The 72,089-nt window shown below is 32.9% G+C and overlaps 1 pseudogene; it reads left to right on the top strand.

Moving 5' to 3' along the window:
* Positions 1-39,118: 39,118 nt before the first annotated feature.
* Positions 39,119-39,550, top strand: LOC149259637 (large ribosomal subunit protein uL4 pseudogene; annotated as a pseudogene).
* Positions 39,551-72,089: the final 32,539 nt, after the last annotated feature.

Genomic DNA, 72,089 nt, shown 5'->3' with positions numbered 1-72,089 from the left:
ATTATATATTACGGAGCAATGGAACACATAAAATATTGCAGAAATATAAACACAGAAAATGAACAAAACAAGAGAGACACAGATATACGTGGTTCACCCAGTTTGGGCTACGTCCACCCCGAATAGCCAGTCCTTCCTTTCTATTATCCAGAAAAATGAAGAGACACAACCTACAACAAATCCGTTGTAATATCCTCTGTTTTCTCTCACAGTCTCACCTCTCTGTTTCTCACTCACAGAATACACATCTATATCTCAGCCTCCAATACAATGCCCTCATACAAAGAGAGGGGTTGCCTTCTAGGGCAAAAAACCCTAAACTAAACATAAGTTCTACCGTCAGATCATCTGCCTAATGAACAACCTAGATTAACTAGAAATTACTATACTTTTACAAGGCAATTTTACATCTGTTTTTAGCTTTGGGGGTGCTGCCCCCGAGCCCCCGCTGGGGGACCGCTGGCCCCCGAACCCCCCAGCCGGGGGGATTGGCCCCCCCGGACCCCCGCGGGGGGGACAAGTCCCCCCCACACCCCCTCACGTGGAGGGGTGTACAAACTTCCTGGGGTATACATCTGGCTGAAACAAAGACCTCTGAACAATCATGCTCCACACACAACAATCTCCCACTTGGAGAATGATTGTAGAAACTCCACCACTGCTTCATTTGCTGGACAATGAATCCTCTTTGGACTTGGCTATTTTTCATCTTTATCATCATACTTGAAGACCAATTGAAACTGAGCATATTCTCAGTTTCTCCCTGGTTACAACTTTTGTTAGCATATATGCAGGATTCTGGCTAGTGTGTATCTTTTCCAGCTTCAACTCTCCATCTTCCAACACTGATCGTATGAAATGGTACTTGAGCTGTATGTGTTTAGTCCTAGAATGAAATGCTGAGTTCTTTGCAAGATGAATGGCACTTTGGCTATCACTATATAACGTGCCCATATCATGCTCCTTACCCAATTCACCCATAAACCTTTGTAACCAAATCATTTCTTTACTAGCCTCTGTAGTAGCAACATACTCTGCTTCTGTTGTTGAAAGTGCAACAACACTTTTGATTTTTGAAACCCAACTGACAGCTGTTCCTCCAACAGTAAATACATATCCTGTAGTGCTCCTCCTGTTATCTCTATCACCTACCATATCTGCATTAACGTATCCCTGTAGAGAAATGTTTGCACCACCAAAGCATAATGCTTGATTTGTGGTACCTTTCAAATATCTGAGAATCAATTTCACTGCCATCCAATGTTCCTTTCCTGGATTGTTCATGTACCTTCTTACAACTCCCACTGCATGTGCAATATCAGGCCTTTTGCAGACCATTGCATACATTAAGCTTCCAACTGCTGATGCATATGGAAATTTAGACATATAATCCATGTCTTCTTGGGTCTTTGGGCACATTTCCTTGCTAAGTTTGAAATGGCTAGCAAAAGGTGTACTAACTGGTTTTTCATTGTACATGTTAAATCTTTTCAACACCTTTTGTATGTACTCATTCTGAGACAATGTTAATTTACGATTTTTCCTGTCTCTAGTTATTCTCATACCAAGGATTTTTTTTGCAGCTCCCAAATACTTCATTGCAAATGAATTTGCCAATTTTATTTTGAGCACATTTATTTCCTGCATGTTAGATCCTGCAACAAGCATGTCATCTACATACAATAACAATATAATATAGCTGCCATCATTTTTCTTTTTCAAATAAAAACAATGATCAAAGTGACATCTAGTATAACCTTGTTCAGACATAAACTTGTCAAATTTTAGATACCACTGCCTTGGAGCTTGTTTTAAGCCATACAAGCTCTTCTTCAACCTACACACTAGTTTCTCCTTCCCTTTCACCTCATATCCTTGTGGCTGCTGCATATATATCTCTTCCTCCAAATCCCCATGGAGAAAGGCTGTCTTTACATCTAACTGCTCAAGATGCAAATCTTCAGCTGCTACAAGACTTAAAATGGTTCTGATTGAAGTCATTTTAACAACATGAGAAAATATTTCATCAAAGTCAATACCTTTCTTCTATGCAAACCCCTTCACCACAAGTCTAGCTTTATACCTCTATTTTCCTCCATCTTCTTCCTTCAGCCTGTAAACCCATTTATTCTTCAATGTAGTTTTTCCTACAGGAAACCTGACTAAATCCCAAGTCTGGTTATGCATTAAGGAGTCCATCTCTTCTTCCATGGCTACCTCCCGCTTCTTCTTGCTTTCAACCTGCATTGCTTCTTCATAACATTCGGGTTCACCGGAATCAGTCAACAATCAATAATATAATGAAGGAGAGTATCGTTCAGGGGGTCTACTTATCCTGGTAGATCTTGTAACACCACTTTTAGGTGTTTGGGGTGCCTGTTGTTGTTGTGGTGGTTGTTGTTGTTGTGGTTGTTGATTATTATTATTTTCAGGCACCCTTACCTTTTCACTGATTTCATCAAGAACTGCGTATTCCTTGTTTTCTTTTTCCTGTTTCTCTTCCTGCAACTGATTCTTATACAAGACCTTTTCATTGAATATTACATCTCTGCTCCTAATGATTTTGTGATTTTCGTAATCATATAAGCGATAACCAAAATCATTAACACCATATCCAATAAAGGTACATTTCTTTGACTTTGCCTCAAGCTTTGTTCTATTTTCTTTATCAATATGGACAAAGGCCTCACAACCAAAAGGCTTTAAAAAGGAGTAGTTTACCTTTTTACCTGTCCATGCTTCCTCTGGAACACCACCATCCAAGGAACTTGAAGGCCCTCTGTTTATTAGATAAACAACAGTATCTACAACATCTACCCAAAACTGTAAAGGCAATCCTGCATGCAATCTCATGCACCTTGCACGCTCCATGATTGTTCTGTTCATCCTTTCTGACACACTATTTTCTTGTGGTGTTCTTGGAATTGTCTCCTCTCTGCGAATTCCATGCTCTGAACAGTACCTATCAAACTCTTTGCTGCAATATTCACCTCCATTGTCTGATCTAAGACACTTCAATTTCTTTCTTGTCTCAATCTCAACCAAAGCTTTCCATTTCTTGAAAGTATCAAATACATCAGATTTATTCTTAATACAATAAATCCAAGTTTTTCTAGTTGCATCATCATTAAAAGTAACATAATAATGAGAGCCACCGAGAGATGATACCTGAGCAGGTCCCCATACATCTGTATGCACAAGCTCTAATTTTTCATTCTTCTTTTCTTTCCCAACTCTGAGAAATCTAACTCTCTTCTGTTTTCCATAAATGCAATTCTCACCGAAGTCCAAATCAACATTCTTCAAACCCGGCAACAAATTCCTTGAGTGAAGAATCTTCATCCCCTTTTCACTCATGTGTCCAAGCCTATGATGCCATAATGCTGCATTTGCTCCTTTGGAAGTTAAAGCATTAACAAAGTTAGAAATACCATTGCATAAATACAATGTACAAACCTTTTTGCCTTTTGCTATTACCAGGGCTCCTTTGGTGTCCTTCCAAGCTTTATCTGTGAAAGTTGTCACACAACCTTCACCGCCTAACTGCCATGTTGAAATCAAATTTTTCTTTAGATCTGGAACATGCCTTACCTCCTTTAATAGCCATTGGTTTCCATTCTGCTGTTTTACAAGAACCTTACCCATTCCAACGATTTTATAGGGTTTATCATCACCCAGATGAACTTGTCCAAAATCTCCTTGAACATAGTCATGAAAGTATTTCTTATCAGGTGTGGCATGGAATGAAGTCCCTGAATCTACCACCCAGGAATTAGTAATATTTTTGAAAGAAAGAATCAAAGCATCTTGTAACACCTCACCTGTCACATTTGCTTCATGATTGTTTTCTTGCTGTGCATCTCCTTCTTTTCCCTTCCGAGATCTACAGTCTTTCTTTAGGTGTCCTTTCTTTCCACATTTCCAGCACACTATCCCTGATCTGGACTTGGATCTACCTTTCCTTGATTTACTGTGATATCCTAAGCTCTTTCCTCTTTCCATTTTTCTTCCTCTAGACTCTGCACTCAAAGCATTTCCTGATGTCTCACCGGAGCTTTTCCGTCGCATTTCCTCGCTAAGGATAGCACCGACAACATCATCAAACTTTAAAGTACTAGATCCAGAAATGGAGTTACTAATGGCCATTACCAAACCATTCCAACTTTCTGGTAATGAGCACAAGAATAATAGAGCTCTAACTTCATCATCAAAGTTTACCCCTACAGAACTTAACTGACTTGTAACTGTATTAAAATCATTTAAATGGTTTGCAACAGATCCACCTTCTGACATATTCATATTAAATAACCGTTTGATAAGAAATACCTTGTTTGAGGCCGAGGGTTTTTCATATAGTTTCGACAATGTCTGCATCAAAACCTCTGTGGTGGTTTCCTTCGAAATGTTGAAGGCGACTGATGCAGCAAGGTACAACCGTATTGTTCCGAGTGCCTTTCTATTGAGAAGGTTCCATTCTTCATCTTTCATACCCATTGGCATCTTTGTTTTTCCGCCCAATGGTAGGTATAGATATTTCTGATACAGATAATCTTCCATCTACATATTCCACAGCGAGAAGTTTTGGCCGTTAAATTTCTCGACCCTAAACTTACCATCTTCCGCCATTGCTCCCACTCGAACCAGGAACCCTTCATTCCTGCGAGTTTATCAACCAAATAGACCTTCGGATCTGATACCAGTTGTTAGAAAATTATATATTACGGAGCAATGGAACACATAAAATAATGCAGAAATATAAACACAGAAAACGAACAAAACAAGAGAGACACAGATATACATGGTTCACCCAGTTTGGGCTACGTCCACCCTGAACATCCAGTCCTTCCTTTCTATTATCCAGAAAAATGAAGAGACACAACCTACAACAAATCCGCTGTAATATCCTCTGTTTTCTCTCACAGTCTCACCTCTATGTTTCTCGCTCACAGAATACACATCTATATCTCAGCCTCCAATACAATGCCCTCATACAAAGAGAGGGGTTACCTTCTAGGGCAAAAAACCCTAAACTAAACATAAGTTCTACCGTTAGATGATCTGCCTAATGAACGGCCTAGATTGACTAGAAATTACTATACTTTTACAAGGCAATTTTACATCTATTTTTAGCTTCGGGGGCGCTGCCCCCGAGCCCCCGCCGGGGGACCGCTGGCCCTCGAACCCCCCAGCTGGGGGGATCGACCCCCCCGGACCCTCGCGGGGGGGACAAGTCCCCCCCGCACCCCCTCGCGTGGAGGGGTGTACAAACTTCCTGGGGTATACATCTGACTGAAACAAAGACCTCTGAACAATCATGCTCCACACACAACAATGCTTTGGAGGTGTTTGAATACCCTAGGAAGATACACTTACGACTTCTAGCACCAAGTTTGTTTCTATGTACCTTTGGTATCAAGGCATAACAGGTGGAACCAAAGACCCTGAGATGCTTTACTGAAGGAACATTTCCATATCACATTTCATATGGAGTCTTGTTTCTAATAGCATTAGATGGACATCTATTCTTTATATATGCAGCACATAGAACAACATCAGCCCAAAACATTATCTTTACATTTTTGAAGAAGATCATGGATCGTACCATATTTAAGATTGTCCTATTCATTCTTTTAGCTACACCATTCTATTGGGGATTATAAGGCATAGTTGTTTGATGTTTGATCCCATGTTGGTGAAGATAGTTTTCAAATTCATTTGATGTGTATTATTTTCCATTATCAGTGCAAATAGACCCAATATGAGATTGTGCATCATTTTCAATCCGTTTATGAAAGTTCTTGAATGTTTGAAAAGCATTAGATTTGTTCTTCAATAAATAAACCCAACACATTCTGGTGTAGTCATCAATAAATGTCATCATATATTTATTTCCATTTGTAGAAGGAATAGGAATTGGACCACATAAATCTGAATGAATGAGTTCAATTTTTCTATGTGCTCTTGAATGTGAATCATGAAAAGACTATTTGTTATGCTTTCCTAGAATGCAAGCATCACATTGCTTAAATTTCCTAGGAATTGTAGGCAAACCAACAACACCATTTTTCTTCAGCAAGCAGAGACTGTCATAGTTCAAATGTCCAAATCTAACATGCCATAATAAACTTGATGGAAGTGTACCTTCTTCATAATGAGAATTGTATGAGAAATGTTGTGCACGAGCAGAGGTACCTTGCAGCTTGAGAAGCCTTTCTTCTTCTATTCCCCTCATGACAAGTGAGTGGTCAAATGCTTTTCTCACCTCAAGCTTGCCATCAAACATATGAATGGAGTGACCTTGATAGCAGATGTGGACCAAGGACAACAAGTTTCTCTTCAGTTGTGGGAGATAGAGAACATGATGCAGAAGAAAGTCTGGAAGACTAGGCAATTTAAGCCTGATTGTGCCAAGCCCTGATGGCTTGATTTTTGATTGGTTTACAAAGTATACTTCTCCATCAATATTGTCAGTAAATTATTCAAAAAATATTTTCTATGAGTCATGTGGCAAGTTGCTCCTGAATCAAGCAACCAATCATTTTTCCAAGAAGCAAGTGAAGCATTAAATAAATCTTCATTTACTCCAATATTACATTGTGCCACAACATAGTGAGCAGATTCAGGTGCTTTACCTTTGTCTGTATCATCAATTTTACCTTTTTGTTGATTTATTTGCTACTCAATTTTGTCCCATGGTAGCTTGCATGTAGAGGCATCATGTGATCCATTTCTTTTGCAGTGTATGCAGTGCGAATCTGCCTTTTCTCCTTGAGAGTATTTGCCCCCCTGCCTCTAAAATATCTTCCTCTTCCTCTTTGACCACCTCTTCCTCTTGAAGAATCTTGAGCAGGATGCTTTTCTTTATGAGCAAGGCACACAACCCCTTCAGAAGATTCAGGGGCTGTCTTCTTTCCAAAAGCTTTCTCTCTTTTAGCAAATTTTTTCACAAGAGAGTCAAAGGTAATGTCTTTAAGATTTCCATTTGCTTGCAATGACTCAAGATAATTGGAGTAAGTAGGATAAAGTGCCTTGAGAAAAGCAATAAGAGGAATATCCAAATCAATTTTAGTGGCTTGGATATCATGCATTATATACTTTACTTCGGATGCAAGAGCAAGAGGATCATTATTTTGCAATTCAAGAGTGAAGAGTTTAATCATGAGTTGAACAACTTCAAGTGCAAAATGTGAGTCATAAAGTTCTTTCAGCTTTTGTAAGGCTTCGAAAGAAGTTGAAAATGGCGAAATATGGCGACTCACCTCTTCACTTATAGATGCTACAATTAATGCATAGGCTTTGCTATTCTTATTTTCCCAAATGGTGAGCTCTTTGTCTGAGGTAGGTTGTTCTAGCTGTTTGTATCCGTCTCCAATGCACACTCCTTTCCACAACTCATTGAAAATGAGGGTGTGTTTTATCATCCGGGACCACTCAAGATAGTTCTCCTTGCCAGTGAGAACTATTCCCACAATGGATATGAATGAATGCATACTGTAAAAAAAACTTTTGCTGCAAAATTTTACTCTTAATGGGAAAAAAATATAATTCTGATATGACTGGATAGCAATTCAACTGGACAGCAAATGTTAATACCCACGACTGTAAATACACAAAACTGTACAACGCATTCAACACTTCACGCCACAGTGCTTTGACCCACGTCCTCATTTTAAAAAACTCTATTCAACACATGGCATTCAACGATTTTTATATGCCAAAAAAACTTCAATGCATACACAAGTGGGGCGGCATATGGTGATACTAGCATATGGTCGGACCAGAGATCAATGTAATACACCAAGACTGTGTATTAATGCAGCGTAAATACAACAAACTTCAATATATATGGGAAGTGTAAATACAACAGACTTCAATATATATGGGCAGCATTCAACGGACTTCAGACTTCGATAGCAGCGTTCAAGAAATCAGTCAGTGAGTCTCAAAATGCACATACAATTTTTTTTTAAATTCAACCATATCACACAGCCACCAGATAGTTCCTCATGGAGGCACTTCGATTCTGATTGTCAAGGTTCAGAGAAACTCTATCTCTCATTGCAAAATTAATATTGGAAGGAAAAAAAGGGGCCACCCATTAAACCTCAAAATGGCCGCTAAAACCATCGATGATAAAGCCCGTCGAGCATCTACTTTTTGTGTGACGGGAGGGACAAGTTTCGTGGCCTCCTGGCTTGTCAATTGGTTGCTCCACAAGGGTTACACTATCCATGCTACAACACACAACCCTGGTTCGCATCTCCATAATCGTTCCGCTGCTAGATTAAGCATTGGCTGTTCAAGCTGACGACTTCTTCTTCTTTTCGTGTCTGGTGCAACGATTAAAAATGTAAAAAAATTAGTGCCTTATGTTTTCTTCAATGACTAAGAGACCACACATAAGGTTTCAGAAACGCTCCTGCATAAGCTGCAATCCATCCGGAGATAATGTCAGAGATTTGCAGCAACGACTGTGGAGAGGGCAGTGGACTGACTCCTCAGGGGATAGTGGGAAGACTGCAAGAAATTGGCAGAAGGAAGAAAATGGCAGAAGGGAGTTATAAGACTGGAAGTAGATGCTAAAAATGGAGCTGGCTTTGATACCATGTCAGGCCAGGTAGTAACTCCACAAAATTCAATTCATTGATTTCATTTAGGTTGGTGTTTATTATTGTTGGAATCATGATTGTCGTTACACCAAAACCCAAAGGTGTTAGTAAATGGATGCATTTCCAGAGTTAACGGATCCTCAAGAAGCGGTTAAGCACATGTCACGAAACACACAGGGAGCGCTAGATTATCCAATGCCCAACAATCTCCCCCCTAGCATGAGCTAGGTGTGATTCGAACTTGAGACCTTTGGCTCTGATACCACTTGTTGGAATCACGATTGCTGTTACACCAAAACCCACAGGTGTTAGTAAACGGATGCATTGCCAGAGTTAATTGGTCCTTGAAAGGCGGTTAAGGACATGTCACAAAACACACAGGGAGTGCTAGATTATCCAATGCCCAACAATTATATACATGAGGGAGAGGCTGTTCATTTCATCTCCCGGTGACTATTCATATTCTCCATTATTTATTTACATCAATTTTAGTTATTCACCCAATCTTGATGATTAGTTGTCAACATAATTTGAAACAATGAAAGATGACAACATTTCTTGAAATTGTATTGATGGATTCTAATGAAAAAGCCAATACCTCTATAAGTAAGATTGTACCTTTTTTTTTTCAAATAATTTTTAAATAATATTTATTCTATTAGAAATAATATTAGTTATATTTAGTGTTTTATTTTTCATGATGGTCTCTCTGAAATATTCTACTCTGTCAATATTGCTTTCCATTGTGAAGGGTGATTCATAATACAATAGTATTAAATTATAAAATAGATTCGGCTAAATACAAAATGATATATTCTATATTTATATTAACTAATATAATTTATTGTTATAATCTTATTGATAATTAATAAAAACAAAAATGTTATTTATTTATTATTATCGTAAAATATTTTTAGTGTTGATGCAATGTCTTAATCCTAGTTGAAAACAACTCCCAATATATTTTTTTTGTATTATTATTAATTAACGTAGATAATCATTATAATATTTTAAGAATTAGTCTATATGTATATAGAACATCATGCATAAAAATATTATGCACACCATTTTATATTTTGTTAATAGACCATGTAATAATAGACTTTCTCTAATAATTTGAATTAGGATTTGAGTAAGGAAGATAATGATAATTGCAAGGATTGTTTCAATATGGACATGTCTAGGAATAAATTGAAGATATGTAATCATTTCTAGGTTAGACAAAAAAATAAGTGATTCACACCTCCATAGTAATGCTTGATAACAACAAATTTTGGAGATTAGTTGGTCCATCCTAAGCATTACAATTATTGAAACAAGAATATAATTTGAAGTGGAAAATTTATTTATGTTCCCTTTAATATTCTATCCAAAGTTTAACTATTGGTACCAACTAAACCCTTTTAATTGATAAATTTGGTTGTCATATTGAACTTAAAGATAGAGAAGGAGGTATCTACATTGACAAAATATACCAAAATATAAAGATGTCAAAAAGAAAAATTTAAATACTATGACTAAAGTCTATGCACAACAAGTTTATAGGGTTATATGTGAAATACATTTTATTAAATTTATTGTTCTTCCACATTTAAGTTATGTTATAAATTATTAATTATAAAAAAGTTACTATATGTGAATTTCAAGCTACAATTTATGTAGAAATGGGTTCTATATTTTATGTTTTACATTGAAACTCCCAAATTTTTTACTTTAAAAACAAATAAATGTTATTTTAAAATTTAATTTATTTATTTTTTTGTTTTTCCATCAACACTTTAGTCATTCTAACTTTGAAATTGCCAATCTTTTACCTAAAAAACAATTAAATGGTTTTTTTTTTTTTTTTTTTTTTTTTTTTTTTTCCATTTTTTAAAATTTAAAAGTTAATTATTTTGGTTTGTTATTTTTTTAATTTAACTTTTTTTTGTGGAGCTTTCAAAAATGTAATTAATATTCCCTTTTATAAATTTAGGTAACTTTTTGCTTTTTAATATTTATTGAATTCAACCCTAACATTTAGTTAACGATGTGTAGAGGAATTGCAGCCATTTCCTCATTGTTCAAGGTGGATTTCACAATGGGAATCTCTTCAACCTGAGCATTTAGTTAAGAGATAACAGAGGAATTCGATCCGCTTCCTTCATAGCCGTTTCCTCATTGTTCAAGGCGGATTTCAAAATAGCAATCTCTTCCAATTGTTTCATGATGTGCCCAAATCGATCCACAATGTTGTCGCCTATGTATTGTCAGATTGAATATATGAAGGTCATGTGTTCGATCCACGCTCCTCTGTATCTTTGGCGGGAGAGCATCAGACTGAATATATGAAGGTCGTGTGTTTGATACACAATGTTGTTGCTTTTGTATCTTGGGAGCCTGTTCACTTCAACACGTTCAATTTGTAGTTTCTGCAAAGGCGGCGAATGGTTATACTCACGCAATCCCATGTCCGACAGATGGTGATCCATGACAATTGCTGGAAAGAGGAATAAATATGCGAGAGACCACCTGTGTAACATATCTGCCAAGGACGTAATCATGCGGATCAATTTTCTAATAAAAAGATTGCACGGGCTTCTGCATTCTCAGAAGAAATTATTGAAGATTTGTATGAAGTTTGCGGGAGGAAGATCCCATGGAAGCTTGTAATTTCTTATTTCCAATCAATGGAGTGATTATCAAGAAACTAAATTATTATTTTCGACAATGCAAGGAAAATCAATTTATTCAGTATATAAATGCAATAGCATTAGTTCATGAAAAAATAAAAATTATATATTATATATATATTGTCCAGAAAAAAGCGCTCCATATGTTTCAAACATGTCACATGCCCCGGTAACCTCGCATGTAAAAGGTAGGGAGTTAGAATTTTTCACGCAAATTATCACAAGTAATTAACCAATTCACAACTCCACAATTCATCATTAACCATTAAAAATAATATTCTTTAGTGCATCAAGTAATTGCCATCAAGGACAGTAAGTTTCATAACCATTGCATAACCCTTAACCATCACTGTAATAACATAAAATGTCTCATGAATCCATGCATCCATTTTCTTGATATCCTTAACCATATTAGATATTCATGTACTAAGACATTATGCTTGTCACAACAAATAAAGAACCATCATCATCAAGGACCCATCATTATCAACGGACACATAAGGCAATCACATCAATCACACCATTGAACACAGATATACCCTAGAAACCCCGTAGGGTGAAAACCAGCAAACGTTTAATCTTATTATTAAACGCTCGTGAGGGTTTTCACACCTCACTCAATGGCTTATAAGGGATTCCATCCCTTAACCATTGTATTAAAATCTTTACAATGAATTATAATTAAGCTGTCACATAACTAGCTAAAAGCTAATACAATTTACATGTAATCTTTTATTTACATACTGCCACATGCAACATTCCTTGTGGCATAATTGTTCTAGAAATGGACAATACTGCAGCTTGAACTCATCTGCATGGACTAATAATCCTTTTCCTGCCAATATTAAACATTACTTTCCTTTGGCACCAACCACCATCTTTTCCTGTCAATGCTGTTGACAACAATCTTGGCAACAAGATTAGTTACAATAACAATAATCCATTAAACAACCTCTAAAGATGGTCTTTTATCATCTACTCATCTGCATGAGCAAGCATCACATACTACTAACTAGTACATCTATTCAAGTAAAATCTTATTCTACTTTTCACAATGCTTATTCACACTAGTGCATATCTCTCTCTAAGAGATCTAACCATTAGTTTACAAGTCCATGTTTCTTCCTAAAACATATAACACAATGGTCAAGATTTATCATGGTTTTGCTAACATACAAAGAACACATCTCCCTAACACGATGACTGTTCTTTGAGCCATTAGCTTATCCTAATATCCCTTCTTTAGTATATGCAGTGGACATAGTTTTTTTTTTTAATGATGCAAGCATGGACTCATTAAGTACTTCTTTAAGCAAGAAAAGAGATAAATTAATCAACCTTTTACCATATACATTACCACATGCATTAACCTATTCTCTTTACAAAGAGAACATATAAATTCAATCATTCTTCTAATGCATGCACTAAAATTCCCTCTATAAGAATGCAGTTACTGAAGATACACCAAAGTTCTCTCTATAAAGAGCGCAGTTACTTATCTTCAGATTTGGGCGTGAGTATTAAGAATTGTTGATCTCTTCATATTCACTGCTCCACTAGATACTGCGTTGCGAAGATCGGGATCTTCACAAAACTCTTTGACCACAGTTTCGAACAATTTTGCATCGCGACGCCGAATGACGCTCAGTAGCCAATGCAAGTCAGAACTTTCATCAGGTTTAGATTTAATGGCTTTAGCCTTTAACAGCTGCCTTAAACTACTCCAAAATGGCATGTCTGCACACATCTTTAATAGCTGGTGACGTATTTTAATGTACAGTAGTCAAATACCTGTTTCTGCACAGTGCTGCGAAGCTCTTTTTAATGGTAAGCCATATGCAGCAATTCTTGTAGAGACTCTGTCACCATATTTAAATGCTCGCAATCTGACTTGCCTTGGCTCATACCAAGTTTAGCAGCTAAATATCACATACATGACTCCATGCAATCACGAAAACATCACTTCAGAAGCAACTGGTAAAATAGCCAATACTTCATCTCCATTGGAGAAATTAAAGTGTTGCTCTGTACCAATAGACTCCAGCCTATTCCTATCAACCTTAATATTACCAAGGTTGCAAGACCCATTCATATAATGGGTAACCGAGAGGCCACGCAGACCACGATGCTCTGCCCAGCGGAGCGGGTTTCCATGGGGAAAATCTCCTTGCACACCAGCCATGAGAGTGGACCCCAGGACCACCCATAGGGAGCTGTAAAAATACAGATCAAGAGCACGATTCCAACGCCATAACCAGTCAGAATCTTCTCCCCTCGGGCCCCGAATAGCAGGAAAATCCCGTATTTCAAGTGACAAAGAAGTGCCAAGAACGACTGGGCGATTACAGTGGTGAAGAACAGGTTAACGCAGACCACCCAAGTACACACTTATCTTCCGTTTAAAAAGAAGGTGTAATTGTTATCCGTTATCATGGCTAGCAATCGTGACGTGACGAACCTGCCACCCTTCGATCTCATCCCGTTTCCCAATATCAAGAATCAATTATCACCGGTGTAGAGGGAGAATGGGTTCCATGCACAATTCGCCAACATGTTCCCCATAATTAGTTTTATGAATAACAAGAATTAGTTTTTAAACTAATTCGTAATCTTTTAAAAGAGTTACTACTTACTCAACAGCATAGTTTTCACTGAGTTATTTAGGGATATTACATACTCCCCCCCTTAACAGGAACACCGTCCTCGGTGTTCATCTTTCATTGAGAACTTGAGATTTTACTCATTGTATAATCATCTAAACCACACAAAATGTGATCCTTCCTCTTTAAAATCAAAGTTGTCATTCCAAGAAATGACAACAAACAAAATAGTAATGATATAGTCATAAGAAATATCATTAGTTATAAGCATCAATAGTCATAAGCATTCGTAATTGCAAAAATATGCAACTTCTAATCGCCACCACTTGGCCCCTTTTCATTCATAATAAACAATTCTCTATGTCAACTTACCATTACTTACCAGCTATTCTTGGAAATCATGAATACTTTCATGTAAGCCTTTTAATAGTGGTTGGACAATCCTTCAACCCTCCATGGTAAGTAATTCCTGTAATATATGACTAATAAATTCAATCACATTAGTCACTATATTTTGAGTCAAATGAAATACTTTTGACTATCAATCAATTGTGCAATGCTAGATGATTTCTAAATCACAGTACTTTTACAAGTACTTAAAGAGCACTAATACTAATCATCAAATGATAAATCACTGTTCCACGTGCATACTGAACGAATTCTCATTAAAGACATCCGCAAAGTACTTCAAGAAGTACCAAAAGATCACCTAGCTCTCTAATCATCAAAACGGTCAATCACTGCATCAAGCAAGAACTGTCTTAGCTCCCACTAAGATGTTCACAACATTAATAATACAATAAAGGAATTAAAATTTTCCAATTACTCCTTATTGAGAACTAAGCTCATTTCTTGTTAAATGTGCATAACATATTTTACACAACTATATGTAAAATTCATTTTTAACATAACATATAGCTGCTTAGTTAATTCCTTTAGCCATGAGATCACAATAGACTAAAGAATTCCCAACCCATGGGAACTGGTTTCCACAACCAAATCGAGTCATTTTCACATCCAGACAGTTTCTTTGATAGAGACCTTACCAGGTGTAACATAGAATTCCACTGGCCAACCAGCTCAAGAATTCTAGGGAGAGGAAATCTGGGCAGACAAGTACCATCAACCCCTCCGGGCAGGTAACTGCCACCAACCCAAGGCATTCCAACCTTTCACAATCTGGGTAGACAAGTACCATCAACCCCTCCAGGCAGGTAGCTATCATCAACCCAAGGCATTCCAGCCTTTCACAATCCGGGCAGACAAGTACCATCAACCCCTCCGGGCAGGTAACTGTCATCAACCCAAGGCATTCAAGCCTTTCACAATCCGGGCAGACAAGTACCATCAACCCCTCCGGGCAGGTAACTGTCATCAACCCAAGGCATTCAAGACTTTCACAATCCGGGCAGACAAGTACCATCAACCCCTCCGGGCAGGTAACTGTCATCAACCCAACTATCCACAACTGTCTGGCATGTTAAATTTCTCTTTTATTACTCTTTCTCAAAGTAATTTACACAATGAACCATATGAACATTATCATTAGCATAACAAACATGCATGTATACCATGCATTTACACTTAACCCCCAACATGGGTCCACAACATCAAGTTTGATGGGAAACATATCCATCATACACGTTGTATGCATGCAAATTTTCCAAATAACATAATTCATGCAAAACATATAACATCATTCTTTCTCATTTATAATTGCATTTCACATTGCAGTAATTTATGTGATGAGTTTTCTTGTTGCCATTAAGCTACCACTACTTAATCCCATCAGCAACGTTAGTTATAAATATGCATCCGTTAACACGTATTCCATTTCCAAGAATGTTCATGCATACAATATTGTCATGTATAAAAGCATATGCAAATACTCATTAATGTATAAATGTCAACAACAGTTGAGTTAATACTCTCAGCATTCCCAATTTTGCCATAGTCTGTTGTTCCAATCCAAATCATCATTAATGGAGTATTATCTTACGTTTACTATGGCTAGCTTGGGTCATGCATTGTTAATGTAATTAAACATAATCTCTCTAACATACAAAGATCATAACTCTATATCTCATTGACTAATCTTTGTGCATACCATTGCTTATCATATAAGCCCTTCTTTAATGTATGCAACACTTATTCCCTTCACTAGAAGACCACCATCATTTCATACGACAAACCACATACCTCTTTCTTAAAGGAAGTCATTTTAATCCTCATTTCTCTATCTTCCGATGTGAGGATTTCTCAAGATTCCCTTTCAAGAAATTATTAAAGATATCTATCTTTAGGCATAAAAATCAAGATAAAAAAACAAGGTTTACTTATCCTTTATGCATCAAAATCAAGCAATCAACACGGCTCATCCAACAAGACAATCTCTCCAAGAGATTATTATTTTCAAGAAAGCTAACATGACCACTTTCTCTAAGTACACACAGACTCATACTACCCTTATGTGCATGCAACATGTGTTTTCTCCTACACAATTATTTTTACTTCAATGCACATAGTTCTTTTCATGAAACAAGTAAGGATTTTGGTTCTTGTATGAACACTATTCTAATGTGTCTTTAAAGGAAAGAACCTATGTTTCCATTTTCAAGAACTCTCATAAAATGCTTTATCTTCATACATGAAGTATGCACACTCTTTTAGAGTAAAACTAAATTTATGTATATATACAATATACTCTTTCTTCAAAAAAAGTTAGAAATGAATATCTATGTGCCTAGAAGCACATCTTTAGATATCTTTATTATGCATGTAATGCATAATCATTTCACTAGAGCTTAGAACTAACTAGAATCATAATGCAATTAGCATATATATATATATTTTCCAAGAAGCTTTTATCAAATAAAGATACATATTTTAATTCAAGAAAACTTGGCCACCTTCCATGCTATGTCCTCAGGATATTTATACACCTCATCCTCTTTTCTCAAGAAGATACTTTGGCTATATTTAGCAAGGATTTTATAGACAAGAGACAAGCATTTCACACACAAGACTCACGTGGAGTCTTTCTAATAGGAACTACCTATTTTCTTTACCAAGAAAACATACCAAATAATCAATCTTTAACTGCATGCCTTAACACATTTCCTTTACCAAGAAAATCTATAAAAGAACCATTCTTTTATTACATGCATTCAAATACTTTCTCTACTAAGAAATCATATAAAACATTCATACGTATTCCTCAAGAAAGTGAGCAAGATACTTATCTTATCCTTGGATCAACATGCATAATTAACAAATTAACCCACCCTTACCAGAAGCAATTACTCTACTTATGCATTTAGAAGCATAATCTCCTAAGTGTCACACATGCACCAAAGTTACTACTTGATGCTAGATGCAACAACTATCATAACTCTACTATGTGACCATTTCAGAATAATGAGTTCAAAGAGACATTACGAAAATCATTAACATCAACACACTATGGTTATCATTTTTCAACTTCTTAAGCATGGTCAAGGGAATACTCACATGCACATCGAGCGCTATCTAGTCATCCCAAGACTTAGAGTCTTCTGCAAGATTCTAACACTCGAAGCTTGCTTTATCTGGTCATCACCAGACTTAGCGATTTCTTTTTCCCATCTCCGTCTGTCCTTACAGCATGGTCTTCTTCCTTCTCCTTGCTTCCTTTTCCTTTGGAAGCATCTATGGTTGGGGAAGGTAATTAGAGTTTACTGACAACTGTATTAACACAGGTAGTCTATTTATGAATAATTATCACATGTAATTATACCATGAATGGGTCCTAGAAATGTTACCCACTGAACATGCCTCTACAATTAACTTCACACTGGAATGCAACATGCATAAGAAATCCATCATTTCCATAATAGAGATAAATTCAACCATGATTAAATCGAGGCTCCAATGGTTTTTATCTCCCAACAAGTAATGATTAACATAAGCACATACCATGCTAATGGATTTCAATTAATTAGAGGGTAATCATCATTAAATCTATTAAGACATAAGCATATACTATTCATCATGCAGTCTCATGGTGAATAAAATTAAGAACTCTTCTCATGAACAACTGGACTATAGCACAGAGAGAGTAAAAATCTTCATACACACATTCCATGCATGTGACATCAATCAACCTTCACTTTTTTACCACTATTGTAACAATCTTAGTCCAATTGAATTAATGCATATAAGTTCTATGGGTTAGTCATACAACACTAACCAATCTCAACTACCAATCGTCTTCATGCATCCATGACAAGACTGAATCAAAAGTTAGTTATGACAATCAAGTCTCGCTACTTGACTCATTGCATGATTTCAATATCTAAGGGTTCTTCTAATGTCCTTTTTAAACAATTTTTCATCCTATTCAAGGATGTTCCCCCTAATTTATATTCATGCATTGGCTCATTAAGTTTCGTTCATTGTAATTTCAATCTAGTTCAATGAATGCATTATTGTTATTGCCATATGTGCAAATCAAAAGTTGGTAGTTGGTTGTCACTTTCGTCAATGAGTGTTCAATATCGTTCTTAAGTGTAATGAGTGTTCAATTTTGTTCGTAAGTGCGACAAAAGTTTCATTGTCTTTTATCCTCATCAGGAATCCAATGTTATGAATGTAGTTATGTAACAACTTTATTACTTACTACTCAAAGAAGTTATAGATATGAATCACACATATCATGCCAAAAGTAGTGTACTATGTAAATCAATATGTGAATGATTAAACTCATACCTGAGTTAATGCTCGCTGGTGGCATACATCAATTTATTTTCCTCTTACCAAATCCCAAAGGCGCCAGTGCTGCAACCTTTTGCTCCGATACCACTTGTCACATGCCCCGGTAACCTCGCATGTAAAAGGTAGGGAGTTAGAATTTTTCACGCAAATTATCACAAGTAATTAACCAATTCAAAACTCCACAATTCATCATTAACCATTAAAAATAATATTCTTTAGTGCATCAAGTAATTGCCATCAAGGGCAGTAAGTTTCATAACCCTTAACCATCACTGTAATAACATAAATTGTCTCATGAATCCATGCATCCATTTTCTTGATATCCTTAACCATATTAGATATTCATGTACTAAGACATTATGCTTGTCACAACAAATAAAGAACCATCATCATCAAGGACCCATCATTATCAACGGACACATAAGGCAATCACATCAATCACACCATTGAACATGGATATACCCTGGAAACCCCGTAGGGTGAAAACCAGCAAACGTTTAATCTTATTATTAAACGCTCGTGAGGGTTTTCACCCCTCACTCAATGGCTTATAAGGGATTCCATCCCTTAACCATTGTATTAAAATCTTTACAATGAATTATCATTAAGCTGTCACATAACTAGCTAAAAGCTAATACAATTTACATGTAATCTTTTATTTACATACCGCCACATGCAACATTCCTTGTGGCATAATTGTTCTAGCAATGGACAATACTGCAGCTTGAACTCATCTGCATGGACGAATAATCCTTTTCCTACCAATATTAAACATTACTTTCCTTTGGCACCAACCGCCATCTTTTCCTGTCAATGCTGTTGACAACAATCTTGGCAACACGATTAGTTACAATAACAATAATCCATTAAACAACCTCTAAAGATGGTCTTTTATCATCTACTCATCTGCATGAGCAAGCATCACATACTGCTAACTAGTACATCTATTCAAGTAAAATCTTATTCTACTTTTCACAATGCTTATTCACACTGGTGCATATCTCTCTCTAAGAGATCTAACCATTAGTTTACAAGTCCATGTTTCTTCCTAAAACATATAACACAATGGTCAAGATTTATCATGGTTTTGCTAACATACAAAGAACACATCTCCCTAACACGATGACTGTTCTTTGAGCCATTAGCTTATCCTAATATCCCTTCTTTAGTATATGCAGTGGACATAGTTTTTTTTTTAATGATGCAAGCATGGACTCATTAAGTACTTCTTTAAGCAAGAAAAGAGATAAATTAATCAACCTTTTACCATATACATTACCACATGCATTAACCTATTCTCTTTACAAAGAGAACATATAAATTCAATCATTCTTCTAATGCATGCACTAAAATTCCCTCTATAAGAATGCAGTTACTGAAGATACACCAAAGTTCTCTCTATAAAGAGTGCAGTTACTTATCTTCAGATCTGGGCGTGAGTATTAAGAATTGTTGATCTCTTCATATTCGCCGCTCCACTAGATACTGCGTTGCGAAGATCGGGATCTTCACAAAACTCTTTGACCACAGTTTCGAACAATTTTGCATCGCGACGCCGAATGACGCTCAGTAGCCAATGCAAGTCAGAACTTTCATCAGGTTTAGATTTAATGGCTTTAGCCTTTAACAGCTACCTTAAACTGCTCCAAAATGGCATGTCTGCACACATCTTTAATAGCTGGTGACGTATTTTAACGTACAGTAGTCAAATACCTGTTTCTGCACAGTGCTGCGAAACTCTTTTTAATGGTAAGCCATCTGCAGCAATTCTTGTAGAGACTCTGTCACCATCTTTAAATGCTCGCAATCTGACTTGCCTTGGCTCATACCAAGTTTAGCAGCTAAATATCGCATACATGACTCCATGCAATCACGAAAACATCACTTCAGAAGCAACTGGTAAAATAGTCAATACTTCATCTCCATTGGAGAAATTAAAGTGTTGCTCTGTACCAATAGACTCCAGCCTAATCCTATCAACCTTAATATTACCAAGGTTGCAAGACCCATTCATATAATGGGTAACCGAGAGGCCACGCAGACCACGATGCTCTGCCCAGCGGAGCGGGTTTCCATGGGGAAAATCTCGCTGCACACCAGCCATGAGAGTGGACCCCAGGACCACCCATAGGGAGCTGTAAAAATACAGATCAAGAGCACGATTCCAACGCCATATCCAGTCGGAATCTTCTCCCCTCGGGCCCCGAATAGCAGGAAAATCCCGTATTTCAAGTGACAAAGAAGTGCCAAGAACGACTGGGCGATTACATCGGTGAAGAACAGGTTAACGCAGACCACCCAAGTACACACTTATCTTCCGTTTAAAAAGAAGGTGTAACTGTTATCCGTTATCATGGCTAGCAATCGTGACGTGACGAACCTGCCACCCTTCGATCTCATCCCGTTTCCCAATATCAAGAATCAGTTATCACCGGTGTAGAGGGAGAATGGGTTCCATGCACAATTCACCAACGTGTTCCCCATAATTAGTTTTATGAATAACAAGAATTAGTTTTTAAACCAATTCGTAATCTTTTAAAAGAGTTACTACTTACTCAATAGCATAGTTTTCACCGAGTTATTTAGGGATATTACAAAACAACTGTTAGGTCAAGCCGCAGGTGCATCCGGGAGGAAAATAGAACACATCACATAACAATAACCTCTGCTAAGTACGATTGAACACCACAATAACATAACAATAAAGCTAATGACCAGTGTAGGTTTTATGAAGATTCTTTGTGTTTTGCCTTTGTATGTTAGTTGGGGGGTTTCCATGATTTATGTCTACGATAATTGTGTGTTTTTGTTTTTTTGTTTTTTTTGGTTTTTGTTTTTTTAATTGTTTTAAAGATTTTATATAATTAATTTATGGTAATTATGTTTTTTTTGTGATTTTATATAATTAATTTATTGATTTTAAAAAGTTCTCGACATTAAGAATAAATATTGAGTTGGGTGTGATTTTTCTCAACAGCTTTTGATACTATTTATATAAATTTTACATTTTTAATTAAATTGTTGTTCTCATAATTACTTATCTATATTGCAATTTTTTATACATATTATTTGTTATATTATCATGTATATATTGATATATGAATTATCTTTGTAAAAAATGAATCAATAAGTATTATAAATAAAGAGAATGAAATGATATGTAATTTTGATTTTTTTTTTTTAGGTTTCTTGAGGAAGCCAGAGAGGTGGAGGTAGGTGGAGGTGGAGGAGGAGGAGGTGGAGGTGGTGGTGGAGGTGGAGTAGGAGGAGGAGGTGGCAGAGGTGGAGGGGGAGGTGGTGGTGTTCATGGAGGAGGTGGTGGAGGTTGAGGTGATGGAGGAGGAGGTCGAGGTGGAGGTGGTGGAGGAGGAGGTGGAGTTGGTGGTGGAGGTGTAGGTGGAGGAGGAGGAGGATGCGGATGTGGAGGTGGTGGAGGAGGAGGAGGCCAGCCTGGAGGTGGAGGAGGTGTTGGTGGAGGAGTGGGTGCAGGTGGAGGTGGAGGTGGTGGAGGAGGAGGTGGAGTTGGTGGTGGAGGTGGAGTTGGAGGAGGAGGAGGAGGATGCGGATGTGGAGGTGGTGGAGGAGGACGTGGAGGAGGTGTTGATGGAGTTGGTGGAGGAGTGGGTGCAGGTGGAGGTGGAGGAGGAGGGCTTAGTGGTGGTGGTGGAGGAGGATGAGGACGAGGCGTAGGTGGAGGTGGTAGTGAAGGAGGAGGAGGTGGAGGTGGTGGTGGCAGTGGAGGTGGAGTAGGAGGAGGAGGTGGCAGAGGTGGAGGGGGAGGTGGTGGTGTTCATGGAGGAGGTGGTGGAGGTTGAGGTGATGGAGGAGGAGGTGGAGGTGGAGGTGGTGGAGGAGGAGGTGGAGTTGGTGGTGGAGGTGTAGGTGGAGGAGGAGGAGGATGCGGATGTGGAGGTGGTGGAGGAGGAGGAGGCCAACCTGGAGGTGGAGGAGGTGTTGGTGGAGGAGTGGGTGCAGGTGGAGGTGGAGGTGGTGGAGGAGGAGGTGGAGTTGGTGGTGGAGGTGGAGGTGGAGGAGGAGGAGGAGGATGCGGATGTGGAGGTGGTGGAGGAGGACGTGGAGGAGGTGTTGATGGAGTTGGTGGAGGAGTGGGTGCAGGTGGAGGTGGAGGAGGAGGGCTTAGTGGTGGTGGTGGAGGAGGATGAGGACGAGGCGGAGGTGGAGGTGGTAGTGAAGGAGGAGGAGGTGGAGGTGGAGGTGGAGGTGAAGGCAGAGGTAGAGGTGGAGGTGGTGGAGGAGGTGGAGGTGGAGGTGGAGGAAGACGAGGTGGAGGAGGAGGATGTCATGGTGGAGGAGGTAGATGTGGTAGAGAAGGAGATGGAGGAGGAAGAGGAGGAGTTAGTGGATGTGGAGGTGGAGGAGGAGGTGGTGGTGGTGGTAGTGGTCGAGCAGGAGGTGGAGAAGGAGGAGGTGGACGTGGAGGATGATGAGGAGGTGTAGGTGGAGGAGGAGAATAGGGAGGATGAGGAGGAGGAAGAGGTGGTGGAGGAGGTGGTGAAGGAAGAGGTGTGGGTGGAGGTGGAGGAGGGGAAGGAGGAGGAGGTGTTGGTGGAGGAGGCGGTGAAGGAAGAGGTGTGGGTGGAGGTGGAGGAGGAGAAGGAGGTGGTGGTGGTGGTGGAGGAGGGGGTGGATGCTGTGGAGGTGGAGGTGGAGGTGGTGGAAAAGGAGGTGAAAGTGGAGGTCAATGTGGTGGTGGAGGAGAAGGTAGAGTGGGAGGGGGAGGTGGTGGAGGAGGAGGAGGTGGTGGAGGTGGAGGGAGAGCTGGAAGAGGACGCAGAGCGGGAGGTGGAGGTGGAGGTGTTAGAGTAGGAGGTGGTGTAGGTGGATATGATGGAGGAGGAGGTGGAGGTGGATTTGGTGGAGGTGAATGTGTAGCTGGAAGAAGAGGCGCAGGAGGTGAAAGTGGAGGTGGAGGTGGTGGTGGAGGAGGAGGAAGGAGAGGTGGAGGAGGAGGTGGATGAGGTTGAGGTGGAGGAGGAGGTGGATGAGAGAGTAGAGGTTGAGGTGGTGGAGGTGGAGGTAGAGGTAGAGGTGGTGGTGGAGTAGGAGGTGGTGGAGGAGGAGGAGAAGATGGAGGTGGAGTAGGAGGAGGAGGAGTAGGTGGATGTGGAGTTGGAGGTGGAGGAGGAGGTGAAGGTGGATGTGGAGGTTGAGGTGGATTAGGAGGAGGAGGAGGAGGAGGAGGTGGAGGTAGAGGAGGAGGAGGAGGTTGAGAGGGTGGAGGTTGAGGTGGTGGAGGTGGAGGTGGTGGTGGAGATATAGGTGGCAGTGGAGGTGGTAGAGGAGGAGGAGAAGATGGAGGTGGTGGAGAAGGAGGTGAAGGAGGAGGAGGAGGAAGAGTTGGATGTGGAGGAAGAAGTCAAGGTGGAGGTGGAGGTTGAGGTGGATTAGCAGGAGGAGGTGGAGGAGGAGGAGGGGGTTGAGAAGGAGGTAGTGGTGGATGCAGAGGTGGAGGATGAGGTGGAGGAGATGAAGGTGGTGTTGGAAGTAGATGTAGAGGAAGTGGTGGTGGAGGTGGACGAAGAGGATGAGGTAGTGGAGGTGGAGGCAGAGGGAGAGGTGTAGGTGCAGTTGGTGGAAAAGGTGGGGGTGGAGGTGGGGGAAGAAAAGGTGGAGGTGGAGGTGGGGGAAGAGGAGGAGGGGGAGGTGGAGGTGGTGGAGGAGGAGGAGGTGGAGGTGGTGGTGGATGTTGAGGTGGAGGAGGAGGAGGAGGAGGAGGAGATGGTGGTGGAGGTTGAGGTGGAGGAGAGGAGGAGGTAGATGTGGAGGTGGGGGAAGAGGAGGAGGGGGAGGTGGAGGAGGGGTCGAGGTTGAGGTGGTGGAGGAGGAGGAGGTGGAGGTGGTGGTGGATGTTGAGGTGGAGGAGGAGGAGGAGATGGTGGTGGAGGTTGAGGTGGAGGAGAGGAGGAGGTAGATGTGGAGGAGGAGGAGGTGGAGGTGGAGGTTGAGGTGGAGTAGGTGAAGGTGGAGGAGGAGGAGGAGTTGATGGAGTTGGAGGTGGAGATAAGCAATTTAATTTAAGATTCATGTCTTAAATTAAAATATTAAATTGTCACTCTCTTCTCCACTGTTGGAAATGAAAGCTACAGTCTCATGAATCAAGAACATATCTCTTCACATACATAATATCCTACTATTAAATGATAAGTAATACATTTAGGAAGATTTCCTCCATGCACAAATATAGTCATTCAAGTACATGAAAAGTCAGTAGATGTTGGGTCCCTGCTCTCTCTTCCTAGTTGGTTTCCGCCCTCTTCTTTAGGGTTTATTTCTTTTTATCTATTTACTTTTTATTATTATTTTTATTATTTATCTAGTATTAACCTTTTTATTTTAACTCATTTATGTTTTATGGATTTACTTTTATTGATTCATTCTATTATTACCTTTATTTTTTGAGTCCTTTTAACTAATTTTTATTATTTTTATTCTTATTTTATTTGTTCGGTTATTACTTTTTTAACTAACCTACCCTCTTATATTTTGTTTATTTGTTTTGTCTTTATTTTATTTATTTATTCCGACTTTTTTTTTTTCTAACTAACCTATTTATATTTTTCTTTTTATTTTCATTTATTCATTACATTGTTACCATTTTGGACTTATTTTTTCTAACCTCTGTGGTTTTCTTCCATTAATTTTTCGATAATTTTTAATAATATTTATAGGCTTTTAATTTTGATTTGATTATTTTATTTTTATTTTTATCTTTATTATTTTATTCACTATTATTATTATTATTATTATTATTATTATTTTAACTGATTTATGTTTTATGGATTTACTTTTATTAATTCATTCTATTTTTACCTTTATTTTTTGAGTCCTTTTAACTAATTTTATTATTTTTATTCTGAATTTATTTATTTATTTGTTCGGTTATTACTTTTTTAACTAACCTACCCTCTTATATTTTATTTGTTTTGTCTTTATTTTATTTATTTATTCAGACTTTTTAACTAATTTTTCTAACTAACCTATTTATTTTATTCTTATTATTTTCATTTATTCGTTACATTATTACCATTTTTGACTTATTTTTCTAACCTCTGTGGTTTTCTTCCATTAATTTTTCCATAATTTTTAATAATATTTATAGGCTTTTAATTTTGATTTGATTATTTTATTTTTATTTTATCTTTATTATTTTATTTACTATTATTATTATTATTATTTTTATGTTTTTTAACTAATTTATTTATTTATTTACTTTTTCATTTCTAATTTAATTTTCATTTATCCATTTATTTGTTTTATTTTATTATTTTTTTCCTAACTAACCTATCCTCGTTTTGACGTTTCTTAGTATTTTATAATTTATAATTTATAATTTATTTTTTATTTATCTATTTACTTGTTTATTTTGAATATTTTTAACTAACCTTCCCCTTTTGACATTTGTTAGATCTTTTATTATTTTATAATTTTAATATTTTAAATAATATTATTTTATATATATTGCTTTTAGAGTCCATTATTTAACTAATTTCTAATTTTTATTAAAATTTGTAAACTAAATACCCTTCAATTTATATTTTGGTCCTAATTCTTACTAACTAAGCTAATAAAATATTTTTGACCTCCGTCCTTGAGTCAAACTAGCCATTGGTCAGGAGACTCTGTTCTGCCTATTTAACTTGCTTCGCTGGATCTGTTTCTTCAACCTGTCCTGATGATGAACCACACTTGTTGGTTCAAAACGCGCCGACAAATGATTTTCCATGTGATTTTCGCCGAAAAATCTTTCTCTAAATACATGAAATTTCTTTAACATTTAAATTTGATACCTTGGCCAAGAATTTGAAGCATTTTTAAAGATTAAAATATTACTATGAATGTTCCAACATATTCCATCAAGTTGAAATATATTCCATCAACTTAATAATTAAATTATAACTATGGAATATCTATTCTTCCGATTAGCATAATTACAGGCATATCTATTTTGGAATTTGTTTTCAATTTAAGTTAAAAGAAAATATTAACATTAAATTAACAAAGTAGGGAAGCCATATAAATTAAAAATACAAAGAAATTAACTAAGGTATAACTTTATTACAAGTTATATTGTGATTATCTATAGTAATATTTTTTGGCATGCATATTTCAAAAAATATAGTCTTAGTGGAAAATTTTAGCGGTGAAATTTAGCCCTTGGACAAAAATTAAGGGTTCCAAATTTTGAATGGAATACTTTTTTTTATCATAGCGCATTATTAATGGTAGCCCCAAAATTATTTTATTATAAATTTTGGTATATAGGTTAGCATTGCCTTATTTCAAGGTAGATCTACAAAAAATAAAATAGCTTGAGCTACTAATTTCCATTTACCCCAATTTTCAAGGACAAGGATTTATGGTAGCCACTTCTCCCTTCTCATTTGGTTGAAAATGAGATCTTTATTTCACTAGCCCTTATATCATGGTATTGAGATTAATTTGCAAAGAACAACCCACATTTAAGTATTCAATAGTAGATCCTTTCCATTTCTAAGTTTTCATACGAATAATGATTGTCATATCTAATAGATGAGGCTTGTGTATTTGCTTTACATCCCAATATCTCGAGCATGCTCTCCCTTCCCTCTTGAATTTTTTTGCTTAGTTTTTGGGAACTGTAATAATTTTTTGTTTTGAAAATCACCAAAATTTGGTCTTATGATTTAAAAATTACACTTCCGTTATTACAATTTTTGTATCTAATGGTTGGAGAAAAATACACTTTAATTAAAAATACAGTTTAATTTTTAATTTGTGGCAGCCATGCCTTAAAGTCTACACTTTTCTACAAAACCTTTCTCTTGTAAATTACTATTTGGAATTCATTTATAGTCTTCATTAATGGAGATAAAATTTTAGGGGAGATTTTTTACGAGAGTTGAAATTCAAGGGTTCAAAATTTTGGGGGTTGATTTTTTATCGAAATAGTGATTAAGGATAATTATCCCAAATATTATTTAAAATTTTTATATGTTATACCATTATCTCCCCATAGAATAAAAAGAAAATTCATAGAAACAAGAGTTCCCATCCCTATACAATGACCAAACTCTCAATTAGCCTTTATGTTTAGAGTCCATAATTTTTGTAAGTGATTTGCCTTAATTTCTAAAAAAAGGTTGTTATTTAAACTAATTTCCTTGGACATCATCAAATTAGGGTTTTATGGAAATGGTTTCACACATGTGTTTTGATCATGGAACTTTTTTTCAATCTCCCATAGAATTTCAATTTCTCCAATGTATTTCCTTTGGTTTTGTATACATAGACATTCATGGTTTTATGGTTATTTATGTACAAAAGGTAATTTCAATAAACTTTATATCCATACCTCTTACATTAATTACATCATTTCTAAAGGACTATACCATTGATGAATCAATTCTCATTCTCGTGAACCCAATTTAAGAGGAGAAGAGGAGGACCAGATTGTGTTGATAATGGAGGAGAAGATTTCCTTGATATGAGAGAACTATGTTTTTCATATCAAAAAATTATTTGTTTATGAAAAAATATATATATTTTATTATTATTATTATTATTATTTTATGTTTACGAAGCAATATTTCGATTGGCTTTTGCGGACACATGTATTCCCACAAGTTTTTTTTCAACTATTACATGAACAGTAAACTAAGATAGTGGTAATTTTTGAATTTGGTTTATTTTTGAAATTTTTTGTTATTTCTTTTTCATCGAGCCTCTTTAAATTTGTCAAAATAAAATAAAATGAAGCATATGTTTAAGAGAAAATAAATGAAAAATGTCATATGAATTAGAAAATTTCAAATTCATATGCCATTGGATAGAATATTCCTTAGTCAATCAAACATGATCCAATCCACCACCTAAAGACAAATTTTTCCCTAATTTCACTAGGGTAAAGAAAGCCGGTGGAGAAAATTTTGGATAAGGGGTGCTGGAAATGTGTATTTTAAGACCTCGAAAGCCCAATCGAGCATCAAGCGTTGAGAGCTTAAATGCTAGGCATAAATTTTCAATCAAATGTATTAATAAATCTATTTTCTTAGTGATCTAGAAGCTTGATCAACCACTTACACGCCATTAAACTGCTTGATCGTGTGCTCTTTTTTTCACCTAAACACTCCCTCTTGCCAAAATGTGTAACCTAGATCCATGCTATATACACACACACACACACACACACACACATATATATATATATATATATATATATATATATATATATATATATATATATATATATATATATATATAATTTTTTATATTATTATTAAATAGCCTCAATAATTGTTATAATATTTTAAGAATTAGTCATGTACAGAGAATATCATGCATAAAAATATTATGCATACAATTTAATATTTTTTTAATAGACCATGTAATATAAACTTTATATAATAATTTGAATTAGGATTTGGTTATGCAAGATAATGATAATTGCAAGGATTGTTTCAATATGGACATGTCTAGGAATAAATTGAAGATAAGTAATCATTTTTAGGTTAGACAAAAAATAAATGATTCACATCTCCATAGTAATACTTGAGAACAACAAATTTTGGAGATTAGTTGGTCCATCTTAAGCATTACAATTATTGAAACAAGAATATAATTTGAAGTAGAAAATTTATTTATGTTCCCATCAATATTCTATTCAAAGTTTAACTAATTGGTACCAACTAAACCCTTTTACTTGATAAATTTCATTGTCATATTCAACTTAAAGATAGAGAACAAAGTATCTCCATTGACAACATACACCAAAATATAAAGATTTCAAAAAGAAAAATTCAAATACTCTTACTAAAGTCTATGATCCATATTGAAGAAATTCATAATTTTATTGAGAAGAAAGGTTGTATGCACAACTAGCTTATAGGAAATAAACTGTAAACCCTAAAACCTATAAACTAAACCATAAATCATAGGCATTTTATAACATTTTTAAATGCTTTTTGTAACTTTTATTTAAGTGTTTATTAAAAGAATTTACTAAATTTTTATAAACATTAAAACATACACCCTAAAACCTAAACCTAAAAACCTAAACCCTAAATCCTAAACCCCAAGCCCTAAACCCTAAACCATAAACCCTAAGAATTTTATAAGAGTTTAAGAAGAATTTTGTAACTTTTATTTAAGTGTTTATTAAAAGAATTTACCAAAGTGTTATAAACCCTAAACCATAAAGAAAAAACCCAAAACCCTAAACACAAAAACATAAACACTAAACCCCAAAACCCAAACCCTAAACCCTAAACCCCAAACCCCAAACCCAAATAGTAAACTGTAAACCGTAAACCCTAACCATTTTATAACATTTTAAAAATTGTTTTGTAACTTTTATTTAAGTGTTTATCCAAAGCATTTACCAAAATGTTGTATACCCTAAATAGTAAACCCTAAACCTAAACCCAAAACCCCAAACCTTAAACGCTAAACCCTAAACCCTAAACCCTAAACCTTAAACACTAAATCCCAAACCCTAAACCCTAAACCCTAACCTCTAAACTCCAAACCCAAAAACCTAAATCATAAACCCTAAACCTTAAACCCCAAACCGTCAACATTAAAACCTAAACCCTAATCATTTTATAACATTTTAAAAAGTGTTTTGTAATTTTTATTTAAGTGTTTATTAAGAGAATTTACTAAAGTGTTATAAATCTCACCCTAAACTGTCAACCCTAAACCCTAAACCCTAAACTCTAAACGTGAAACCCTAAACCCTAAACCCTAAACTCTAAATCCTAAACATTAAACCCTAAATTCTAAACCCTAATAATTTTATAACATTTTAAAAAACATATTGTAACTTCTATTTAAGTGTTTATTAAAATCATTTACTAAAGTGTTATAAACCATAAACTGTAAACTCTAAACTCTAAACACCAAACCCCATACCATAAACCCTAAACCCTAAGCATTTTATAACATCTTAAAAAACTTTCTAACTTTTATTTAAGTGTTTATTAAGAGGATTTACTAAAGTCTTATCAACCCTAAACTCTTAACCCTAAACCCTAAGCAATTTATAACATTTTAAAAAGTGTGTTTTAACTTTTATTTAAGTGTTTATTATAAGAATTTACTAAAGTCTTATAAACCCTAAACCCTAAGAATTTTATAGCATTCTAAAAAGAGTTTTGTAAATTTTACTTAAGCTTTTATCATAATAATTTACTAAGGTGTTATAAACCTTAAACCATAAAAACTAAACCCTAAACCGAAAAACCTAAACCCTAAATGCTAAACCCTAAGCCTTTTATAATATTTTCAAAAAGCATTTTGTAACTTTTATTTAAGTGTTTATTAAAACAATTTACTAAAGTGTTATAAACCCTAAACCCTAAACCCTAAACCCCAAACCCTAAACCCTATACCTTATAACCTAAAACCTAAACCTTAAGCATTTTGTAACATTTTAAAACGTTTTTTGTAACTTTTTTTACATGTTTATTAAAATAATTTACTAAAGTGTTATAAAATTTAAACCCTAATCCCTAAAACCTAAACCCTAATTAATTTATAGAATTTTAAAGAGTGTTTTGTAACTTTTATTTAAGTTTATCTTAAAAACATTTACTAAAGTGTTATAAACCCTAAAACCTAAATGCTAAAGCCTAAGAATTTTATAACATTTTAAAAACTATTTGTAACTTTTATTTAAGTGCTTATTAAAAGAATTTACTAAAATGTTATAAACCCTAAATCCTAAACCCTAAACCCCATATCCTAACCCCTAAACCATAAACAATAAGAATTTTAGGAGTATATATAATAAGGGAAGACCACACTTGGGTATGTGGGTGTAGGAGGGAGAAAATTGTGGTACCTGAGATACCCCAACCTTTGTTTGTCCACCCTTCTTCATAAACCTTTTTCCTTTTATTTATTTTTCTTCATAACTCCTCAAGGCTCCATGAGATGAATGCATTATGTGTAATATGTAGAAGCGGATACCCCCTTAAGGTGGGGTGGTTCATCCCTACACCCTAAACCCTAAACCCTAAACCCTAAACCCCAAACCCTAAACCATAAACCCTAAAACCCAAATCCTAAACACTAAACCCTAAGCATTTTATAACATTTTAAAAAGTGTTTTGTAACTTTTATTTAAGTGTTTATTAAAACAAATACTAAGGTTCTATAAACCCGAAACCATGAACCCTATACTCCAAACCATAAACCCTAAACCAAAAATCTTAAAACTTAAACCCTAAGCATTTTATAAAGTGTTATAAACCCTAATCCCTAAAGCCTAAACTGCAAACGCTTAACCCTAAACCCTAGACCTTAAACCCCAAACCCTAAATCCTAAACCCTAAATTCTAAACCCTAAACCATAAGCATTTTATAACAATTTTATAAACATTTTGTAACTTTTATTTAAGTGTTTACTAATTTTTTTTACTAAAGTGCTATAAACCCTAAACCCTAAACTCTAAACCATAAACCCCTAACCCTAAACTGTAAACCCTAAACCCTAAGTATTTTATAACATTTTAAAAAATGTTTTGTAACTTTTATTTAAATGTTTATTAAAATCATTTACTAAAGTGTTATAATCCATAAACCCTAAACTCAAAACCCTAAACCCTAGACTTAAAACCCTAAACCCTAAACCCTAAAACCCAAACCCTAAACCCTCAACATTTTATAGCATTTTAAAAACGGTTTTGTAACTTTTATTTAAGTGTTTATTAAAAGAATTTACTAAAGTGTTATAAACCATAAACCCTAAACCCTAAACTCTAAACCTTGAACCCTGAACCCTATAGCCTAAACCCTATACCCTTATCATTTTATAACATTTTAAAAGTGTTTTGTAACTTTTATTTAAGTGTTTATTAAAATCATTTACTAAAGTGTTATAAACCTTAAACCCTAAACCCTAAACCACAAAACCATAAACCCTAAAACCTAAGCATTTTATAAACCTTAAACACTCTACCCTAAACACTAAACCCCACACCCTAAACCCTACACCCTAAACCCCAAACACTAAACCCTAAACCGTAAATGCTAAGCATTTTATAACATTTTAAAAAGTGTTTTGTAAATTTTATTTAACTGTTTATTAAAAGCTTTTATGGAAGTGTTATAAAACCTAAACCCTAAACCCTAAACCCTAAACCCCAAAAAAATAAACATCAAACCCTTAACTCTAAACCATAAACACTATGCATTTTATAGCATTTTAAAAAGCAGTCCATAACTTTTATTTAAGTCTTTATTAAAATCATTTGCTCAAGTGTTATAAACCCTAAACCCTAAACTCTAAACCTGTAACCCGAAAACCTAAACCCTAAATCCTAAGCATTTTATAACATTTTAAAAACCATTTTGTAACTTTTATTTAAGTGTTTATTAAAAGAATTTACTAAAGTGTTATAAACCCTAAAACCTAAACTCTAAACCCTAAACCTAAAACCCAAAATCAAAACCCAAAACCCTAAACCCTAAGCATTTTATAATAGTTTAAAAAGTGTTTTGGAATTTTTATTTAAGTCTTTATTAAAAGCATTTACTAAGGTCTTATAAACCCTAAACCATAAATCCCAAAGGCCAAACCGTAAACACTAAACCCTAAGCATTTTATATCATTTTAAAAAGAATTTTGTAACTTTTGTTTAATCCTTGATTAAAACCATTTACTAAAGTCTTATAAACCATAAACCCTAAACGCTAAACCCTAAAACCTAATCATTTTAAAAATCATTTTGTAAATTTTATTACAGTTTTTATTTAACTAATTTACTAAAGCGTTATAAACCCTAAACCCTAAACTCTAAACCCCAAACCTGAAACCCTAAACCCTAAACCTTAAATCCTAAACTCTAAGCATTTTCTAACATTTTAAAAAGTGTTTTGCAACTTTTATTTAAGTGTTTATTAAGATCATTTACTGAACCCTTATAAACTCTAAACCTTAAATCCTAAACCCCAAACCCTAAACCCTAAGCATTTTATAACATTTTAAAAAGAGTTTTTTAACTTTTATTTAAGTGTTTATTAAAAGAATTTACTAAATCCTTATAAACCCTAAATCATAAAACATGGACCCTAAACCCTAAACCTAAACCCCAAATCCCAAACCCTAAATACTAATCATTTTATAACATTTTAAAAAGTGTTTTGTAACTTTCATTGAAGTGTTTATTAAAAGAATTTTCTAAAGTGTTATAAACCCTAAACACTAAGCCCTAAAAACTAAATCCAAAACCCTAAACCCTAAACCCCATGTATTTTATAACATTTTGAAGAGTGTTTTGTAACTTTTATTTAACTTTTTATTAAAATAACTTACTAAATTGTTATAAACCCTAAAAACTAAGCCCTAAATCGTAAACCCCAAACCCTAAACCCTATACCCTAATCATTTTATAACATTTTAAAAAGCATTTTAAACTTTTATTTAAGTGTCTATTAAAAGAATTTAATAAAGTGTTCTAAACACTAAACCCTAAACCCTAAACACTATTTTTTTTAATATTTTAAAAATCATTTTGTAACTTTAGTGTTATAAACCCTAAACCATAAACCCTAAAACCTAAACCCTAAACCCGAAACCCTAAATCCCAAACCGTAAACCCCAAATGGTAAACCCTAAACACTAAGAATTTTATAAAATTTTAGAAAGCGTTCTGTAAGTTTTATTTAAGTGTTTATTAAAATAATTTACTAAAGTGTTATAAAACCTAAACCCAAACCCCAAACCCTATATCCTAATGCTTAAAGCCTAAAGGATAAACCCTACAATCATTTACTAAGGTCTTATAAATCCTAAACCCTAAAGCCTAAAGCTTGAAAGCATTTACTAAGGTCTTATAAACTCTAAACCCTATACTCCAAAACCTAAACCCTAAGCCCTAAACCCCAAACCCTAAAACCTAAGGATTTTATAACATTTTAAAAGGTGTTTTGTAACTTTTATTTAAGTGTTTACTAAAACAATTTACTAAAGTGCTATAAACCATAAACCCATAATGCCTAAACCCTTAACCTTAAACCCCAAACCCTAAACCCTAAATACCCTAAACCCTACAAAACCATAAACCCTAAACCCTAAACCCTAAAAGACCCTAAACCCTAAAAAAACCCTAAACCCTAAAAACCCCAAAAGATCCTAAATCCTAAAAACCATTTTTTACTCTTTTATAGTTTATTAAAAGAATTTATTAAAGCATTATAAACCATAAACCCTAAACCCTAATACCCACACCCCCAACCTAAACCATAAACCCTAAATCATAAGCACTTTATAACATTTTAAACCCCAAACCCTAAACCCTAAGTATTTTATAACATTTTAAGAAGTGTTTGTAACTTTTTTTTAATTGTTTATTTAAAGAATTTACTAAATTGTTATAAACCCTAAACCCTAAGTGTTTTATTACATTTTAGCAAGCGTTTTGTAACATTTTAAAACCCTAAACCATAAACATTTTATAACGTTTTAATAAGCATTTTGTAACTTTTTCAGTGTTTATTAAAAGCATTTACTAAAGTGTTATAAACCCTAAACCCTAAAACCTACACCCTAAGAATTTTATAAAATTTTAACATGAGTTTTGTAACTTTTTAAAAAGTGTTTGTTGAAAGAATTTACTAAAGTGTCCCTCAAACCTAAACCCTAAGCATTTTATAACATTTTAGCAAGTGTTTTGTAACTTTTTTCTAAGTGTTTATTAAAAGTATTTACTAAAGTTTTATAAACCCTAAACCCTAAACCCTAAGAATTTTATAACATTTTAAACCCTAAACCCTGAGCATTTTATGACATTTTAAAAAGTGTTTTGTAACCTTTTTTTTTATGTTTTTATTAAAATAATTTATTTAAGTTTTATAAGACCTAAACCCTAAACCCTAAACCCTAAACACTAATCATTTTATAACATTTTAAAAAGCATTTTTTAACCTTTTTTTAAGTGTTTATAAACCCTAAATTCTAAACGTAAGCATTTTATAACATTTTAAACCCAAAACCCTAAACCCTAAAGCCTAAACTCTAAACCCTAAGTATTTTATAACATTTTAACAAGCACTTTCTTACTTTTTTTAAGTGTTTGTTAAAAGCATTTACTAAAGTGTTAGAAACTGTAAACCCTAAACCGTGAGCATTTTAATATAATTTTAAATCCTAAACCCTAAAGACTAAGCATTTTATAACATTTTTATGTTCTTATTAAAAGAATTTATCAAAGTGTTATAAATCCCAAACCCTAAACCATAAACCCTATCCCTAAACACTAAGAATTTTATAATGTTTTAAAATACATTTTTGTAACTTTTTAAAGTGTTTATTAAAAGCATTTAATAAAGTGTTATAACCCTAAACCATAAACTCTAAGCATTTTATAACATTTTAACAAGCGATTTGTAAATTCTATTTAAGTGTTTATTAAAATAATTTACTAAAGTACCCTAAACACTAAACCCTAAACCCCAAACCCCAAACCCTAAACCCTAAAACCTAAGCATTTTATGATCTATTAAAAATAATTTTGTAACTTTTATTTAAGTGTTTATTAAAAGAATTTACTAAGGTGTTGTAAAACCTAAACCCTAAACCCTAAACCCCAAAATCCAAACCCTAAACCGTAAACCGTAAACTGTAAACCCTAACCATTGTACAACATTTTAAAAATTGTTTTGTAACTTCTATTTAAGTGTTTATTAAAAGTATTTACCAAAATGTTGTAGACCCTAAACACTAAACCCTAAACCTAAACCCAAAACCCCAAACCTTAAACCCTAAACCCTAAATCCCAAACCCCAAACCCTAAACCCTAAATCCCTAATCATTTTATAACATTTTGAAAAGTATTTTGAAACTTTTATTTAAGTGTTTATTAAAATAATTTACTAAAGTCTTATAAACCCTAAACCCTAACCTCTAAACCCCAAACCCTAAACCTTAAATCATAAACCCTAAACCCTAAACCTTAAACCCTAAACCCCAAACTGTGAACATTAAACCCTAAACCCTAAGCATTTTATAACATTTTAAAAAGAATTTTGTAATTTTTATTTAAGTGTTTATTAAAATAATTTAATGAAGTGTTATAAACCCTCAACCCTACACTAAGATAGTGGTAATTTTTGAATTTTTGAATAGTAAACTAAGATAGTGGTAATTTTTATATTTTTTTTGTTTTGAAAATATTTTGTTATTGTTTTTTCACCGAGCCTCTTTAAATTTGTCAAAAAAATGAAGCATTATGTTTAAGAGAAAATAGATGAAAAATATCATATGGATTAGAAAATTTCAAACTCAAATTCCATTGGATAGAATATTCCTTCGTCAATCAAACATGATCCAATCCAGCACCTAAGGACAAATTTTTCCCTAATTTCACTACAGTACAGAAAGCTGGTGCAAAATTTTTTGCATAAGGGCTACTAGAAATGTGTATTTTAAGACCTCGAAAGCCCAATCGAGCGTCCAGCGTTGAGAGCTTAAATGCTAGGCATAAATTTTCAATTCAAATGTATTAGTAAATCTATTTTCTTAGCGCTCAAGAAGCTTGATTGACCACTTACAGGCCATTAAACTGCTTGATCACATGTTCTTTTTTCACCTAAACACTCCCTCTCTTGCCAAAATGCGTAACCTAGATCCATGCTATATATATGTAGCTAGAACTATGAAACAAATTGTAAAATTCTTATTCATCTCGGATACATCATAAATAAAATCATTCTCCATTCATGGTCCATTATCATAATGGAAAATAATTCCATGGAATCCATTTCTCTGAGTTAGTCACTACAAAAAATGGTAATGTGCATGCATGATGGTGTTTATAAAGAGGATAATGGAAAGGCATATAGGCAATAATATATAAAACTTATTTCTACTATATTTTATAACATTTTAACAAGCGCTTTGTAACCTTTATTGAAGTGTTTATTAAAATAATTTAGTAAAGTGTTATAAACCCTAAACCCTAAAACCTAAAAACTAAACCCTAAACCCTAAAACCTAAGCATTTTATGATCTATTAAAATAATTTTGTAACTTTTATTTAAGTGTTTATTAAAAGAATTTACTAGGGTGTTATAAAAGCTAAACCCTAAACCCTAAACCCTATAAACTAAGCCCTAAACCGTAGGCATTTTATAACATTTTTAAAAGAATTTTGTAACTTTTATTTAAGTGTTTATTAAAAGAATTTACTAATTGTTATAAGCCTTAAACCATACACCCTAAAACCTAAACCCTAAACCCCAAGCCCTAAACCTAAACCATAAACCCTAAGAATTTTATAACATTTTAAGAATAATTTTGTAACTTTTATTTAAGTGTTTATTAAAAGAATTTAGTAAAGTGTTACAAACTCTAAACCATAAACACAAAACCCTAAACCCTAAACACAAAAACATAAACCCTAAACCCCAAAACCTAAACCCTAAACCCTAAACCCCAAACCCTAAACCTTAAATCGTAAACCATAAACCCTAACCATTTTATAACATTTAAAAAAATTGTAACTTTTATTTAAGTGTTTATTAAAAGCATTTACCAAAATGTTGTAGACCCTAAACACTAAACCCTAAACATAAACCCAAAACCCCAAACCTTAAACCCTAAACCCTAAACCCTAAATCCCAAACTCTAAACCCTAAACCCTAATCATTTTAAAACATTTTAAAAAGTATTTTGAAACTTTTATTTAAGTGTTTATTAAAAGCATTTACTAAAGTCTTATAAACCCTAAAACTTAACCTCTAAACCCCAAACCCTAAACCCTAAATCATAAACCCTAAACCTTAAATCCCCAAACCGTGAACATTAAACCCTAAACCCTAATAATTTTATAACATTTTAGAAAGCGTTTTGTAATTTTTATTTAAGTGTTTATTAAAAGAGTTTACTAAAGTGTTATAAACCCTCGACCCTAAACTGTAAACCACAAACCATGAACCCTAAACCCTAAACTCTAAACCTGAAACCCTAAACTCTAAACTCTAAACCCTAAACCCTAAACACTAAACCGTAATAATTTTATAACATATTAAAAAACATATTGTAACTTCTATTTAAGTGTTTATTAAAATCATTTACTAAAGTGTTATAAACCCTAAACCCTAAACTCTAAACACCAAACTCAAAACCATAAACCCTAAACCTTGAACCCTAAGCATTTTATAACATCTTAAAAAAATTTCTAACTTTTAATTAAGTGTTTATTAAGAGGATTTACTAAAGTCTTATAAACCCTAGAGTCTTAACCCTAAACCCTAACCAATTTATAACATTTTAAAAAGTGTTTTTTAACTTTTATTTAAGTGTTTATTATAAGAATTAACTAAAGTCTTATAAACCCTAAACCCTAAGAATTTTATAGCATTCTAAAAAGAGTTTTGTAACTTTTACTTCATGTTAATTCATGTTATTACTATATTAATAATTTTGTTCCATTAATTCTTTTGCACACCTTATCAAGGAGCTTCATTTAGGAGGAGCGGATGAATGGCAGCCACTGCAGCAGCTCGTCCTCAGGTATCAGTGCTAAATGTTGAAAGTGAAGGTGCAGAAGGGGGCAGCGATGCCATTCTCTTTCCAGACGTGATGGAAGCCAGCATGAGGGCCGGTCATCAGACTTCCGCAGAGTTATGGAGAACGAGACGAGCGGTTTCCCGAATCCCCCGTGTTGCTAGAGACGAAACGCACAGAGCTAGCCAGGGAGCTTTCCGCAACATATGCAATGGTGGATGGATGCTCGCTCCCACGAAAATATGGCGAAGATGGCACCAGAAAAGACATGCAGTGGTTTCTGCCCTAGCAACCTCTGTGATCCCCGCCCTTGTCATGGCTCGAGATCACAGGATCATGTCCGTCCTCGAGCAGTCGCTGGTTTCAGCGAAGGCGTTTAAGGGGTTGAGAAAACCCCAACTGCTCTGAATGCCTTAGCAGAAAGGCATATAAAACCTAGATCCACTATTGATCGGCCAGATCTGGAGATCAATCTAGTAAATCGGGACTTGGATAAGGTTGATCCGTAAGATCCAAAGCAGATCTTTATCAAATCAATAGAAGGCAGACATTGTTGTGTGTAGATACGGGAAGGAATGAATGTTTTGGAGTTAAAAAAGGAGATCCAAATCAAACTGGGAACTCCAGTGACATACCAAAATCTGTTATTTTCAGGACTCTGCATGCAGGTCCAGCACACACTTCAGCACTATGGTGAGTCTGTGAGGCGGGTGCAAAGGAACCAGTTCAAAAACCGCAGGTTCCTTCTGAGATGCAGTCAAAGGAAAGGAACCATTACAACACAATCCAGCACCCACATCAGAGCTTCCAGGCCCCTACATAGTGGAACAAAAGCTAGAATCACCCATGCTTATTGTATCGCTGCAGGAGGTAACAGATCTATACACATATTTAATCCACAATGCTATTATATAGAGATTTCATGGTTACTGGCCCAAAGCGGATGCTCTACACCAATGGGTTTTTACATCTTGGTCACCTAAATGTGAAATATATCTATGCCCTAAAGGTTTTTTCATAGTCAGATTTAGCACAGAACTGGAACGAGACAATATCATTAATCAGGGACCTTGGTTTTGGGGTAGTTCTAGCCTCTTTATCACCCCCTGGTTCCCAGATTTTGATGCCAATACCATGGTAGTTTCAATGATGCCAGTTTGGGTAAGGCTGCATAACCTCCCACTACATTTTTGGCACCGAAAATCTTTAACAGCCATTGGGAACTCCCTAGGAAAACATCTTAAAATAGATGAAGATAGAGCTATTCAAGGAATTTTCACATATGCCAGAATATGTGTTGAAGTGGATCTAAGTCAAGGACTCCCAGATCACATCACATTGAATTTTAATAACTCACTGTGGATGCAACAACTTGACTACGAGAACACGGCATTCAGATGCCGCGGCTGCTTGCAAACAGGGCACCTTCAATATGCATGTCCATAGGCTAGTAAGGAGCCAAAAGGGAACAAGAAACAACAGAAAAGACCCAAAGGTTGGCAGCATACCAAACCACTGGAGGAAGAGGCACTGAACACAGAACCCACAGACGCACGTAGGAGATAGGAAAAAACAAAGGAAGAGAGCACCGAGGGGCCCAATTTGGAGCCAGATTACTTGGTACGACAACAAGAATCACCGCTGGAAATAAGCGGCGCCAAACGAGCATATAGCTCCGAAGGATCGGAATCTGATAAACAACAAACAATGTACACAGAGGAAAACCAACTTGCTATAATTGTTCCCACTCCCAACGCTGAAGTCTGATGCAAAGTAGAGAAGAAAAAAGGTAGGAAAACATAGGCCTGCTGGCACAACATTACCTTTCTGTTATTTCTGTTAACTTCCTGTCATTACATGAACAACCATCCGCTATTTTGTGTTGATTCTACTGTTTGATGCCTATCATTACACAGGAACAACCATCTGCATATGCTTCAAGCATCTACAAAATGTAATTTTGTCAATATGAATAAAATTATGATTTTTTCTACGGGAAAAAAAAAACTATATTAATAATTTAAATTCATGCTATTACTATATTGTTTGTTTGTTTTATGTTTTATGTTTCACTATTTTGGAACACTATTTTGTAACACTATTATACTAATCAAGATCATTATTTAATTCATGTTATTACTATATTGTTCATTTGTTTTATATTTTATGTTTTACTATTTTGTAACACTATTATACTAATAATTATCATTATTTAATTCGTGTTATTACTATATTGTTTGTTTGTTTTATGTTTTACATTTTACTATATTTTAAGACTATTTTGTAACAATATTATACTAATCATTATCATTATTTCGTTAATGTTATTACTATATTTTTTTGTTTTTTTCATGTTTTATGTTTTACTGTTTTGTAAAACTATTTCGTAACACCATTATACTAAACATTAACATTATTTAATTCATGTTATTACTATATTATTGTTTGTTTTAAGTTTTACTATTTTTAACACCATGTTGTAACACTATTATACTAATAATTATGATTATCTAATTAATGTTATTACTATATTGTTTGTTTGTTTTATGTTTTATATTTTACTATATTGGAACACTATTTTTTTAACACTATTATACTAATCATTATAATTATCTAATTCATGTTATCACACTATTGTTTGTTTGTTTTATGTTTTACTATTTTGTAACACTATTATGCTAATCATTATTATCATTTGGTTCATGTTATTACTATATTGTTTGCTTGTTTTATGTTTTACTATTTTGTAACACTATTATGCTAATCATTATCATTATTTAATTAATGTTATTACTATATTGTTTGTTTGTTTTATGTTTTGTGTTTTACTATTTTGTAACACTATTGTACTAATCATTGACATTATTTAATTCATGTTATTACTATATTAATTATTTTAATTCATTTTATTCCTATATTTTTTGTTTGTTTTATGTTCTATGTTTTACTATATCGTAACAGTTTTTTGTAACACTATTATACTAATCATTATCATTATTTAATTCATGTTAGTACTATATTGTTTGTTTGTTTTATGTTTCATGTTTTACTATATTGTAACACTATTATACCAATCATTATAATTATTTAATTCATGCTATTACTATATTGCTTGTTTGTTTTATGTTTTACGTTTTACTATATTGTAGCACTATTTTGTAACACTATTATACTAATCAATATCATTATTTAATTCATGTTATTACTATTATACGAATCATTATCATTATTCAATTCATGTTATTATTATATTAATAATTTTAATTCATGTTATTACTATATTGTTTATGTTTTTAATGTTTTACTATTTTGTAACGCTATTGTAATGGTCATTAAGATTATTTAATTCATTTTATTACTATATTATTAATTTTAATTCATGTTACTACTATATTAATAATTTCAATTCATGTTATTACTATATTGTTTGTTTGTTTTATGTTTTATGTTTTACTATATTGTAACACTATTTTATAAGACTATTATACTAATCATTAATATTATTTAATCCACCTTATTACTCTATCAATAATTTCAATTCATGTTATTACTATATTGTTTGTTTGCTTTATGTTTTACTATATTGTAACACTATTATACTAATCATTATCATTATTTAATTCATGTTAGAACTATATTGTTTATTTGTTTTATGTTTTACTATTTTGCAAAACAATTTTGTAACACTTTTATACCAATCATTAACATTACTTAATTCATGTTATTAATATATTAATAATTTTAAGCCATGTTATTACGATATTGTTTATTTGTTTTATGTTTTATTTTTTACTATTTTATAACACTATTATACTAATCTTATCATTATTCAATTCATGTTATTACTATATTAATAATTTTAATTCATGTTGTTACTATATTGTCTATTTGTTTTCTGTTTTATGTTTTACTATATTGTAGCACTATTTTGTAACACTATTATACTAATCATTATAATTATTTATTTCATGTTATTACTATATTGTTTGTTTGTTTTATGTTTTAGTTTTTACTATTTTATAACACTATTTTGTAACACTATTATACTAATCTTATATTATTTAATTCATGTTATTACTATATTGTTTGTTTGTTTTATGTTTTATGTTTCACTATTTTGGAACACTATTTTGTAACACTATTATACTAATCAAGATCATTATTTAATTCATGTTATTACTATATTGTTCGTTTGTTTGTTTTATGTTTTACATTTTACTATATTTTAATACTATTTTGTAACAATATTATACTAATCATTATCATTATTTCGTTAATGTTATTACTATATTTTTTTGTTTGTTTCATGTTTTATGTTTTACTGTTTTGTAAGACTATTTCGTAACACCATTATACTAAACATTAACATTATTTAATTCATGTTATTACTATATTATTGTTTGTTTTAAGTTTTACTATTTTTAACACCATGTTGTAACACTATTATACTAATAATTATGATTATCTAATTAATGTTATTACTATATTGTTTGTTTGTTTTATGTTTTATATTTTACTATATTGGAACACTATTTTTTTAACACAATTATACTAATCATTATAATTATCTAATTCATGTTATCACTATATTGTTTGTTTGTTTTATGTTTTATTATTTTGTAACACTATTATACTAATCATTATTATCATTTGGTTCATGTTATTACTATATTGTTTGTTTGTTTTATGTTTTACTATTTTGTAACACTATTATGCTAATCATTATCATTATTTAATTAATGTTATTACTATATTGTTTGTTCGTTTTATGTTTTGTGTTTTACTATTTTGTAACACTATTGTACTAATCATTGACATTATTTAATTCATGTTATTACTATATTAATTATTTTAATTCATTTTATTCCTATACTTTTTGTTTGTTTTATGTTCTATGTTTTACTATATCGTAACAGTTTTTTGTAACACTATTATACTAATCATTATCATTATTTAATTCATGTTAGTACTATATTGTTTGTTTGTTTTATGTTTCATGTTTTACTATATTGTAACACTATTATACCAATCATTATAATTATTTAATTCATGCTATTACTATATTGCTTGTTTGTTTTATGTTTTACGTTTTACTATATTGTAGCACTATTTTGTAACACTATTATACTAACCAATATCATTATTTAATTCATGTTATTACTATATTGTTCGTTTGTTTTATATTTTTACGTTTTACTATTTTGTAACACCATTATACGAATCATTATCATTATTCAATTCATGTTATTATTATATTAATAATTTTAATTCATGTTATTACTATATTGTTTATTTGTTTAATGTTTTACTATTTTGTAACGCTATTGTACTGGTCATTAAGATTATTTAATTCATTTTATTACTATATTATTAATTTTAATTCATGTTACTACTATATTAATAATTTCAATTCATGTTATTACTATATTGTTTGTTTGTTTTATGTTTTATGTTTTACTATATTGTAACACTATTTTATAAGACTATTATACTAATCATTAATATTATTTAATCCATCTTATTACTATATCAATAATTTCAATTCATGTTATTACTATATTGTTTGTTTGCTTTATGTTTTACTATATTGTAACACTATTATACTAATCATTATCATTATTTAATTCATGTTAGAACTATATTGTTTATTTGTTTTATGTTTTACTATTTTGCAAAACAATTTTTTAACACTTTTATACCAATCATTAACATTACTTAATTCATGTTATTAATATATTAATAATTTTAAGCCATGTTATTACGATATTGTTTGTTTGTTTTATGTTTTATTTTTTACTATTTTATAACACTATTATACTAATCTTATCATTATTCAATTCATGTTATTACTATATTAATAATTTTAATTCATGTTATTACTATATTGTCTATTTATTTTCTGTTTTATGTTTTACTATATTGTAGCACTATTTGGTAACACTATTATACTAATCATTATAATTATTTATTTCATGTTATTACTATATTGTTTGTTTGTTTTATGTTTTAGTTTTTACTATTTTATAACACTATTATACTAATCTTATATTATTTAATTCATGTTATTACTATATTGTTTGTTTGTTTTATGTTTTATGTTTTACTATATTGTAGCACTATTTTGTAACACTATTATACTAATCAATATAATTATTTAATTCATGTTATTACTATATTGTTCGATTGTTTTATATTTTATGTTTTACTATTTTGTAACACTAGTATACTAATCATTATCATTATTTATTTCATGTTATTGCTATATTCTTTGTTTGTTTTATGTTTTATGTTTTATATTTTACTATATTGTAACACTATTTTGTAACACTATTATACTAATCATTATCATTAATTAATTCATGTTATTACTATATTGTTTTTTATTTTTATGTTTTACGTTTTACTATATTGTAAGACTATTTTGTAACACTCTTAAACTAATCATTATAACTATTTAATTCATGTGATTACTATATTAATAATTTTAATTCATGTTATTAGTATATTGTTTGTTTGTTTTATGTTTTATTTTTTACTATTTTGTAACACTATTATACTAATCATTATCATTATTCAATTCATCTTATTACTATATTTTTTGTTTGTTTTATGTTTTATTTTATACTATTTTTTCACTCTATTATACTAAACATTATCATTCTTTAGTTGAGGTTATTACTATATTAAGAATTTTAATTCATGTTATTACTATACTGTTTGTTTGTTTTATGTTTTTTATTTTACTATATCGTAACATTATTATACTAATCAATATCATTATTTAATTCATGTTATTACTATATCGTACGTCTGTTTTACTTTTTATAATTTACTATTTTGTAATACTCTTATACTAATCATTATCATTGTTTAATTCATGTTATTAGCATACTGTTTGTTTGTTTTATGTTTTATGTTTTACTATTTTGCAACACTATTTTGTAACACTACTATACTAATCATTATCATTATTTAATTCATGTTATTACTATATTAGTAATTTTAATTCATCTTATTACTATATTGTTTATTTGTTTTATGTTTCATGTTTTACTATTTTGTAACACTATATTGTAACAATATTATAATAATCATTATAATTATTTAACTCATGTTATTACTATATTAATAATTTTAATTCATGTTATTAATATATTGATTGTTTGTTTTCTGTTTTACATTTTACTGTATTGTAAGACTATTTTGTAACACTATTATACTAATCATTATCACTATTTAATTCATGTTATTAATGTATTTTTTGTTTGTTTTATGTTTTATGTTTTATTGTTTTGTAAAACTATTATACTAAACATTAACATTATTTAACTCATGTTATTACTATATTGATTGTTTGTTTTATGTTTTATGTTTTACTATATTGTAACACTATTTTGTAACACTATTATACTAATCATTATCATTATTTAATACATGTTATTAATATATTAATAATTTTAATTCACTTTATTACTATATTGTTTGTTTTTTTTATTTTTATGTTTTACAATATTGTAACACTATTTTACTAATCATTATCATTATTCAATACATGTTATTAATATATTAATAATTTTAATTCACTTTAATACTATATTGTTTGTTTTTTTATTTTTATGTTTTCCAATATTGTAACACTGTTATACTAATCATTATCATTATTTAATTCATGTTACTACTATATTGTTTGTTTGTTTTATGTTTTACTATTTTGTAACACTAATATCCTAATCATTATCATTATTTAATTCGTGTTATTAGCATATTGTTTGTTTATTTAATGTTTTATGTTTGACTATTTTGCAACACTATTTTGTAACACTACTATACTAATCATTATCATTACTTAATTCATGTTATTACTACATTGTTTGTTTTTTTTATGTTTTATGTTTTACTATAATGTCACACTATTTTGTAACACTATTATACTAATCGTTATCATTATTTATTTCATGTTTTTTTTTTATCTATTAGACTAACCTAAGTACCCAGCGGGTATTTGAACCTGTGACCTATCGCAAGGAGTGCCTTAATAGCGTACCCATTCACCATCAATCCAAAACCCAGTGGGCCTTATTTATTTCATGTTATTACTATATTAATAATTCTAATTCATGTTATTACTATACTGTTTGTTTGTTTTATGTTTTATGTTTTACTATTTTGTAACCCCATTATACTAATCATTATCATTATTTAATTCATGTTATTACTATATTGTTCATTTTTTTTTTATTTTTTTTTTTATTTTTTTCTGTTTTCTGTTTTATGCTTTATGTTTTACTATTTTGTAACACTAATATACTAATCGTTATCATTATTTAATTCTTGTTAATAGCATATTGTTTGTTTGTTTTATGTTTTATGTTTTACTATTTTGAATCACTATTTTGTAACACTATTATACTAATCATTATCATTATTTAATTCATGTTATTACTATATTGTTCGTTTTTTCTATGTTTTTTGTTTTACTATTTTGTAACACTAATATACTAATCATTATCATTATTTAATTCTTGTTATTGGCATATTGTTTGTTTGTTTTATGTTTTATGTTTTACTAGTTTGCAACACTATTTTGTAACACTACTATACTAATCATTATCATTATTTAATACACGTTATTACTATATTAATAATTTTAATTCATGTTATTACAATATTGTTTGTTTCTTTTATGTTTTATGTTTTACTATAATGTAACACTATTTTGTAACATTATTATACTAATTAATATAATTATTTAATTCATGTTATTACTATATTGTTCATTTGTTTTAGATTTTATGTTTTACTATTTTGTAACAATATTATACTAATCATTATCATTATTGATTTCATGTTATTACTATAATGTTTGTTTGTTTTACGTTTTACTATATTGTAACACTATTTTGCAACACTATTATACTAATCATTATAATTATTTAACTCAAGTTATTATTATATTAATAATTTTAATTTATGTTATTACTATATTGTTTGTTTCTTTTATGTTTTATGTTTTACTATTTTGTAACACTATTATACGAATCATTATCATTATTCAATTCATGTTATTACTAGATTAATAATTTTAATTCATGTCGTTACTATATTGTTTATTTGTTTTATGTTTTACTAGTTTGTAACACTATTGTACTAATCATTAAGATTATTTAATTCATTTTATTACTATATTATTAATTTTAATTCATGTTATTACTATATTGTATGTCTGTTTTATGTTTTATGTTTTACTATTTTGTAACACTATTATACTAATCAATATCATTATTTAATTCATGTTATTACTATATTAATAATTTTAATTCATGTTATTACTATATTAATAATTTCAATTCATGTTACTACTATATTATTTGTTTGTTCTATGTTTTATGTTTTACTAATTTGTAACACTATATTGTAACACTATTATACTAATAATTACATTATTTAATTCATGTTATTAATATATTAATGATTTAAATTCATGTTATTACTCTATTCTTTATTTGTTTTATGTTTTATGTTTTACTATTTTGTAACAGTATTATACTAATCATTATAATTATTTAATTCATGTTATTACTATATTGTTTGTTTATTTTATGTTTTATATTTTACAATTTTGTAACACTATTTTGTAGCACTATTTTGTAACACTGTTTTGTAATTCATGTTATTACTATATCGTTTGTTTGTTTTATGTTTTACATTTTACTATATTGTAAGACTATTTTGCAACACTATTATACTAATCATTATCATTATTTAATTCATGTTATTAATGTATTTTTTGTTTGTTTTATGTTTTCCTGTTTTGTAAAACTATTATACTAAACATTAACATTATCTAATTCATGGTATTACTATATTGTTTGTTTGTTTTATGTTTTATGTTTTACTATATTGTAACACTATTTTTTAACACTATACTAATCATTATCATTATTTAATTCTTGTTATTAGCATATTGTTTGTTTGTTTTACGTTTTATGTTTTACTATTTTGCAACACTATTTTGTAACACTACTATACTAATCATAATCATTATTTAATTCATGTTATTACTATATTGTTTGTTTGTTTTATGTTTTATGTTTTACTATTTTGTAACACTATTATACTAATCATTATAATTATTTAATTCACGTTATTACTATATTAATAATTTAAATTCATGCTATTACTATATTGTTTTTTTGTTTTATGTTTTCTGTTTCACTATTTTGTAGCACTATTTTGTAACACCACTTTGTAACACTATTATACTAATCATTATCATTATTTAATTCATGTTATTACTATATTGTTTGTTTGCTTTATGTTTTACTATTTTGTAAAACTATTTTGTAACACTATTATACCAATCATTAACATTATTTAATTGATGTTATTAATATATTAATAATTTTAAGCCATGTTATTACGATATTGTTTTTTTGTTTGATGTTTTATTTTTTACTATATTGTAAGACTATTATACTGATCATTATAATTATTTAATTCATGTTCTTACTATATCAATAATTTGAATTCATGTTCTTACTATATTTTTTGTTTGTTTTATGTTTTACTATATTGTAGCACTATTTTGTAACACTATTATACTAATCATTATCATTATTTATTTCATGTTATTACTATATTGTTCATTTGTTTTAAATTTTATGTTTTACTATTTTATAACAATATTATACTAATCATTATCATTATTTATTTCATGTTTTTACTATATTAATAACTTTAATTCATGTTATTATTATATTGTTTGTTTGTTTTATGTTTTACTATATTGTAGCACTATTATACTAATCAATATAATTATTTAGTTCATGTTATTACTATATTGTTCGATTGTTTTATATTTTATGTTTTACTATTTTGTAACACTCTTATACTAATCATTATCATGATTTATTTCATGTTATTACTATATTGTTTGTTTGTTTTATGTTTTATGTTTTACTACAATGTAACGCTATTATACTAATCATTATAATTAATTAATTCATGTTATTACTATATTGTTTGTTTATTTTATGTTTTATGTTTTACTATATTGTAAGACTATTTTGTAACACTTTTAAACTAATCATTATAGCTATTTAATTCATGTGATTACTATATTAATAATTTTAATTCATGTCATTATTATATTGTTTGTTTGTTTTATGTTTTATTTTATACTATTTTGTAACACTATTATAGTAAACATTATCATTCTTTAGTTGAGGTTATTACCATATTAATAATTTTAATTCATGTTATTACCATACTGTTTGTTTGTTTTGTGTTTTTTGTTTTACTATATCGTAACACTATTATACTAATCAATATCATTATTTAATTAATGTTATTACTATATTGTACTTTGGTTTTATTTTTTATGTTTTACTATTTTGTAATACTACTATACTAATCATTATCATTGTTTAATTCATGTTATTAGCATATTGTTTATTTGTTTTATGTTTTATGTTTTACTATTTTGCATCACTATTTTGTAACACTACTATACTAATCATTATCATTATTTAATTCATGTTATTAATGTATTTTATGTTTTTTTTATGTTTTATTGTTTTGTAAAACTATTATAGTAAACATTAACATTATTTAACTCATGTTATTACTAAATTGATTGTTTGTTTTATGTTTTATGTTTTACTATATTGTAACACTATTTTGTAACACTATTATACTAATCATTATCATTATTTAATACATGTTATTAATATATTAATAATTTTAATTCATGCTATTACTATATTGTATGTGTGTTTTATGTTTTACTATTTTGTAACACTATTATACTAATCAATATCATTATTTAATTCATGTTATTACTATATTGTTCGTTTGTTTTATGTTTTACTATTTTGTAACACTAATATACTAATCATTATCATTATTTAATTCTTGTTATTAGCATATTGTTTGTTTATTTTATGTTTTACTATTTTGGAACACTATTTTGTAACACTACTATACTAATCATTATCATTACTTAATTCACGTTATTACTATATTGTTAATTTTAATTTATGCTACTACTATATTGTTTGTTTCTTTTATGTTTCATGTTTTACTATAATGTCACACTATTTTTTAACACTATTATACTAATCAATATAATTATTTAATTCATGTTATTACTATATTGTTCATTTGTTTTATATTTCATGTTTTACTATTTTGTAACAATATTTTGCAACGCTATTATACTAATCATTATCATTATTTAATTCATGTTATTACTATATTAATCATTTTAATACATGTTATTACTATATTGATAATTTTAACTCATGTTATTACCATATTGTTTGTTTTTTTCATGTTTTAGTTTTACTATATTGTAGCACAATATTGTAACACTATTTTGTAACACTACTATACTAATCATTATCATTATTTAATTCATGTTATTACTATATTAATAATTTTAATTCATGTTATTAGTGTTTGTGATGTGATGCCTATGGATGTCTGTCACATATTGCTTGGAAGACCTTGGCAATATGACAGAGGAGCCATACATGATGGGAAAAGAAACACCTACAAGTTTGGAAAGGATGGTGTCAATCATACATTACTGCCTCTGCAAGAAGGAGATGTACCGGGACAGAAGAATGATCCAAAAACTCTGTTACTTGGAGGAAAGGAATACCTGAAGCAAATTGAAGAAAATGAGGTAAATCTTGTTGTAATTTGCAAGCCCAAGGTAATAATGACTTCTACTAAAGTTTCTGATTTACCCATTGAAATTCAAGAAATGCTGGAGAAATATTGTGATATTATTGTTGATGATTTTCCTAATGAATTACCACCCATTCGAAGAATCAGTCATCATATAGATTTGATTCCTGGAGCAAGCCTACCTAACAAAGCAGCATATAGAATGACTCCTGCCGAAAATGAAGAAGTTAAGAAACAGGTGCAAGAACTGCTTGATAAGGGGCTGATCAAAGAAAGATTGAGTCCTTGCGCAGTGCCAACAGTGCTGAGCCCAAAGAAGGATGGTGGCTAGAGAATGTGTACAGATTCGAGGGCCATTAATAAAATCACAATCACGTACAGATTTCTATTACCTAGAATTGAAGATTTAATGGATTTCTTGACTGGAGCAAAGTATTTTTCAAAACTAGACCTTAAAAGTGGATATCATCAGATACGGATAAGAGAGGGGGATGAGTGGAAAACTGCTTTTAAGACCAATGAAGGACTATATGAATGGACAGTGATGCCTTTTGGGCTGTCAAATGCACCAAGTACATTCATGAGGCTCATGAATGAAGTTCTTAAAGAGTTCATTGGCAAATTTGTAATAGTATATTTGGACGATATATTAGTCTATATCAGGTCCAAGGAGGAGCACTTGAGGCATTTAAATTATGTCTTACAGAAGTTACATCAAGAAAAACTATTGCTGAATTTGAAGAAGTGTTTATTCATGAAAGAGGAGCTGGTGTACTTGGGATTTATTATTTCTGCTGAGGGGTTGAAGATGGATCTAGAGAAGATCAAAGCAATTATGGAGTGGCCTTCACCCAAAAGTGTTTTTGAGGTAAGGAGTTTTCACGGTCTTGCTAGTTTTTACAGAAAATTCATTAAGAATTTTAGCAAAATTAATGCACCTATTATTGAGACCATAAAGAAGGATAAACAACCATCTAAATGGACTACTGAAGCATAGAAAAGCTTTCAGTGGTTAAAGAAGAAAATAACTGAAAAGCCTGTTTTGGTCCTTCCTGATTTTAACAAAACCTTTCAAGTAAAGTGTGATGCCAGTGCAGAAGCAATTGGAGGAGTTTTAAGCCAAGAACATAGACCAATAGCTTATTTTAGTGAAAAGCTAAATGATGCAAAAAAGAAGTATTCTTCTTATGATAAGGATTTCTACGCAGTTGTGCAAGCATTAAAGAAATGGAGGCATTATTTAATGTCAAAAGAATTTATTCTTTATGCAGATAACCATGCATTGCAGTTCATAATGCAGCAGCCAAAGCTCAGCTAGAGACATGCTAAATGGGTAGAATATCTTCAAGGTTTCCATTTTGTGTTGAAGCATATTACTGAGCAGTCAAACAAAGTTGTAGATGCCTCAAGAAAAAGAAATGTATTGCTGCAAGAAAGTCAAATCCAAGTGTTGGGTTTTGACTTTCTTAAGGAATTATATGAGACCGATTCAGATTTTAAAGAGGCATTTGAGGCTTGTAAAAATCCTGTTTTGATAGATAGGAGCAAGTGGTTGGATTATTTCCTACAAGATGGACTATTATTTAAGAAAAATCAGTTGTGCATACGAAACAGTTCAATGAGAGAAAATTTAATCAAAGAGAAACATAGTGTAGGACTTGCAGGACATTTTGGTGCAGAGAAGACTTTTGAACAACTCAACAAATTTTATTTCTGGGCGAAAATTAAATCTAAAGTGGAGAAGTACGTAAGAAATTGTAAAGTCCGCCAATATTGAAAAGGAAGGAGTCAGAACACAGGGTTCTATATTACATTACCAATTCCAGATAGGCCTTGGGATATGGTAAGTATGGATTTTGTGCTGGGATTACTAAAGACTCAAAGAGGTTATCATTCAATTTTTGTTGTAGTGGATAAATTTTAAAAAATGGCACACTTTATTCCATGTTATAAAACTAGTGATGCTTCTCACATTGCTAATTTGTTTTTTAAAGAGATTGTAAGATTGCATGGGTTGCCCAAAAGCATTGTCTCAGACAAGGATTCAAAGTTCGTTGGACATTTCTCGAGAACACTATGGAAGAAGCTGGGGACTAAATTAAGTTTCAGTTCTGCCTATCATCCACAAAATGATGGACAGACTAAAGTTGTGAACAGAAGTTTAGGTAATCTTCTGAGGAGCCTTACTGCAGAGCATCCAAAGCAATGGGATCAAGTGTTACCACAAGTTGAGTATGCATATAATGACTCACCAAATAGGAGCACAGGACAAAGCCCATTCCATATTGTTTATGGAATGCATCCTAGAGGAATATTTGAATTAAGGAATTTGGGAAAAGAAGAAATGAGAAGTGCAGAGGGTGAAGACTTTGCTTCAAGAATGCAGGCGATACATGAACAAGTGAAACAACAGCTGCATGATAGCAACATCAAGTACAAAACCAGAATAGATATGAGGAGAAGAGAGTTGAACTTTGAAGTTGGAGACGTGGTCTTAGCACATCTCAGAAAAGAGATATTTCTAAAGGGGGAGTATAATAAGTTAAAATCCAAGAAAATTGGACCGTGCAGAATACTGAGGAAATTCTCTGCAAATGCTTATGAGATTGAATTACCACCTGATGTGGGAATATCACCAATTTTTAATGTTGCAAACTTATATAAGTATGAGAATGAAACTGTAGATGATACAACATAGGATCAGGAGACACCAGAGATTAACTGGGTAAAACAGTTACCAACAACAAAGAATTTATAGCCAGAAATAATTCTGGACAAGAAAGTGCATATGAAGACAAGGGGATGATAATACTTTCAGTATTTGGTAAAATGGAAGGGACAACCAACTGTTGAAGCTACTTGGGTTACAGAAGACGTTCTACAGAAACTAGGAAAATCTGTAGACGAGCTCATGGACAGGAGCCCATGAAGAATTTTGCCCTCAGGAGTCTGATGCAGGAGCATGTGACTCAGAAGGAAAAAGTCTTCCAACTTATTCCAAAAATCCAAAAAAAAATCTACAGGCAAGGGAGTGGGGTCCTTTAGCCTGCAATTTCCATGTTTTTTTAGTTAGAGATAGAATAAAATCTAGAAATAAAACATGCTAATATTATCACAGATGGATAGGATGTAGTAAAGCTTTTACGCTTTAAATCATTCTTGTAAAGCATGCTTTTTTAACGGATAAGGAATGAGAAGGCCTATCCTTTAATTATAAATAAAGAGGCAGCGATACTCTCAACAGAGAAGAGAAGAGTGGGTGCCAAAGCATTATTACTTAAAACTTTTCTCTCGGTCTAATGGTCTTCTGTTAATTGAATGGTGTATGCATCTGTTTACTGTGTATCGGAATTGATGGTTCTGTTAAATATGCGTGCATATATCAGATAGTTTATTTCACTGTGTATTAAAAGTGTTGAATTTCCTTATTGTACCCCGCATGATGCTTGATTGAAGATTTTATGGCCGATTCCTTTTTAGTTTAGCATATGCAGGCTTCATGAGCTATCTTATAAAATATTGTGGCTACTCTATTTACACAGAGGATTCACGACTTTTCCTTTAAGCGGGCGGACGTGAAAGATTATTAATATTGGTTCTTACCCTTATCGGGTCTGAACCAATATCGCATCGCATCGAGAGGGGCCTTTTAAACTCTTAATTGTGCGCTCCAATACCCCGGAGCCGAAGTATTATAAAGTGTAGCATATAAAGGTGTCGAGTCTGAAAGGAGCCTTTAATACAGCCTAGTGGGAGAGCTTTGACTGACTGGAGCCAAAATATTATACAAAATTTCATAAAAAGGTGTCGGTTCCGTAAAGGCTTAGATTGTACGCTCCAATAACCGGATCCAAAATATTATAAATACCAGTTTGAAGTAGCTTCGGGTCCGCAGACCCATTGTATTACAGACCGTTGATAGGAAAGCGCCGATAGGGAACCGCCGATAGGCCGAACCTGAAATCCATATAGACGGGAGTATAAAGTATGTCAGGTTCGTGGGGTTATCGCATATGGGAGGCATTAGAGTTTGGAGATCCGTTGATAGCGATTGCGATATCGCATCGGGGAATAGGGAAAGGGAATCATAAGGCCACAATAGTGTTCCAAAGTAACTCTTTTGAATTACTACCCGATAGCATAAAGCCACCGTAGAAAGCCGCCGATAGAGTGTCAGGCATATTATCCCTATAAAAGCCTCTGATAGTGTTTTAAAGTACTTCCTTTGGAATTGCTGCCCGATGGAAGAGTAAAGCACTGTTTGTCAATTAAACAAGGTTTGTGGGTTCGGAGAGCAAATGAGGATATCAGTTTAATGACTGATACACCTGAAGAAGTAGAAAGGGAAATTGAGGCTGATATAGAAGAACTTGCTGCTAGATTGGGGAACTTATCCCTAACGCCTGCACCCACGCCATCATATTGTTTGTTTGTTTGTTTGTTTTATGTTTTACTATTTTATAACACTATTATACTAATCATTATGATTAATTAATTCATGTTATTACTATATTAATAATTTAAATTCATGCGATTACTATATTGTTTGTCTGTTTGTTTGTTTTATGTTTTACTATTTTGTAACACGATTTTGTAAGACTATTATACTAATCACTATCACTATTTAATTTATGTTATTACTATATTAATAATTTTAATTCATGTTATTACAATATTGTTTGTTTGTTTTATGTTTTATGTTTTACTATTTTTTAACACTATGCTGTAACACTATTATACTAATAATTATGATTATTTAATTCATGTTATTACTATATTGTTTGTCTGTAACATGTTTTATGTTTTACTATATTGTAACAATATTTTGTAACACTATTATTCTAATCATTATCATTATTTATTTCATGTTATTACAATATTGTTTGTTTGTTTTATGTTTTATGTTTTACTATATTGTAACACTCTTTTGTAACACTATTATAATAATCATTATAATTATTTAATTCATGTTATTACTATATTGTTTGTTTGTTTTATGTTTTATGCTTTACTATTTTGTAACACTATTATAGTAATCATTATCAATATTTAAATCATGTTATTACTATATTGTTTGATTGTTTTATGTTCTATGTTTTACTATTTTCTAACACTATTATACTAACCATTATCATTATTTAGTTCATGTTATTACTAAATTAATAATTTCAATTCATGTTATTACTATATTGTTTGTTTGTTTTATGTTTTATGTTTTACTATATTGTAACACTAATATACTAATCAATATCATTATTTAATTCATGTTATTATTATATTTTTGGTTTATTTTATGTTTTATGTTTTACTATTTTGTAACACTATTATACGAATCATTATCATTATTTAATTAATGTTATTACTATAGTGTTTGTTTGTTTTAAGTTTCATGTTTTAGTATATTGTAAGAGTATTTTGTAACACTATTATACTGTTCATTATCGTTATTTAATTAATGTTATTATTATATTAATAATTTTAATTCATGTTATTACTATATTCTTTGTTTGTTTTATGTTTTATGCTTTACTATATTATAACAGTATTTTGCAACATTATTTTGTGTAACACTATTATACTAATCATTATAATTATTTAATTCATGTTATTACTATATTGTTTGTTTGTTTTATGTTTTATGTTTTACTATTTTGTAACACTATTAGATTAATCATTATCATTATTTAATTCATGTTATTACTATATTATTTGTTTGTTTTATGTTTGATGTTTTACTATATTGTAACACTATTATGCTAATCATTATGATTTTTTAATTCATGTTATTACTATATTGTTTTTTTGTTTTATATTTTATGTTTTACTATTTTGTAACACTATTATACTAATCATTATGATTATTTAACTCATGTTATTACTATATTGTTTGTTCGTTTTATATTTTATGTTTGGCTATTTTGTAACACTATTTTGTAACAATATTATACTAATTATTGTGATCCAGGTGGGTGTTGGTGGCCACCCACCTATCCCATTTGGACCCACACAACTGTTTCTTTCAGTTTTTCAGTTTCCTAAATTATAGTACAATTTACTATTTTTAGCAGTTTTTTGGGTCGTAAACTTCCAAAGCTGTTTTGAGGCCCTTAATGACGTTTTTTTGGGAAATCTAGGTGCAACATGATGCCCTTCCCAAAGTTGTATTTCTCAGATAGATCTTTCTAATGAGCTATTGTACACGTCAAACGGAGATCGTATGCCAAAGTTACGACCCTGGGAAATTGATGTACCAATTTACCCAAACGAGGCCCACAATTTGGTATTTCATCTTCTAGGCTTAGGTTTCGAGATGTCAAGGGTTTTCCATTGCTTCTCAAAAATAAATAGGCCTTCGAGCCTCATTGTAACATAGTTTAGAGGCATCTAGCCGCCACGTCTCTTCTTAGAGATAAGCTATCATCACCGTAGCTGTTTTTTTTTCCATTTCTGTTTGTAAGCATATCTCAGTATTTTACATTAATGAAATGAAGTACTATTTCCACTGCATCTTTGTGTTTATGGTTATCTCTGTAATTTGTTGCGTTTCTGTTTAAATCCGGATCAATGGTATCAGAGTGGTCTACTTTTTCTCTATTTTTCTTTTCATGTCCCCAATGAGGTTGGGACATAAGGAGTTAGGGCTTGAATTGATCGAACTTTTGCAAGACTAGTCTCACAAATCTTGACGGCCTCCCATGGTGGATGAGAAGAAAGACGAGGGGGTAGGAGATCCTATCAAAATCTTGCTCGAAGAAGCCCTTGAGCAACAAAGGAATGCGATGATGGATAGCTTTGCGTAGATCCTTCAGCGTCTACCCAAAGGCGATGCATCAGGTTCCAGTAGCTACTCTGCAAATGCCACACCATTTAAGGTACAAGTTAATTTTGAAATCCCCATATTCGAGGGTCAAATAGATGCAGATGCCGTAGACAAATGGTTAAATCTGCTAGAGGGTTATTTTTCTGTTCATGAATTTTTGAGTCAGGAAAAGATTGTTTTCGATCTTCTCAAAGCAACCCTCCACATCAAGGACTGGTAGGAAACCTACTACAAGCATAAGGATGAAAATATTGGCTCACTATTTCCAGCGCCAACCACCTAGGATTCATTTCCGGATGTTGTCAAGGAGTAGTACTACCCTGTCACAAGATATGAGGATAAATACATCAAATGGACCACGCTGCGGTAGGGAAGGGACCAAGATGTGCCAAAGTTCACAAACATTTTTCATACCCTTCGCACACAGTTGGGTATCAAGGACTCTCAGCTACATTTGGTACTCAAATACATGGCTTCCTACACAGATACATCCAAGAAGAGATGGAGTTCCTGAACATCTCCTCTCTCAGCACAACATACCGATACGCTTTCAAAATCGAGAAAAAGTTCAAACAGAAGAAGCAAGACTTTGGATCTGCAAATCCGAAGACCAAAGGACAAAGCCAAGGCAGGGTGACCCAAGACAACCCTTCGAAGCTGCAAGAAAAGAACAACACCATGAAGTCAATGAAGGACACAAGAAAGTGGTGTGAGTTCCACAAGAGTCCCACCCATAACAAAAGTGAGTGTCAGACCAAGCAGTCACTGGTGGGAAAGTTGAAGGCTCGCGAATCAGATGCATGTTCTGACCGTGAGCCAAAACCTGACAAGGGGAATGGCAAAGGGAAGTACACCATTGATGTGGATCCCAACACCACTATTGCCACCGCCAAGATCCAGAAGAATGAGCCTGAAAATCTAGAGGAAGGGGAGTGTCCTTTCCACTCACATATGTCGGTGAAGGGTTCGCTGCTGCAATTCATTGTCAATAGTGGCAGCCAAAAGAACCTCGTTTTAGCAGAGGTCGTGAAGTGGTTGGGCCTATTGACCACACCACACCCACTGCCGTACAGTATAGGGTGGCTTCATGAAGGACAAGATCTCAAATTTCGCCAGCAGTGTTGGCTTCCCTACAGCATTAAGCCCTTCACAAACAAGGTATTGTGTGATGTTACACCTCTGGATGTTTGTGATGTATTATTAGGCCAGCCATACTTTTGGAGGCGACATGCCGTGTATGAGTCAAAGCCTTGCACCGTCATTATTTCTCTAGGTGATTCATTATAAAGGATATAGGAGGTAGCCCCACCTACTACCACCTCTTTGATCATTGCTAAGAAAGGAATCAAGCTCATCTCCTAGACTAGGAAATTCATCTGTTTGGTTCTATCCCAAAGCAAGGGGAAGATCGTTGCCACATCCATGACCCCCGCAAAGGGTTCCCCTACGCAGTAGTAGCAGCAAAGGAATATAATCATGATAGAATACAAGAACAGCTTCTCCTCACCCACAGGGGTACCACACAAGCTTCAGGTGGGCAAAAAAGTTTGGTTGTATCTGCAGAAGGAACACCTTACAAGAGCCCATCAAAATCTCCAACCTCTCCGACATGGTCCTTACACCATTACTAGGGTGGTGGGAAATAATGCTTTGGAGCACAACATTCCTCCATTGCTTTGCCTGCACCAAGTATTCAATGTGTACTTCCCTCGACCATGCCTCCCACCATTACTGGACACGTCCAAGATTGCAGAACAACTCACTAGGGACCAAGTTTAGCAGATGGATGAACTCAACACAATGGGGATCACTGCTTCCTAAGGGGGGAGGAATGATCCAAGTGGGTGTTGGTGGCCAACGACCTATCCCATTTGGACCCCCACAACTGTCTCTTTTAGTCTTTTAGCTTCTTAAATTGTAGCACAATTTACTATTTTTAGAAGTTTTTTGGGTCCTAAACTTCCAGAGCCATTTTGAGGCCCTAAACAACGTTTTCTAGGAAATCTGGGGGCAACATGGGTCCATGGATTGATGTTGCCCATCTCAAAGTTGTAGTACCTGGATAGTTCTTTCTAACGAGCTATTGTATGCTTCAAATGGAGATCATATGCCAACGTTATGACACTGGGAAATTGATGTACCAATTTACCCAAACGGGGCCCACAATTTGGCGTTTCATATTCTAGGGTTAGGTTTCGGGATGTGAAGGGTTTTCCATTGTTTCTCAACAATAAATAGGTCTTCGAGCCTCCTTGTAACATAGCTCAGAGGCATGCAGCCACCACATCTTTTCTCAGAGATAAGCTACCGTTGCCCTAGCTAGTTTCTTTCAATTTCTGTTTGTAAGAATATCTCAGTATTTTAAATTAATGAAACGAAGTATTATTTCCACTGCATCATTGTGTTTATGGTTATCTCTGTAATTTGTTGCGTTCTTGTTTAAATCTGGATCATATTGTCATTATTTAATTCATGTTATTATTATATTGTTTTTTTGTTTTATGTTTTATGTTTTACTATTTTGTAATACTATTATACTAATCATTATCATTATTCAATTCAAGTTATTACTATATTAATAATTTTAATTCATGTTATTACTATATTGTTTGTTTGTTTTATGTTTTATGTTTTACTATTTTGTAACACTATTATACTAATCATTATCATTATTTAATTGATGTTATTACTATTTTAATAATTTTAATTTATGTTATTACTATATTGTTTGTTTGTTTTATGTTTTATGTTTTACTATTTTGTAACACTATTTTGCAACACTATTATACTAATCATTATCATTATTTAATTCATGTTATTACTATATTAATAATTTTATTACTATATTGTTTGTTTGTTCTATGTTCTATGTTTTACTATTTTGTAACACTATTATAATAATCATTATCATTATTTAAGTAATGTTATTACTACATTAATATTTTTAATTCATGTTATTACTAGATTAATAATTTTATTACTATATTGTTTGTTTGTTTTATGTTTTATGTTTTACTATTATACTAATCATTATCATTTTCTAATTCACGTTATTACTATATTAATAATTTTATTGCTATATTATTTGTTTGTTTTATGTTTTATGTTTTACTATTTTGTAACACTATTATGCTAATCATTATCATTGTTTAATTCATATTATTACTATATTAATCATTTTATTACTATATTGTTTGTTTGTTTTATGTTTTATGTTTTACTATTTTGTAACGCTATTATACTAATAATTATCATTATTTAATTCATGTTATTACTATATTAATAATTTTAATTCATGCTATTACTATATTAATAATTTTATTACTATATTGTTTGTTCATTTTATGTTTTATGTTTTACTATTATGTAACACTATTTTGTAACACTATTATACTAATAATTATCATTATTTAATTGATGTTATTACTATATTGTTTGTTTGTTTTATGTTTTATGTTTTACTATATTGGAACACTATTTTGTAGCACTATTACACTAATCATTATCATTATTTAATTCATGTTATTACTGTATTGTTTGTTTGTTTTATGTTTTACTATTTTGTAACACTATTATACTAATCATTATCATTATTTAATGCATGCTATTACTATATTTTATGTTTTACTAAATTGTAACACTATTATACTAATCATTATGATTATTTAATTCATGTTATTACAATATTGTTCGTTTGTTTTATGTTTTACTATTTTGTAGCACTATTACACTAATCATTATCATTATTTAAGTCATGTTATTACTATATTGTTCGTTTTTTTTATATTTTATGTTTTACTATTTTGTAACACTATTATACAAATATATTAATAATTTTAATTCATGTTATTACTATATTAATAATTTTATTACTATATTGTTTGTTTGTTTTATGTTTGAAGTTTTACTATTATGTTTTACTATCTTGTAACACTATTTTGTAACATTATTATACTAATAGTTACCATTATTTAATTCATGTTATTACTATATTAATAATTTTATTACTATGTTCTTTGTTTGTTTTATGTTTTACTATATTGTAACACTACTATACTAATAAGCCCTAAGAGTTAGCTCAATCGGTCAAATCAAGTGCCTCACCGATGGGAGGTCATAGGGTCAATTCTCGAAAGCTCTTAGGATCAGGTTAGTAAATAGGCCGGAGGTGTTGATGCTATTCGGGTGGCATCCACTCAGTGTTGAACAACCCTGGATGTAGCGGCTACCCACTGACCCAGGTATCCGTGAACTAGAAAATGAAAAAAAACACTATTACACTAATCATTATCATTATTTAATTCATGTTATTACTATATTGTAACACTATTTTGTAACACTATTTATGTTTTATGTTTTACTATTATACTAATCATTATCATTATTTAACTCATGTTATTACTATATCAATAATTTAAATTCATGTTATAACTATATTGTTTGTCTCTGTCCATAACATGTTTTTTCCAACCTTTATTTACATGTGACAATTTGAATCCATCAATTGTAACACTATTTTGTAACATTATTTATGTTTTATGCTTTACTCTTATACTCATCATTATCATTATTTAATTCATGTTATTACTATATTGTTTGTCTCTGTCTGTAACATGTTTTTTCCAACCTTTATCTACATGTGATGATTTGGATCCATGAATTATAACACTATTTTATAACACTATTTATGTTTTATGTTTTACTATTATAATAATCATTTTCATTATTTAATTCATGTTATTACTATATTAATAATTTTAATTCATGCTATTACTATATTGTTTGTCTCTGTCCATAACATGTTTTTTCCAACCTTTATCTACATGTGATGATTTGAATCCATGAATTGTGACACTATTTTGTAACGCTATTTTTGTTTTATGTTCTGCTATTATACTAATCATTATCATTATTTAATTCATGTTATTACTATATTAATAATTTTAATTTTTTGTATTGTAAATTTTTATTAATAATGAACTTGCTTCTAGGAATTGGTTGTCATGAATTAGATGTTGGGAATTAGTTGTTTGGAATAAGCATAATAGAAGATTTATTATTTATTTTTGTTTTTAATTTTTGTTTTTTAAGTCTATTGATTGTATGATTGGTGCTCTACATCCCCTGTATAAGGGAGAAGAGTAAGCAATGGATGCTAGATTTAAGTATTCTCTCAAGAATATTGTTTGTCTCTATCTGAAACATGTTTTTTCCAAGCTTTATCTACATTTGACGATTTTAATCCATGAATTGTAACACTATTTTGTATAGTTCAATATTCATAGAGCTATGGATATAAAGAAGATATATCGTCATTGAAAATATATAAGATACTCATTAAGATATAGAAAAAAGATGAAGAAAAGTTCTTAAAAATTATTTGGGGAACTATCACCTTATTAGCTAGTGCTTTCATGTATACTACTATGCTTGATTCCATCAAGAGTAAAAAAAACAAACAAACTTATCAGTGATGTAAAACTTATAGGAAACTCTAGATCTTTGAAATCAGAGGGCACTAATTATGTGTTTTCATGAAATATCTGCCTGCTAGCAATAGAAGTTGAAGGGGGGGGATTATATCAATTATATATCTATCTGTAATGGATAAAAATGTAGAGGGATGAATAGAGAGTTAAACATGGATCTTGGTTTAGATTGTGCAATGTAGGGATTGTTTGAGGTAATGAAAGCTAATTGTCACTCTGTTGTTTTCAACTAGTGATAGATCTAGTCTAGTTGAAATGTCGACATACAAATTAAATTGCTCTCCTATGTTTAAAGGATATTTTTTTTGTTCAAATATATTTATATTAGTATAAAATAATATAATACCAAACAAAACCTTTTATTTTATGCCTATTCACTAAAACAATTGACATATATATTTAACGTTTTTATGAAGGCCGGGTAAAGAAAATATCTTGTTAGTTAGTTGTCACACCCCTGTATAATATATAAAAATTTAAATGAAACAAATGGTAACTTTATTATATTATAAACACTCAACTTCTACCATAATCTTTGCTGTGCGATTTAACAATTACATAACTGCAATGTGGTGAAATATCTCGGACCTATGATAAATGTTTAACGATTATACAACCCATTGACTTAAGGTTGGCTTGACTGCATGGGTGACATGTGTATTGAACGACACTCGGAAAAACGTTATGCCTGATCCGTAGCCCTCTCTGGCGTTGAGTTCTTGGCAACATTTAATTATCTTGTTAGCATTTCAATAGGTGGCATGGCTCACCCGCTTGGCCATGTGACTCGTTGGTTTCTGCACTCTCGGCCTTCACGCTTTGGATTCCCGTGCTACTTCAACGGCGGAGATCTATTGCTTAGATCGGAGGGCTGGAGAATGTTTAAGGGTTTGGGGGTCATTCATAAACCCCTTAGAACGTGCCTGTGGTTCATTTGGAACAGGAGGGCCTCTCGGCACCCCTCTGGTCATTCAAGCACCGGGTTCATTTTTCATTCAACGCCGCCCCTGAACTTCACCTATAGCTCCGAGGTCTTAAGTTTTCCCTTCAAGGGCTCTATACAGGTATCATGCTCAGTTTACTTTTAATTAGTTTCTGTCTTTCGACACAGTCATTTGCTACAAGCTATATTTCTTCAACTCGGCTCAGGTCTTGCATGCGTTTAGAATGTGGTTGTTATTGTTTGTAAGCTCACACTGGCTGGTAATTTTCGTTACGGTTGTGTGCAGATGAGGCTCGTTACATACCCCCCTACCGCTTGCGGGATGACAGAGCCAGCGTCTCGACTCCTTCGTCTCCTTCCAGGTAAGCAGTCGACCCTTTAACCGGGTGCGAAGTCTAAGGATTACTCTGTCCATGGTGTGCCAAAAGGCTGTGAATGTTACCGCATGTTTCCTATTTATGCTGTTTTTCTTTCGTTATATACCAGACGAGGAATTTCCAGAGGAGATCCTCATGGCTTGCATGCGTTTTCCTATTCTCAGGGTTTTACGTTTTCGACCTACCCTGCTGAGCTATGAGCTACAGGCAGACTTCTCTTGCGCCTAAATCTCGTACAGCAGTTGATCGATTTGAGGGCAATCTTGCCTTCCTGTGTTTTTAGGCATTTTATGCCTCTGTTGTATGTATATGTGGAGACAGTTGTTGAACTGGCCGCTGTGTCGGGCCTTGCTGGTCAAGGATATTTTATCTGGACAAATGAACACATATTTTGATTTTTTTAAACTTACATATTGCAATGTTACGCTTCCAGTTCTTCGCTCTTAATTATCATGCGTTCTATGTTGCTAATTTATTTCTGGTCCTTCTGGGACGGTTGCAGTATGCCCATTTGATAATGTCGTTTTTTAATCTGAAACAGTTAAATGTTTTGTCCGTCTCCGTGAACGGTATGGAATTTCGATCTACTTATATATATAATGAAATCATTTCAATAATGTTGGTGGCTCCTTTTCTTTATGGTTCTTCGGTTTAAATCCTACTCATGCAGTTGCGAAATACATCATTACCAGTCGTTGCTAAGTTTAGGTTATAACAAGTTTTGTTGAATTGTTACAACGCATACATATGTATATTATCCGTTGATTGTATGATTACACCTGTGGTTATCTACGCGGCCGTGTTCATAACCACAGTTGAGCAACTCCAGTGGTTGCATTCATTCTTGAAATGTTTACTTCTTAGTACCGTTTTTGGTTAACTGCGATTGATTTTACTGATATACAACAGTTTTGTAGCGTTTACTCCTATCGGTGGCAGTTTGCTCTATGGGTCTAAATGTCTGGTTATACATTTTCTCTTGTAGTCACCGTTTCATTAAGACTCTAAACTCTGAAGTTTGTTAGTTATATGATTTGTATAATGGTATTTAGTTGGCATACTTCTGTCTGTGCTCTAATGGAAAAGAAGTTTACGGTCTTGGATTTCCTTTGCACAGGAACTTAAGATATTCCAGTCGTTCTCTTAGTGTACTTAATTGCTTGAATACCCACCACGGTATTCTGGTCTGTCTTAAATTCTTATGTGCTTTCTTTAATTGAACTACCCTTAGCACACCGGTTATCTCTTTTACAATTTTCTAGCATTTAAATAATCTGACATTTTAATAGAAATGTTTACCTGATACAAATATACTAAGAAATATGATATCAAAGGAAGATATATGTTACAAGGGTCTAAATAGTCGACTACTGTAAATTTATCTGCAATGTGGTCAACATTTATTACTGAACTAATTTCCCTTCATTGCCAACTCGTACCTAGTTCGCCAGTGTTGTAAATAGGCACTTCAGAAATTCACATGCAATCCATATTCGCTCTTAACCACCCAACCTTGAGATCCATCGCTAAGACTGGATTCTCCCCCCGAGCTATCTTGCAGGCCTACAACCCTCAACAAGATACATGCACCTTGTGCCTGGTCATCTGGTCCTTACCAGACTTAACCAGTTTCTTGTTATTTTTTTGGAATCCTTCCGTCTGTCCCCACAGCACAGAATTCCTCCTTTCACTACCCAGGACTTTTCCCCGTTTGGGAGGGTAGTTTCAGTCAGTTTTCATAACTGATTTTCTTTTTTCAAATCCTCCTTTCAGAGGCTGCCAGAATTCCAAGAAATATATATTTCCAATATATTTTAAATTCACCAATAGGATAATATGATTAGAGTTTTGTTTTTTTTTGTAAAATAAAAGAACAACAAACTTTCAACTCTATCTCTTACCACAGTAAAATTCCCACATTTACATTTTTCCGGGGTCATCACATCTCCCCCTCCTGAGATTGGACATCGTCCCGATGTCTGTTTCCCCTAAACAAGTCCGGGTAAGCTTTTTTAATGAGTTCTTCGTCTTCCCAAGTGGCCTCATCAGGCCCATAGTGCTGCCACTGCACTTTAGCTTGGGTAATAACCCGCTTCCACAACCGCACTTCTCTCCGGTCGAGGATGTTCAGTGGTTCAACCAGAACCTCGCCTTCTGGCTCGACCTGCAATCAACAACAATTCCAGTTACTTTTGTTTGAGATAAAAGCTTAACTAGAACAACCAGATTAGTTCTTACCCGAACATCCTGCCATTTGATCACATGTTTAGGGTCGTAAACGTATTTTTTTAGTATAGAAACGTGGAAAACAATGTGGATCTTAATATGACTTGGCAGGGCGAGTTGGTAAGCCACTTGCCCCACTCTTGCCAAGATCTGAAAAGGTCCAAAATAGCGAGGAGCAAGTTTGGCACACCCATTCCATTACAGGGTGCTCCTTCTGGCTTGGATCCTCACAAAAACATGGTCAGCGACCTGATATTCTTTGAATCTTCTTTTCCTGTATGCAAAACTTTTTTGTCTGTCCTGAGCAGCCTTTAAATTGGTATGCACTCTTTTCACCATGTCTTCCATTTCTTTGAACATTTCTGGGCCCAATCTTAATTTATCCTCAGGTCCACCCCAGCTTGAGGGTGTGTGGCATTTCCGCCCATACAAGACCTCAAAGGGACTCAGTTGTGTTAACGTGTGATATCCATTGTTATATGCGAATTCAACCAGGTGTAGATATTCCTCCCATTGAGTTGGTTTCAGCATTACACATGCTCTCAACATGTCCTCCACTACCTGGTTCACTCGTTCTGTTTGACCATCGGTCTGGGGATGATAGGCTGTGCTGAAGTTCAGCTGTGTTCCCAGTTCAGCAAACAATGTTCTCCAAAAAGTTGACGTGAACTTTACATCACGATCAGATATTATTATCTTCGGAAGTCCATGCAGTTTGAACACATTCTGCATAAAAATGTGAGCAATTTGCACAGCCTTATACGTGGACTGCACAGGTATAAAGTGTGCTGCCTTACTCAGTTTATCTACCACTACCATAATGGAATCATTGTTTCTCTTCGTCCGAGGCAACCCGGTTATAAAATCCATGGAAATAGTTTCCCATTTCCATTCTGGAATAGGTAAAGGTTGTAGTAGCCCTGCTAGATGAAAATGCTCTGCTTTAATCTGTTGACACTCCAAACACCGTGCCAAGTATTCAGCTACATTCTTTTTCATTCCTGGCCAATAGTATTCTTTTCTAAGTGCGGTGACCATTTTCTGGTATCCTGGGTGCCCGATATAGTGGCTAATGTGAAATTCATCCAAAATCAGATTCCTAAGACCATCTTTGTTAGGTACATACAGGCTCTTATTAAAATACAACATTCTGGCATCATCTAATTCATATCCCTGCTGTGTTTTCCCGCTAGAAAGTTGTTGTACCTGCTGTTTAATTTGCTGGTATTCAACATCTTGATCTGCTGCTATTTTTATCTTTTCAAATAAGGAATTCTGCCATTTACTGATCGAAATTTCACACAAGCACTGCACCTTTCGACTCAATGCGTCGGCTACACGGTTCTCCTTCCCTTTTAAGTGTTTAATTTCAAAATCGAATCCACTTAGAAAATCCGCCCAACGGGCTTGCCTCGTATTTAAGGTAGGTTGGCTGAAATAATTTGTCAGGTTGTGACGATCTGTTAACAACATAAATTTTCTCCGTAAGAGATAATGTCGCCACATCTTCAGTGCGTGTATAACGGCTGCCAACTCTAAGTCGTAGGCAAAGTATTTCTGCTCATGTTCCTTTAGCTTTCTTGATTCGTACGCGATTACTCTTCCTTCCTGCATCAATACTCCTCCCACACCCTCCTTACTTGCGTCAGTACATACCACGTAATCCTTATTAGGATCAGCTATACTCAAAATGGGTGCGGTGGTGAGTAAATGTTTAAGTTGCTCAAAGCTCCGCTGACACTCTGAGGTCCATTTGAATACCCTTCCTTTTTTTTGTAAGGAGGTGATAGGGTATGCTACCCTTGAAAAACCCTCCACGAATCTTCTATAATAGCCAGCTAGCCCCATAAAGGACTTGATATCTGCCACATCCTTTGATATGGTCCATTCCATTATAGTCCTTATCTTTTCAGGGTCTACTGCAATCCCCTCTTTGATGATTATATGGACTAAGTATTGTATTTATTCCCTGAAGAAATCACACTTGCTAAACTTAGCGTATAGCTAATGTTCCCGGAGAGTTTGTAGCACTACTCTAAGATGTTCTTCGTGCTCCTCCCTAGATCGAGAATATATCAAACACATAAAGGTGGCAGGTGCATTGGTCAAGCCAAAAGGTAACACCACAAACTCGTAGTGCCCATACCGTGTTCTGAAATCTGTCTTAGCAATGTCTTCCTCTTTGATCCTAATCTGGTGATAACCGGATCGCAAATGGATCTTAGAGAACACGTTTGCCCCCTTCAGTTGATCGAAAAGTTCATCAATCCGAGGTAAAGGATATTTATTTTTGATCGTGAGCTTGTTCAGTTGTCGATAGTCTATGCACATCCGAAGAGTTCCATCTTTCTTCTTGACAAATAACATTGGGGCTCCCCATGGTGATACACTGGGGCGAATGTAATTTTTGTCTAGCCGCTCTTGCAGTTGCATTTTTAATTCTGTTAATTCTGGTATGCTTCATTCAGTAAGGTGCCCGCGACACTGGTGCTGCCCCCGGTGTCAATTCGATGGTAAAGTCTATATCTCTTTTGGGTGGCATCCTCGGTATCTCTTCTGGAAAAACATCCGCGAATTCTTGTATTACTGGAATATTGTCCAGCGTAGTTGTTTTATCCTTCTGATTTGCATAGCCTACCTAAATGGCATAAATTTGACATTTCTTTTTGATACATTTAGCTAGCTAGGATGCCGTGATGGGTCGGATCTGCACGGGGTGCTTGATCCCTTGCAGTTCCTGCTTTTCCCCAAAGTCATCTTTATAGTAGATGGTTTTCGTCTTGCAGTTTACTAATGACCAGTGTTTTTCTAGCCAATCCATCCCAATCAGGATGTCATACGAACCCAACGAAAGTACATTCAGATCTACTACTATTGGTTGTCCTGCTACGGTTAAAGAGCAATTATTAATTTTTGCCAAGACCCGTCTCTTGGCTCCCGTAGCTAATTGTACCAGCCATGGATTTCTGAATTTTTCAGATTGTAGCTTACACTGTTCTACTATCTATGGGCTAATATAACTTAAAGTAGCTCCTGGATCAATGAGAACATCTATAGAAAGATTTGAAATTTTACCTTCAAATTCCACCGTAGTCGGCTGGTATTCCGCTTGACGATCATCCAGGGCTGCGTTAATCCTTGGTACACTACGTGCCACATCCCCAACGGTCGATGCTTCATGAATCTGGGATATCTGGTCCATACCCTTCCGCTGCGGGCAGTTTTTGACATAGTGTGGTCCTCCACAGCCCCAGCATTGAACTGGAGGTCTGTCCATTCCTTCACCCTCCGGCCTAGCTAGCTGTTCACTTACTCTGGTCTCACTGGTTGGCCTAGCCCGGAGTGAACCTCTTGCTACAGTTCTGCTGTTCTGTCCTTTTCCAGCTCCCTTACTACCATTACTGCGACTTCCTTTGCTATTTCCAACAGTCCTGTTACCCCTTCTTTCATTCCATCTTTTGTTTGGAGCATCTCCCTTCTGTTTATTCTGCTGGTAACAAATTCTAGCTTTGCGGATAGCTTCATCCATTGTCCTAGGATTGTCAAACTCGATCCTTTCTCTTATATATAGAGGTAAACTGCTCATAAACCTTTGCGCCTTGGCTTTCTCCTCCTTAATATAAGGCACATAACGAAGCAGAGAAGTAAAACAGTTAATAAATTCGTCCATAGACTGCTGTCCCAACCGTAAATCATGGAATTCTCTTGCTTTTTCATCGTAAAAGCACTCGGTCAAATATCTCTCTTTGAAGTATTTCTAAAACTTTTCCCATGTTATGGTCCATTCGCTTACCCCCTTGACGATCTTAATTTCCTCCCACCATAGGGTTGCTTTACCTTGTAGCTGGAAGATGGCCAGTCGTGCCTTCAAATTATGGTCATACTCATACAACTAGAAATATTTGTTCATGTTAATTAACCATGCTTCAGCCGCTTCTTCCTGTTCCCCATCAAAATGTGGGGATTTAATTTTTCGATATTCTCCCTGCAACTCCATTCTCTGAAGTTTTGAAGTCTGCTATTCAAGTACATTATCGGAATGGTCCTCCTTTTCCTCTGAGTTTTCAGGTCCAGTTTGATAGTTTCATTCTTCTGTCATCCTCTGCTGTTCCGCACTGGGATTAGCTAGTGGTGGGTTCTGCCTATCCGACAAACTCTTCAGAATTCTCTCTTGTTCCACCGTCAGTCGCGCATTATCCTCTCGTAAACGTGCCATCTCATTCTTCAGCTCCTGAACAGTCTCCAGTATTGCAAGGTTTTTACTACGTGTCTCCTCGCCAAGCTGTACCCACAGCTCTGGGTTTTCCCGAGGAGCACTGCCGGCTCTCTGCATTTTCACTGTTTCCTTTTTGTTGCCTATTAGCTGTTATTGTTCCTGTGTCTCACCCCTAAAAATAGG

The sequence above is a fragment of the Pinus tabuliformis genome, chromosome 6 (assembly GCF_031772625.1).
Source record: "Pinus tabuliformis cultivar Carrire ecotype Pingquan chromosome 6, CPIR1, whole genome shotgun sequence".
NCBI classification, from domain to species: Eukaryota; Viridiplantae; Streptophyta; class Pinopsida; order Pinales; family Pinaceae; genus Pinus; species Pinus tabuliformis.
Note: the sequence above shows the minus strand (reverse complement) of the source record. Positions and strands in the feature narration are given on the sequence as shown.